Source organism: Coregonus lavaretus (genome assembly GCF_964263955.1).
Source record: "Coregonus lavaretus genome assembly, chromosome: 19".
NCBI classification, from domain to species: Eukaryota; Metazoa; Chordata; class Actinopteri; order Salmoniformes; family Salmonidae; genus Coregonus; species Coregonus lavaretus.
This window is the reverse complement of record NC_140006.1, coordinates 40,874,670-40,944,060: the sequence shown is the minus strand read 5'-3', so window position 1 is coordinate 40,944,060 and position 69,391 is coordinate 40,874,670. Positions and strand designations below refer to the sequence as shown.

The window sequence follows — 69,391 nt, the reverse complement described above, 5'->3', positions numbered from 1 at the left end:
GCGACACCTGTGGGAGAAGTGTGGGGGATGATTAAGAGGAAGAGTGGGATCAGAAGGGAGTGGGATTATCCAGTGTTGACGAGTGGGGAGGATGTGGCAGTAACAGATGAGGAGAAGGCAGAGATGATGGCCAAAGTATTTGTCCAAGTGCATAGCTCTGCAAATCTGTCAGAGGAGGGGCAGAGAGAGAACAAGAGAGGAGAATCCTGGAGTGCTGGAGAGGAAGGAGGATGTAAATGATGCGTTGAATACACCATTTACCTTCACCTGCGAAAGATGAGGTGTGCTATGTTATGTTGGCCCATCTTAGTGATGAGGCACTGGATAAGGTATTGTGTGGGAGGAGGGGAAACTACCAGGCAGCTGGATGGAGGCAGTAATGGTACCAATCCGGAAGCCAGGGAAGGACCCAACGAGGCCAACAAGCTATCGGCCAATAGCTTTAACATCAAATGTATGTAAGATTATGGAACGTATGGTTACGGAGAGGAGACTGTCGTAGCTGTCTTTTTTGATGTGAAGGTATATGATGTGGAAGGAGGGGTTGTTAATCAAGTTTGATATTATGGGGGTAGGAAGAAGAATGTAAACTGGATAAAGGATTTCCTGTTTGGAAGGTCTATCCAGGTGAGGGTGGGGAAGTCTCTATCAGGCAGCTACCTGGTGGATAACGGTACACCACAGGGGAGCGTGATTAGTCCTCTGTTGTTCTCAATCATGATCAATTATGTTTACTTTCAGTTATGGCCGGATATTGGGAGGTCGTAATTTGCAGATGATGGGGCCTTATGGAAGAGGGGAAGAAATATGCCATTCATAGTCAGGAAGGTACAGGAAGCAATTGATGAGGTAGAGTAGTGGACATTAATGTGGGGATTCAGGTTCTCTGTAGAGAAAACTCAGTGTTTTTTACCTGGAGGAAGGTGGGAGATTAGGTACGCTTGAGGTTATATGGGAGAAACTTGGAGAGGGTGGGGGCCTTCAGGTTCCTTGGGGTATACTTTGATACTAGACTGATGTAGTGAGGTGTTTCGGACCTCCCCAGTGGCTGCACTACAGGTGGAGATGGGCGATATGCCATTGCAGATTAGGAGACAGCAGCTGGCATTGATTTATTGGGTCAACCTACAGGGACATGGGGTGTCTCATCCTGCGAAAGTGATTTTACAGGCATGCTGGGAACATGAGCGAAGACAGAACACGAGCTTTGGGTGGGTGGGTAATGCCCAGGCGAAGGAGATGGGACTGTATGGAAGGGAGTTTAGTCCAACGGTAGCTATTCCTGTAAATCCACCATGGCCATACTGTTGGCCTTGCAGTGGGTGGAGGAAGTCAAGCCAGACAGAGTAGTTATTTGCTCTGATTCATGTGCAGTGTTAATGAGTCTCCAGTCCTTTAGCTCACATAGCAAACAAAGACCTGCTTTATGAGGTGCTACAAACCCATGGCAGGATTAGACAGATGGGTATACAGATACGATTTACTTGGGTCCAAGCCCATGTGGGGGTGGAGTGGAACGAGGCAGTTGATGTACTAGCTAAACAAGCACTTAGTAGTGGAGATGTTGATATTGTAGTTTCAATGAGCAAGGCAGAAAGCCTGATATGGACAGTGATGGTGCAGAGATGGCTGGAGCAGTGGAATAGAGATACTAAAGGGCAGGCATTTATTTCAAGTACAGAGGAAAGTCGGGGAGGGGAGGACGGCAGGAAGGGACAGAAAGGAGGAGGCTATTTTTACAAGATTAAGGGTGGGACACAGCCAGTTGAATAAGACCTTAAATGTCATAGGAAAGCATCCAACAGGAACGTGTGATTATTGCCAGGAAACAGAGACTGTGGAGCATGTATTGCTACAGTGTGGGCAGTATCAGAGGGAAAGAGAGAGGCTGAGATCTAGTATGAGGGTGAAGGTGATACAGGAAATTAGTTTAAAGAGTATATTTAGTAGAACGTCATTAGATATAGTCTAAAATATTTTGTTATCTTTTTGAAGAACAACGGGGCTGGCAGGTAGGATTTAGTTTCTCCCTGTCTCTGGCCCACACTCCAGTACGGTAGGTGGCGATAATGCACCATAACGTTGGATGCCAACCGCCGATAAACCCCACTGAAGAAGAAGACGACAACGGTGCGCTAGCTATTTAGCTACCAGGCTGTGCTGGCTAAATTCAATAAATGTGATTATTAATCGAATCTCCAGCTAACTTAAACGTCCTACAACCACCAAATAGAGCTTGGTTACTTCTCGTGTGAGTTCATTCAGAGTAAATGTAACTAGTTACAGTAGCTCGCTAATACGTAACGTTAACGTTAGCTATCATAGCAAGCTAACTAGCAATTCTGAAGCATAACAAATGTTTGCAAACCTCATCAAGATCCACGTATGGCCCAGCTCCTTCAGGGAACATCTCGTCGACTGCTGGCTTCATCACGGCTGAGTATGATTGGCCTTTAATTGTCATAAATGAATTAAATAATTGAGCGCTTGAATGTTTAGCAAATTAGCTGCTAGCTAGCAGCCGTCGCCGGGTTGATGCAGTGTAAAATAAAAATATATCCGATGTGGAGACAAGGAACGCGCATGCAAAATAGTAAAGTGGCCGGAGACCTTTGAGTGCATAGGAGCTATAGAAATGCCTTCTAATGCACATTTACACTGACTTTGTATTTAGCTTAGTTTAAGACTATGTTGAATGAGACCATATGATGGATTACAACAATGTTAATATGTTAGGAACATATTAAGACTCGTGCATTTATCAGGCGTTCTCTTTTTACAGTAGCCACAAGGTGGCAGTAGACATCTGTCCAAGATCAATCAAACTCACATGATATTGATTTCCTTATACTTTTATTGCCTCTAATGAGAATACTCATGTTTTCAGTTTGTGACAAACATTTTAAATTAGGTCACAACAATTAATTTCCAGTCATATGATTTAAGATAACGTAATGTAACTGGAATATATATCTAAATTTTTTTGTTATGATAAAACAAAAAGCATTATAAAACTCTGACAAAATATTACTGTACATTATTTTCCTCTAACAATTCCTCTGAATAATGAATGGAATGTCACTGAAGTTTGCCGAGCTAACATGTTATTACACAGATGAGGGAAACTATATTACTTTCTTCCATCAACATCTCTTTTGCATACTATGTTGTTGCAAACCAAATTTCCCTGTGGGAAAATTCTATGAAGTTCTACTCTATCCAATTGTATTCAATCTCTCAGAGGGTCTTATCACAGCCCTGCTGCCTGCTGGCGACCATCCGGCTAACGTCAATGTTGCTGCTTGTGAAGATCTCCCTGGCTTTGTCGACGGTGGCGGCAGGGAGGGTGCGTGTACGCCCCAGGATCCAGGCAAAGTCCATGTGGAACAGACGCAGGACATCGGTGCAGGAATAGACTAGAGCTGAGTTCTCATAGTCAGTGGAGATGACCCAGTAAGGCGAGTAGGGGAGGACTGTTAGAGAGACAGAGATGGGAAACAACCACAGGATCGACAGAGATGGGAAACAACCACAGGATCGACAGAGATGGGAAACAACCACAGGATCGACAGAGATGGGAAACAACCACAGGATCGACAGAGATGGGAAACAACCACAGGATCACATTATGCATAGTCACTTTAACTCTACCCACATGTACATATTACCTCAACTAGCCGGTGCCCCCCGCACATTGACTCTGCAACGTTACCCCCCCTGTATATATAGCCTCCCTACTGTTACTTTATTTTACTTCTGCTCTTTTTTTTCTCAACACTTTTTTTGTTGTTTTATTTTTACTTTTTTTGTTAAAAATAAATGCACTGTTGGTTAAGGGCTGTAAGTAAGCATTTCACTGTAATGTCTGCACCTGTTGTATTCGGCGCATGTGACCAATAAGATTTGATTTGATTACGTTTATTCCACAGATTATAACGTGATTACAGTCGTGATGACTCCTTCAAACTGCAGAAAATTGAAATTACCCCTTTCAAATGATGTCAAGATCAACAAAGTGGGATGAGATGGCCTTTGGTTGTTATTCGATATTGTTCTGTTTATATGGGCTAACGGGTCCAACTCATGACATCTCCTGATTTTGAAAAAACAACCCCTCCCATTAGAACTCCGTGGTGAGTGATCTCTACTGCTCAGTTTGTTCTTAAAGGCTGCCATCTTTCTAGTTTTTGTTTATTATTCTGGTACGATGTTGACCAATGAATGTCATTTGTTAGCTGGGAAGTCCACACACATGTTCAGTAGGGCACACTGTAGCAAAAGATTTTGCAACCGAAAACAAAACAAAATCTCATTGGACAAGTTCAGGTAGTAGCCACCTCCCTGTTTTATTCAATGATTTACATGTACACTAGATGACGGACGGGCTGCTTTTTTGAAGCAAACGCCCCTCCACCTTGACACTCCCCCACCATTGTCAAAAATATTTAGGAAGCTATAGAAATGCATTTATTAATGTCTACATTTGTTTTAGTCACATTTATTCTATTACAGACACCTTAACGCATGTTTTGAAATTATACTAGTATCCCTTGAGGACTGGAGCTGGGCAGTGACACTCCTGCCCTAGATGAGGTGTAGGACAAGTGCAGGCAGTACCTCCCTGTTTAATGCAGTACCTCCCTATTTAATACAGTACCTCTATTTAATACAGTACCTCCCTGTTTAATGCAGTACCTCACTATTTAATACAGTACCTCCCTGTTTAATGCAGTACCTCCCTATTTAATGCAGTACCTCCCTATTTAATACAGTTTCTCCCTGTTTAATGCAGTACCTTCCTATTTAATGGAGTTTCTCCCTGTTTAATGCAGTACCTCCCTATTAAATACAGTTTCTCCCTGTTTAATGCAGTACCTCCCTATTTAATACAGTTTCTCCCTGTTTAATGCAGTACCTTCCTATTTAATGGAGTTTCTCCCTGTTTAATGCAGTACCTCCCTATTTAATACAGTTTCTCCCTGTTTAATGCAGTACCTCCCTATTTAATACAGTTTCTCCCTACTGAACACAACCCTGGTTGGCCTGCTCTACTGTAGTTACGTCGTAACAGCTTATCATAATGCTCACCGTAAGAGTAGCTGATGCCTAACTTGGCTGGGTTCTTCAAGTCCTCCGTGACTCCTGTCCCCTCGATAGTCCTTAGCTCTCCCTTTCTGTCAAAGGTCACCAAAAGGTCAAAAGCATTAGATTCATATCAAAGGATTTAAACAGAAAGAACTGTATGGCAACTGAAATGAGCTGATTTTCAACTGAAATAAACTGCATTACATTTTAGTCATTTAGCAGACGCTCTTATCCAGAGCAATTAAGGTTAAGTGCCTTGCTCAAGGGCACATCGACAGATTTTTCACCTAGTCGGCTCGGGGATTAGAACCAGTGACCTTTCGGTTACTGGCACAACACTCTTAACCACTAAGCTACCTGCTGCCCAATGTATGGCCCACTACTATGAATTTTCAAACAACAACATTGTTCAGGATAAAAGTCTATGTAATCCAGGTGTATCTAGGGTTGAAAAATGCCAGTAACTTTCCCAATATTGCCAGTTTTTTCCAGAAATTCTGGTGGAAGGTTTTCCAGAATTAGGAGGAAATAAGAAGGAAATCCGGAATCTTCCAGCATTTTTGGAAAACTGGGAAATGTAAGTTACCGGAATTTTGCAATCCTAGGTGTACGTAATCTACTCACAACATTTCAGAGCTGACCACTCTAATGGTCTGATCAGCCTTCATGGAGAAGTTGGTCTCGATGCACCTCCCCTTCTCAAACTGGGCAGGCAGTTTGGCGATTTCAAACCATCTACCCATGAACTAGAACCACGGGTAAATAAACACATACACACTCAAAAATTCTCAATCTCACATTTTAACATGTTGTTGTGCTTGTTTGTTTTGCTTTTACGCGCTTTGGGATTTTCTTCTGTAATGAAAAGTGCTAGACAAGTTAGAAAATTAAGAGACCATGACTAGTGTAGTGTTTAGTGTTCATCTGGTATGACAGGTAGATTTAGTATGTGACATTCACTGTGATATGTTCATGATGATAATAATAATTTATATGATTGGCTGGCCATCCATGATTGGCAGGTACATTATCTGTGCCGATTGGTCAGGCAGGGGGTTGGTACCTTTTTTATGCTGAAGGCGGGCTGGACGGCTGGTTCCGGACAAGGCCCCCAGTGGGGTACCTGGGTACTGACGAGGGGGAGGAGGAGGAGAGGCAAGATGAGGGCAAACAATGGCGTCATGGTTACAGGGCAGCCGTCACCTGAAAATAATGACAATCAATCAACAGAGAAAACAAAGCTTACAAAAAAATCTGAGGGACAACAGAGGAAGAGGCGAAGCGAGAGGTTTTACTCCGCCCAAAATCTGTTCACGAATATAATGCTAATTGCAAATTTGCTATATGAGGCTTATTTGATCGAATATAAGTTTCGTAATGGTTGCGTTGTTACAAATCACAGGCAGCCGGTGGCACCTTAAATTACAATGAGCCGTTCTCTCCTCAGCAGTCTCCTGTGGTACAAATGCACTGATATAAGTGGACGCACTTGGCTTTTTGGCAACTTTGAATTGTGCCTGTTTTCATAGAGATATTTTTAGCATGGAAATTTAAGTTGAGGGCTTCCACTCCATTTTAAAGTAGTCAACTGGGTGGAGATTCCTATGAGTTTGGAGCAATCAGTCAAAGAAGAAGAAGAAAATTGACTACTTTAAAATGGAGATCGCTTCAATGGCGCTGCCCATGCTGTCACAGATCTATAACGACACAGATACAAAGATGAATCCTCTATCTACAGTATCTCTAGGGCCTGTTGTTCACACGTGTATCTGCCCTCTCATTGGCTAGAATGGTCCCACCTGATCTCGCCTCCTCCCGCCTGCCTTCCATCTTTGAGGACATGTATTTCCATTGTTAGGGCGGTCACTTGACTATCTTGTCAATATAATAGACCATCTTTGGGGAGGTTGTTAGTCCAGGAATAGGTATAATTGGGGTCTGGGAAACTGGCCTTAGTTGTTGTAGGCTTTGTTATCCATTTTACAAATAGAAAGATGGTAAAAGAGAGCAAACCACAGGAAATTCGATCTCGACAGCTTTTTTTCATAGTCGATTAAAATGGTAAATGGAGAAATGGAGGACAGATGACTCATAGGCCATCATTTCATAATTTAATGCAAAATATAAACATATACTATCTCTATCTGTCATAAACGCAAAACATACAGTATCTCTGATATCTGTCTTAAAATGGCCGGCAAATGTCACTCACACTTTCCCCTAATTAGTCACATTTTCAAGACAGAAAAAAAAGATTATCAACAACAACAACAAAAAGAAAATCAATATAAATGTGTTTCAGCATCAACCATGTAACACACATCAATCATTGGGTTATTTTAAGTTCTATGCTATTTGTAAATATACAGCTATATAGAGATCATATTTGTTTCATTTCCCAGTCCCTGGTGTTAGTCTCTTCGTCTCACATGACAAAGATATTCAGCAAACTCTACCTTATTTCACTTGCTATCGCACAAACCAAATTCTACAGTTCATTTGAACTCCCCAAACAAGTTTTCTCGTTTGGACATTGATAGCGTTCATTCATTCGAAACATTTATCTTTATATGAAATCCCATACAACAGCGAAAAGCACATCTTACCTCTGTCTCTCTGGTCAGGATATCTGGTCAACTCAGGATGTGTATTTATAAGATAACCTTCTCTCTCCTGGGTCATGCCACACTGAAGTCTCTGTCATGAATGAACGTCTTTGTAGCATCCCGAGGCTTATTTCTGACAGAAAGTAAACAATTAGCAAATTTGAGTCATGGGGGACATACCAGGATAAATGTTATTAACCAATCTGGCGGGATGGAATAGGACGGACTGTGACGGACAGCCCTCTCTGGGACATTGTCGTGAAATGTTCATGTCACTCTTGGGGGGATTTCCAGGACTTAACGGCGCTCGGTGGTCATTAATTGTTTACCTCCCACAGACATTGTCTTGTCTGCTCTTTTCTTTAGTACAGTTCACTGGGACATTTTTGAGTAGCACTCTATTTTGCAGTGCAGACCTTACTAGGTATTTACTAAACAATTTGTTGTAACAAGGTCATTCCACACAGTCATATTTGTAATTTAAACAACAGTTTGGAGGATGTCAAACTTGAATATAAGACGTAAGCTATGATTTTCAGTAACAAACATACAAGTCTTTGCATGCAGGCATTTAATAAGAGGTTAAATGACTTAAAGCATCATTCCAACTCCCCTCCATCGATATTATGAATGACAACCACTACTACACTTCTCTCTCTGTTGACAGAATCAAAATCTGTTGACAGAAAATAATACTGTATGTTTTAAGCCCTTGATTGAGCTTGCCTGGCTCTATTTAACCAATGGAATTGTCCTAAAAGTATAAACCCTGCACATTTGGCTCTCCAGACAGGCTCAATCAATAGCTCCAAAATATTTGAAAGAAAAACTTTTCTTTTGGACCAAAGTCTGGACTGACAACTGACAAGTTTCGTCTGACAACTGAGGGACTTCCTAACATGGATGCCGTACTAGTAGTAACAAATAAATAATAGTTTCTTTGTTACTCAGGCATGACAGTGCAGCGTTTGGGGCTCTGGTCGCTGATGGTTATCTTGTCATTCTTGATGCGTTTGGAGGTGAGATGGCTGTGCAGCTCCTCCAGGGTCTCGTCTGGGACGGAACGCTCTCTGCTCAGGATCCAGGCAAAGTCCACATGGAACAGGCCGCCAAAGTTAGTGCAGGAGTACACCAGGGTGTAGCTGTCATAGTCGGTGGACAGCACCCAGTAGGGATCAGGGTGAGTACCTGAAGTAGAGAAGAGAGGATACCTCAAAAAAACAATGATGTTTGACTTATTCCTTTTATAACATTATTGTCACATTAGTAGTATTATATAGGCCTACAGCAATAGTATAATCCTATAATATAGCTACTACTACTTTAACGACTACTACGGCTACTACTACTATAACTACTACTACTACTATACTATAACTACTACTACTACTACTATAACTACTACTACTGTAACTACCACTAACTACTATACTATAACTACTACTACTATAACTACTACTACTACTATAACTACTACTACTACTACTACTACTATACTATAACTACTACTACTACTATAACTACTACTACTGTAACTACCACTAACTACTATACTATAACTACTACTACGGCTACTATACTATAACTACTACTATAACTACTACTACTGTAACTACTACTAACTACTATACTATAACTACTACTAACTACTATACTATAACTACTACTAACTACTATACTATAACTACTACTAACTACTATACTATAACTACTACTACTATAACTACTACTACTACTACCATTACTACTATTTGGTATTTATTAGGATCCCCATTAGCCGCTGCAAAAGCATCAGCTACTCTTCCTGGGGTCCACATGAAACATGACATAGTACATAGTACAGAACATTATTAGTCAAGGACTGAAATACATACATTTAAAACGTCACACATAGCCTACATATGAGTACATACAAACAATATCTAGGTCTAATACATAGTACAGTACAAATTACAATACAATATATATAAAATGGCTGTGTCTCTTCACTGTCCCCTTTGTGCAGTAAGGTGTTGTTTTATCCGTTTTTTTAAACTGGTTTTATTGCTAGCTTGAGTTACCTGGGGTGGCAGAGAGTTCCATGTAGTCATGGCTCTATTTAATACAGTGCATTTTCCAACCTCTGTTCTGGACCTGGGGACTGTAAAGAGACGTCTGGTTGCATGTCTTATGTTGTACCGATGAGTGTCCGAATTGTGTGCCAACTGCTTGAACAGACAGTTCGGTACCTTCAACACATCAACACCTCGCACAAAGACCAGTAGTGATGTAGTCAATCTCTCCTCAACTTTGAGCCAGGAGATAATGTGTCAGTGCCGAGCATGTTCAGTGCCCTTCCCTATAAGCATGCTGAAAGTCTGTTGTTAATTTGTTTTCTGTAAAACAACTTTGTATTTGATCAAACACAATTTTTTCCAAAGGTTTGCTAAGCACAGGCTGATTGGTCGGTGTTTGAACCACCTGCCCAGGTACTGCAAGGACAACACAGGCCACAACACCACATTAGACCAATGGTCCATATTAGGACAGCCTCAGCCTCAGCAGGACTTCTTTCAACATTCAGTAACACTTAACCTGAAGGGGGCATTCAGTAACACTTAACCTGAAGGGGGCATTCAGTAACACTTAACTTGAAGGGGGTATTCAGTAACACTTAACCTGAAGGGGGCATTCAGTAACACTTAACCTGAAGGGGGTATTCAGTAACACTTAACCTGAAGGGGGCATTCAGTAACACTTAACCTGAAGGGGGTATTCAGTAACACTTAACCTGAAGGGGGTATTCAGTAACACTTAACCTGAAGGGGGTATTCAGTAACACTTAACTTGAAGGGGGTATTCAGTAACACTTAACTTGAAGGGGGTATTCAGTAACACTTAACTTGAAGGGGGTATTCAGTGCCTTCGGAAAGTATTCAGACCCCTTGACTTTTTCCACATTTTGTTACGTTACAGCCTAATTCTAAAATGGGTTGAATATAATTTTTTTCTCAGCAATCTACACACAATACCCCATAATGACTAAGCAAAAACAGAAATAAGTATTCAGACCCTTTGCTATGAGACTTGAAATTGAGCTCAGGTGCATCCTGTTTCCATTGATCATCCTTGAGATGTTTCTACAACTTGATTGGAGTCCACCTGTGGTAAATTCAATTGATTGGGCATGATATGGAAAGGCACACACCTGTCTATATAAGGTCCCACAGTTGACAGTGCATGTCAGAGCAAAAACCAAGCCATGAGGTCGAAGGAATTGTCCGTAGACCCACGAGACAGGATTGTGTCGAGGCACAGATCTGGGAAATGTACCAAAACATTTCTGCAGCATTAAAGGTCCCCAAGAACACAGTGGCCTCCCTCATTCTTAAATGGAAGAAGTTTGGAACCACCAAGACTCTTCCTAGAGCTGGCTGCCCGGCCAAACTGAGACTTTGGGGGAGAAGGGCCTTGGACAGGGAGGTGACCAAGAACCCGATGGTCACTCTGACAGAGCTCTAGAGTTCCTCTGTGGAGATGGGAGAACCTTCCTGAAGGACAACCATCTCTGCAGCACTCCACCAATCAAGCCTTTATGGTAAAGTGGCCAAACGGAAGCCACTCCTCAGTAAAAAGCAGATGACAGCCCGCTTGGAGTTTGCTAAAAGGCACCTAAAGACTCTCAGACCATGAGAAACAAGATTCTCTGGTCTGATGAAACCAAGATTCAACTCTTTGGCCTGAATGCCAAGCGTCACGTCTGGAGGGAACCTGGCACCATCCCTATGGTGAAGCATGGTGGTGGCAGCATCATGCTGTGGGGAGGTTTTTCAGCGGCAGGGACTGGGAGTCTAGTCAGGATCGAGGGAAAGATGAACGGAGCAAAGTACAGAGAGATCCTTGATTAAAACCTGCTCCAGAGCACTCAGGACCTGGGGCGAAGGTTCAACGACCTTAAGCACACAGCCAAGACAACGCAGGAGTGGCTTCGGGACAAGTCTCTGAATGTCCTTGAGTGGCCCTGCCAGAGCCTGGACTTGATCCCGATTGAACACCCATAGAGAGACCTGAAAATAGCTGTGCAGCAATGCTCCCCATCCAACCTGACAGAGCTTGAGAGGATCTGCAGAGAGGAATGAGAGAAACTCCCCAAATACAGTGGCTTGCGAAAGTATTCAACCCCCTTGGCATTTTTCCTATTTTGTTGCTTTACAACCTGGAATTAAAATGGATTTTTGTGGGGGTTCGTATCATTTGATTTACACAACATGACTACCACTTTGAAGATGCAAAATAAAAAAAATTGTGAAACAAACAAGAAATAAGACAAAAAAACAGAACTTGAGCGTGCATAACTATTCACTCCCCCCCCCACCCCCCCAAAGTCAATACTTTGTAAAGCCACCTTTTGCAGCAATTACAGCTTCAAGTCTCTTGGGGTATGTCTCTATAAGCTTGTCACATCTAGCCACTGAGATTTTTGCCCATTCTTCAAGGAAAAACTGCTCCAGCTCCTTCAAGTTGGATGGGTTCCGCTGGTGTACAGCAATCTTTAAGTCATACCACAGATTCTCAATTGGATTGAGGTCTGGGCTTTGACTAGGCCATTCCAAGACATTTAAATGTTTCCCCTTAACCACTCGAGTGTTGCTTTAGTAGTATGCTTAGGGTCATTGTCCTGCTGGAAGGTGAACCTCTGTCCCAGTCTCAAATCTCTGGAAGACTGAAACAGGTTTCCCTCAAGAATTTCTCTGTAGTTAGTGCCATCCATCATTCCTTCAATTCTGACCAGTTTCCCAGTCCCTGCCGATGAAAAACATCCCCACAGCATGATTCTGCCACCACCATGCTTCACTGTAGGGATGGTGTTCTCGGGGTGATGAGAGGTGTTGGGTTTGCGCCAGACATAGTGTTTTCCTTGATGGCCAAAAAGCTCAATTTTTGTCTCATCTGACAAGAGTACCTTCTTCCATATGTTTGGGGAGTCTCCCACATGCCTTTTGGCAAACACCAAACGTGTTTGCTAATTTTTGTCTTTAAGCAATGGCTTTTTTCTGGCCACTCTTCCGTAAAGCCCAGCTCTGTGGAGTGTATGGCTTAAAGTGGTCCTATGGACAGATACTCCAATCTCCACTGTGGAGCTTTGCAGCTCCTTCAGGGTTATCTTTGGTCTCTTTGTTGCCTCTCTGATTAATGCCCTCCTTGCCTGGTCCGTGAGTTTTGGTGGGCGGCCCACTCTTGGCAGGTTTGTTGTGGTGCCATATTCTTTCCATTTTTTTATAATGAATTTAATGGTGCTCCGTGGGATGTTCAAAGTTTCTGATATTTTTTTATAACCCAACCCTGATCTGTACTTCTGCACACCTTTGTCCCTGACCTGTTTGGAGAGCTCCCTGGTCTTCATGGTGCCGCTTGCTTGGTGGTGCCCCTTGCTTAGTGGTGTTGCAGACTCTGGGGCCTTTCAGAACAGGTGTATATATACTGAGATCATGTGACACTTAGATTGCACACAGGTGGACTTCATTTAACTAATTATGTGACTTCTGAAGGTAATTGGTTGCACCAGATCTTGTTTAGGGGCTTCATAGCAAAGGGGGTGAATACATATGCACACACCACTTTTCCGTTATTTATTTTTTTGAATTTTTTGAAACAAGTTATTTTTTTCATTTTGTGTATGTCCATTACTTGAAATCCAAATAAAAATCAATTTAAATGACATGTTGTAATGCAACAAAATAAGAAAAACGACAAGGGGGATGAATACTTTAGCAAGGCACTGTACAGGTGTGCCAAGCTTGTAGCATCATACTCAAGAAGACTAGAGGCTGTAATCGCTGCCAAAGGTGCTTCAACAAAGTACTGAGCAAAGGGTCTGAATACGTATGTAAATGTAATATTTCCGTTATTTATTTTAAAATGTCTAAAAACCTGTTTTTGCTTTGTCATTATGGGGTCTTGTATGTAGATTGATGAGGAAAAAAATTATTTAATCCATTTTAGAATAAGGTTGTAACATAACAAAATGTGGAAAAAGGCAAGGGTCTGAATACTTTCTGAATGCACTGTATAATAGTATAAAGGTATTGATGACACTTTACGAAATGTTGATGTAAAAAGGGCTATAAATGTATGCATAAATATATAGACATAGACATGTATAATGCATTATAATGCAGTCGTGATGCGGTTTAAGATTTGTCATAATCATTACATTTTTGGTTATGTAGCTACACTAAAAAACATTTTTATAACAAAGAATTCGTTTTGAGACAGTAGACAATCAGAATATACCCCAAGTATTCAGACAATTTTACTGATAATAATTGACTAATTGACTAATAATTGTACTCAAACCCAACCAACATGCAGTATGATGCTCCTATACGGTACCTGTAATCGCACAGCTCAACCGTGTATGTTAAACAGATGTCAGTTACATGTAGAACTTGCATAATTATGATTGACAGCCTTATACAACCACCAGACGTCAACCGGAGGTAGCGTCCCGGGGAAGGGGGTCCGCTGTGTGAACGTGTTTGATGAAGGGGTGAAGGTACCCCCCCCTCCTGGGACGCTACCTCCTGTTGACGGTCTCCGGGGGTCACATCCTTACCGTTTACATGAATAGCAAATAATGGTTGTTATTCACTGCTTTAACCAGGTAAGTAATTGAGAACAAATTCTTTAACATTAACAACCTGACAACCGCTATTCCTCCGCATATTTGACATTGTGCCTTAGAGGCCAATTCCTAAGAAATAAAGTAATGAATGGTTTATAATTGTGTTTTACCATATTCCCATGCAATTTCTAACATATAAGATGCTATTAACTGCAATTAGTTTTGTATTCACCCCTGTCATAACATAAAAGCATAGCTGAAATTGCATGATAAAATAGTAATTGCACAATAACCTACGGACTTCTTTGGTATTCATTCGAAAGAGGACCACTTGGCACCATTTGGTACCAGGCAAGTAGTGACCAATTGTGTTGTTTTATGATAAATAAGATTTGTAGGGTTTGTAAAGGTGGTCACATCCCAAAAATATGAATATCCTAAGCCACAAACCTCCATGTCATGATAAGCAAAACCTTTCCTGTGGATTCGTTATAAACAAACAGATAAAATAAGACACAGGGAATTGACAAGATCTTTGAGAGGAAGATTACAAACTAAAGTGCTTAAATGGATGACAAGATATCTGAGGATCTGTAACAGTTCAAGATCTTATAATGATCCTAACGGAGATCTTTCAAGATCTTTCAGAATTCTGACAAGATATTAATCAATATTCTATAAGATCTTTAAAGAGTCAAGATCATCCAAGAGGAGGATGGAAGCTAGCTGTCCTCCGGCTACACCATGGTGCTACCCTAAAGAGTGCTGTTGAGGCTACTGTAGACCTTTGTTTATTTCTCTCCATGTCTTTCTTTGCTTGATGTTGAAACACATCTCCAAAATGTACTTACAATACATCCACTACAGTTTAGTCATTTAAAAGCCGCTCTTATCCAGAGCGACTAGTGGATTCGATCCAGCAACCTTTCAATTACTGGCCCAGCACTCTTAACAGCTAGGCTACCTGCCGCCTTAGGGATGTCACTTAAAACAATTAAATGTGTCTTCTATTCCGCTAAAATGGTCCTCAAAATCAACCCCAATATAAGTCCCATCGTAACCCCAGTTAAAAAGTTTTAGCTTGAATGCTGGCAATGTCATAGCTTGAATGCTGGCAATGTTTTGCAATGGTACAACATCTAAGAAAGTAGTAAGAAGTCAAGTTACACTTCTGCCTGTGTAGAAACACACTGTGATTACACTAGTAACGACATTGTATTAACATGTTATTACTTAGTACTTTGGTAGAGCATGGCGCTTGCAACGGCAGGATCGTGGGTTTGATTCCCGCCAGGGTCACCAACACGAAAATGTATGCACTCACAACTGTAAGTCGGTTTGAATAAAAGCATCTGCAAAAATGGCGTGTTGTTCCACTTGTGTAACAACCGAAACCAATAACATGTCAGTCCCTAGCAGAGTCAGCCAGTAGTTTGTTTCTAACTAATTTGAACAGGTGCCATATTCCCAACCACTCCCACACACCCCGCCACCCCAATACAAACACTAACACACACACTCTCAATTCTGAGTTCTGAGAAAACCCGACATGAAAGCAAAGAGGGAGATGCGTCAGCCGCATGATTCATGAGTTTGACGTATAAATAGGCGTCTATAAGCCACCGAACATCACTGAAACGAGTTGAAGTACAGGTAAGTAGGACCCATTCCCCTATCTCTCTCTCTGATGCTCTAAGCTCTGCCATTTCACATTTCCTTACGAATGAAGCACTCTGTAGGCCTGTAGTTGTTAACCACAATGCATTACATTCCTAACATACTTCTGATGTAAAATGTAAGTTGCTTTACCACGAGTCTAGGAGAATTACTTATACAACATGTTTTTCTGTTCCCCTAAAAGGTTTTGATATTAATTAAGTACTGTATTTCCGAAGTCAATTTGCATTGTCCTCCAATGGAGTTGGTGAAAATGTCTCTGCTTTTCTGTGTGTGTTTGTGTCTGTTCCTGCCCAGGATCTAGGATGCAGTCTCTACATGTTCTCTCTCTGACCCTGCTGTCGGTTCTGGCAGCTAACGCCCAGACCTTACGCCCTGGAAAATGTCCCCAACCCCCCCGTCCAAGCTAACTTCGATGCCGCCAAGGTGACTATACCTAACTTTTATTACTGTATATGAAGTTGCTCTTATGCATGTGCAGTAGCATTGTAGTAACAGTGTCATTACTTGAGTAACACTGTATTCCACAGGAGGCTACTGAGTGGAGAAAGGCTCATAATAATGTCCGGAACCATAGCATAACATTGTCATATAACCTTTGACCTTTGTCTTTGGTACAGTATCTGGGCAAGTGGTACGAGATCCAGAAGCTTCCTGCCGTCTTCCAGAAGGGCGAGTGCACCACTGCTACCTACTCCCTGAAGAGCCCCGGAGTCGTTGGTGTCCTCAACAGGGAGCTGCTGTATGTACATTAAAGAGATCAAGTTAAAACGTTTTTTTTTTAAGTACATTTTTGTACATTAAACTGAGACTTCATCGATATGACGTTGCCACGATAGCGTCCATAGCTACGACGTGATAGCTGCCGGATCTGAAACAACAGAGAAGTTTTGCCTCGTGCTTCAATGCTGTTAGTTATTGTTGGACATCGAGCCGATATTGCTGTTTACTTCATGCATCTCTGACTTCACCTTTAAATTCAATGTTTGCATCCAGGCTCTGTCGTAGCCGGCCGCGACCAGGAGACCCATGGGGCGGCGCACAATTGGCCCAGCGTCGTCCAGGGTAGGGGAGGGAATGGCCGGCAGGGATGTAGCTCAGTTGGTAGAGCATGGCGTTTGCAACGCCAGGGTTGTGGGTTCGATTCCCACGGGGGGCCAGTATGAAAAAATTATGTATGCACTAACTAACTGTAAGTCGCTCTGGATAAGAGCGTCTGCTAAATGACTCAAATGTAAATGTAAAATGTATCTCATTCCATGAGACCAGGCTATCCTTTATAAACGCAAGTCTGAGGCTTCTATTCAATCAAATACAGTTAAAGGAAAACCGCACTGTGGGTTTACTCAGAATGGTAATTGAAGGACAGGTGGGATGTGATGTCATTATCCAATGAAAATGCACACAGCTTACGTGGGGGTGAGTCGGTTAACAAGGTTATCACCTCAGATATAGCGTAAAACATTCCCAGTGAACGTGCAAGTGCTGTTTTCCTTTATCTGCCATTGATTGAGTAGGGGCCCAAGAGTTAGTAGGCCTTAGAAAACGCCATTGTTGAATGTGTTTAACCTCTAACCTCTCTCTCCATTTTTCTCTCAGTGCTGATAACACGGTCAGTGCTATCACTGGCTATGCTAAGGCCAAGGACCCCTCTGAGCCTGCCAAGCTGCAAGTCACCTTCTTCAAGGGTAAACACACCTCAAGTCTAATATATTTGTCTCAACATTCTTGTGAGGTAGACCTATATAAGTCCATTTGACTTCTTATGTTGTCTGTTTCTGACTCGTGTCTGATCTGAGGCCTGTATGTGTATGTATATGTATAGTGTTATGTAGTAGGTGGTGTAGTGTTAGCACACAGTTAGGCAAACACATTGACAGGATACACTCCCACACTCCATCCCCCAGGGGGCAGCAGCAACCTTGTCCAAATGCTGAGCCTTGGTTGATAAGCACATCAGGTTCTGCCTTATGAAGGTGATGGTCAGTCAGAGAAGCAGCAGATAGAGCTGTGAGGCTGATGGGTTTGTTTAGTTTGGGCCTTTGGTATTTTTCCTTTTTGTACATATTCATGTTTCGTCACCATCTGAACAAATAACAATCTGCTTGGACGACCAAGACGTCAAGAAAGACTGAGCTGGCCCTGGACTAAGGTAAGGTTGCTGTCTCCCTGGGCACATGTACAGTTGAAGTCGGAAGTTTACATACACTTAGGTTGGAGTCATTAAAATTCGTTTGCTGTCCCCAGTCCGCCTGGCCTTGCTGCTATTCCAGTTTCAACTGTTCTGCCTGCGGCTACGAAACCCCTACCTGTCCCAGACCTGCTGTTTTCAACTCTTAATGATCGGCTATGAAAAGCCAACTGAGAGACCTGAGCCCTAGGACCATACGTCGGGACTACCGGCCGTGGTGACTCCTTGCTGTCCCCAGTCCGCCTGGCCTTGCTGCTATTCCAGTTTCAACTGTTCTGCCTGCGGTTATGGAACCCCTACCTGTCCCAGACCTGCTGTTTTCAACTCTTAATGATCGGCTATGAAAAGCCAACTGAGATTTATTCCTGATTATTATTTGACCATGCTTGTCACTTATGAACATTTTTGAACATCTTGGCATGGTTCTGTTATAATCTCCACCCGGCACAGCCAGAAGAGGACTGGCCACCCCTCATAGCCTGGTTCCTCTCTAGGTTTCTTCCTAGGTTTTCGCCTTTCTAGGGAGTTTTTCCTAGCCACCGTGCTTCTACACCTGCATTACTAGCTGTTTGGGGTTTTAGGCTGGGTTTCTGTACAGCACTTCGAGATATTAGCTGATGTAAGAAGGGCTATATAAAATAAAATTGATTGATTGATTGATTGATTGGTTTTTCAACCACTCCACACATTTTTTGTTAACAAACCATCGTTTTGGCAAGTCGGTTAGGACATCTACTTTGTGCTTGACACAAGTAATTTTTCCAACAATTGTTTACAGACAGATTATTTCACATATAATTCACTGTATCACAATTCCAGTGGGTCAGAAGTTTACATACACTAAGTTGACTGTGCCTTTAAACAGCTTGTAAAATTCCAGAAAATGATGTCATGGCTTTAGAAGCTTCTCAATTGGAGGTGTACCTGTGGATGTATTTCAAGGCCTACCTTCAAACTCAGTGCCTCTTTGCTTGACATCATGGGAAAATCAAAAGAAATCAACCAAGACCTCAGGAAAAAAATTGTAGACCTCCACAAGTCTGGTTCATCCTTGGGAGCAATTTCCAAACGCCTGAAGGTACCATGTTAATCTGTACAAACAATAGTACGCAAGTATAAACACCATGGGACCACGCAGCCATCATACCGCTCAGGAAGGATACGCGTTCTGTCTCCTAGAGATGAACATACTTTGGTGCGAAAAGTGCAAATCAATCCTAGAACAACAGCAAAGGACCTTGTGAAGATGCTGGAGGAAACCGGTACAAAAGTATCTACAGTACAACGAGTCCTATATCGATATAACCTGAAAGGCCGCTCAGCAAGGAAGAAGCCACTGCTCCAAAACCGCCATAAAAAAGCCAGACTACGGTTTGCAACTGCACATGGGGACAAAGATTGTACTTTTTGAAGAAATGTCCTCTGGTCTGATGAAACAAAAATAGAACTGTTTGGCCATAATGACCATCGTTATGTTTGGAGGAAAAAGGGGGTTGCTTGCAAGCCGAAGAACACCATCCCAACCGTGAAGCACGGGGGTGGCAGCATCATGCTGTGGGGGTGCTTTGCTGCAGGAGGGACTGGTGCACTTCACAAAATAGATAGCATCATGAGGAAGGAAAATGATGTGGATATATTGAAGCAACATCTCAAGACATCAGTCAGGAAGTTAAAGCTTGGTCGCAAATGGGTCTTCCAAATGGGCAATACTTCCAAAGTTGTCGCAAAATGGCTTAAGGACAACAAAGTCAAGGTATTAGAGTGGCCATCACAAAGCCCTGACCTCAATCCTATAGAGAATTTGTGGGCAGAACTGAAAAAGCGTGTGCGAGCAAGGAGGCCTACAAACCTGACTCAGTTACACCAGCTCTGTCAGGAGGAATGTGCCAAAATTCACCCAACTTATTGTGGGAAGCTTGTGGAAGGCTACCCGAAACGTTTGATCCAGTTAAACAATTTAAAGGCAATGTTACCAAATACTGATTGAGTGTATGTAAACTTCTGACCCACTGGGAATGGAAATAAATAAAAGCTGAAATAAATCATTCTCTCTACTATTATTCTGACATTTCACATTCTTAAAATAAAGTGGTGATCCTAACTGACCTAAGACAGGGAATCTTTACTAGGATTAAATGTCTGGAATTGTGAAAAACTGAGTTTAAATGTATTTGGCTAAGGTGTATGTAAACTTCCGACTTCAACTGTATATTCAACACCAAGGCGCGTCTGCAGATCTTTCACATAAATGCACACATTCATTCAGGTTACAGACCAGCTAAGTAGGCCTAGGACCCCTAGACAAAGAGAGTGCAACACTATCCTTAGGCTAGCTCTGGGTTTCGTAACAATATTTATAGGAAAGGGAGGATGGACCATATTTTTTAACGTTAACAAACTACTAAATGTATTTGAATATATGTTCTCATCTCTTGCAGACTCTCCCCCCGGCAACTACTGGGTGCTGTCCACCGACTACGAGGGTTACTCCGTGGTCTACGGCTGCACGGACATCCTGGGCACCTTCCACGCGGACTTTGCCTGGATCCTGAGCAGAGAGCCCACCCTCTCTGAGGAGAAACTGGAGGAGCTGTACAACGTGTTCACCTCCAACAGCATCAACATCGACGTGATGACCGTCACCGACCAGAGCCAAGAGCTGTGCGCTGACATGCCTCTGTGGGCCTAAGAGACTCCCTGATTCAGTCCACAACAGACGTATGATTTGCATTCATAACATGGCATCCACATGGACGCCTGCATGGTTGTTTGTGTTTGGGCTGTACATGTTATCTTACGAGGAAATGCAATAAAATTATAGAAGAAAAATGTGTCTGGTGTAAATGTGTACTTTTTCTGACTAGTATTTATAATGATTCCCAATCACCTTGCTGTTCACTGGCTCAGAATGGGATAGCTAACTGTATAAAATGTAAAATGGAAATGATTTTAAAAGGAAGCTTTTATCACATGCACCAAACTAATGTACGATTTAAAAAAAGCAAGAAAGCAGTCCAATAAAGGAACAAAGGCATAAAAAAACATTATCCGTCACCATATATGACCATATTGATACCATATACATTCCATATTCTCTCACAAGGAAGTCGGTGTTTACAGCTGAGTGTCCTACTGTGAATTCACATGCTCAGTACAGTATATATTTTTTTCCTAAACTGATTTTCTGCGAAACACTAGATGGCACTATGACTGTGGCGGAAATTCAGACTTCGTACCCTTCTCCCTGACGTGTGCACATATATATATATATACAGTGGGGAGAACAAGTATTTGATACACTGCCGATTTTGCAGGTTTTCCTACTTACAAAGCATGTAGAGGTCTGTAATTTTTATCATAGGTACACTTCAACTGTGAGAGACGGAATCTAAAACAAAAATCCAGAAAATCACATTGTATGATTTTTAAGTAATTCATTTGCATTTTATTGCATGACATAAGTATTTGATACATCAGAAAAGCTGAACTTAATATTTGGTACAGAAACCTTTGTTTGCAATTACAGAGATCATACATTTCCTGTAGGTCTTGACCAGGTTTGCATACACTGCAGCATGGATTTTGGCCCACTCCTCCATACAGACCTTCTCCAGATCCTTCAGGTTTCGGGGCTGTCGCTGGGCAATACGGACTTTCAGCTCCCTCCAAATATTTTCTATTGGGTTCAGGTCTGGAGACTGGCTAGGCCCCTCCAGGACCTTGAGATGCTTCTTATGGAGCCACTCCTTAGTTGCCCTGGCTGTGTGTTTTGGGTCGTTGTCCTGCTGGAAGACCCAGTCACGACCCATCTTCAATGCTCTTACTGAGGGAAGGAGGTTGTTGGCCAAGATCTCGCGATACATGGCCCCATCCATCCTCCCCTTAATACGGTGCAGTCGTCCTGTCCCCTTTGCAGAAAAGCATCCCCAAAGAATGATGTTTCCACCTCCATGCTTCACGGTTGGGATGGTGTTCTTCGGGTTGTACTCATCCTTCTTCTTCCTCCAAACACGGCGAGTGGAGTTTAGACCAAAAAGCTCTATTTTTGTCTCATCAGACCACATGACCTTCTCCCATTCTTCCTCTGGATCATCCAGATGGTCATTGACAAACTTCAGACGGGCCTGGACATGCGCTGGTTTGAGCAGGGGGACCTTGCGTGCGCTGCAGGATTTTAATCCATGACGGCGTAGTGTGCTACTAATGGTTTTCTTTGAGACTGCGGTCCCAGCTCTCTTCAGGTCATTGACCAGGTCCTGCCGTGTAGTTCTGGGCTGATCCCTCACCTTCCTCATGATCATTGATGCCCCACGAGGTGAGATCTTGCATGGAGCCCCAGACCGAGGGTGATTGACCGTCATCTTGAACTTCTTCCATTTTCTAATAATTGCGCCAACAGTTGTTGCCTTCTCACCAAGCTGCTTGCCTATTGTCCTGTAGCCCATCCCAGCCTTGTGCAGGTCTACAATTTTATCCCTGATGTCCTTACACAGCTCTCTGGTCTTGGCCATTGTGGAGAGGTTGGAGTCTGCTTGATTGAGTGTGTGGACAGGTGTCTTTTATACAGGTAACGAGTTCAAACAGGTGCAGTTAATACAGGTAATGAGTGGAGAACAGGAGGGCTTCTTTAAAAAAAAACGAACAGGTCTGTGAGAGCCAGAATTCTTACTGGTTGGTAGGTGATCAAATACTTATGTCATGCAATAAAATGCAAATTAATTACTTAAAAATCATACAATGTGATTTTCTGGATTTTTGTTTTAGATTCCGTCTCTCACAGTTGAAGTGTACCTATGATAAAAATTACAGACCTCTACATGCTTTGTAAGTAGGAAAACCTGCAAAATCGGCAGTGTATCAAATACTTGTTCTCTCCACTGTATATATATATATATATATACAGTGAGGGAAAGAAGTATTTGATCCCCTGCTGATTTTGTACGTTTGCCCACTGACAAAGAAATGATCAGTCTATAATTTTAATGGTAGGTTTATTTGAACAGTGAGAGACAGAATAACAACAAAAAAATCCAGAAAAACGCATGTCAAAAATGTTATAAATTGAATTGCATTTTAATGAGGGAAATAAGTATTTGACCCCCTCTCGATCAGAAAGATTTCTGGCTCCCAGGTGTCTTTTATACAGGTAACGAGCTGGAATTAGGAGCACACTCTTAAAGGGAGTGCTCCTAATCTCAGCTTGTTACCTGTATAAAAGACACCTGTCCACAGAAGCAATCAATCAATCAGATTCCAAACCCTCCACCATGGCCAAGACCAAAGAGCTCTCCAAGGATGGCAGGGACAAGGTTGTAGACCTACACAAGGCTGGAATTGGCTACAAGACCATCGCCAAGCAGCTTGGTGAGAAGGTGACAACAGTTGGTGCGATTATTCGCAAATGGAAGAAACACAAAATAACTGTCAATCTCCCTCGGCCTGGGGCTCCATGCAAGATCTCACCTCGTGGAGTTGCAATGATCATGAGAATGGTGAGGAATCAGCCCAGAACTACACAGGAGGATCTTGTCAATGATCTCAAGGCAGCTGGGACCATAGTCACCAAGAAAACAATTGGTAACAGACTACACCGTGAAGGACTGAAATCCTGCAGCGCCCGCAAGTTCCCCCTGCTCAAGAAAGCACATATACATGCCCGTCTGAAGTTTGCCAATGAACATCTGAATGATTCAGAGGACAACTGGGTGAAAGTGTTGTGGTCAGATGAGACCAAAATCGAGCTCTTTGGCATCAACTCAACTCGCCTTGTTTGGAGGAGGAGGAATTCTACATATGACCCCAAGAACACCATCCCCACAGTCAAACATGGAGGTGGAAACATTATGCTTTGGGGGTGGGGGGGGACAGGACAACTTCACCGCATCAAAGGGACGATGGACGGGGCCATGTACCGTCAAATCTTGGGTGAGAACCTCCTTCCCTCAGCCAGGGCATTGAAAATGGGTTGTGGATGGGTATTCCATCATGACAATGACCCAAAACACACGGCCAAGTCAACAAAGAAGTGGCTCAAGAAGAAGCACATTAAGGTCCTGGAGTGGCCTAGCCAGTCTCCAGACCTTAATCCCATAGAAAATCTGTGGAGGGAACTGAAGGTTCGAGTTGCCAAACGTCAGCCTCGAAACCTTAATGACTTGGAGAAGATCTGCAAAGAAGAGTGGGACAAAATCCCTCCTGAGATGTGTACAAACCTGGTGGACAACTACAAGAAACGTCTGACCTCTGTGATTGCCAACAAGGGTTTTGCCACCAAGTACTAAGTCATATTTTGCAGAGAGGTCAAATACTTATTTCCCTCATTAAATTGCAAATCAATTTATAACATTTTTGACATGCGTTTTTCTGGATTTCTTTTTATAAACTGATCATTTCTTTGTCAGTGGGCAAACATACAAAATCAGCAGGGGATCAAATATTTTTTTCCCTCACTGTATATGTATTTATCACAAATTGATCCAGATTTTCTATTACAGTAATATAATTATATATTTATTTTATGGTAATATTAGGGGAAACGTACAGTAATATGAGTGGTTACGTACCGTGACCTGTTACTCCAGGATTAGGCTTCTAAATATATAAGTGATTGTGTGTGCTGTATTTATTCTGTTGTAAAAGTAAAAAAATATGTAATAATTGTAATTTATTATTGTTTACCTTTGAAGCGTTATAGAGGCGATTCTTAAATTAGCGGTTTAGCTAAGTATCTTAATACTTTGTTTACTTAATTCCTAAAAAAATAAATAAAAAAGTCCTTTGTTAGTGAGTGTTATGTTGGCAGCTTGTCTCTCCCTTTTCTGTTTCCCTTCCTCCTTGTTTTGTCCCCTCTTTGTCTGTTGTATCTGTATGTGTGTTTGTCCCCATTATGTGGGTGTGTCTGGAGTGGATCGGGGGGCGTGCTCAGGATCTGCCTCTCCTGTGCAGCTGCGGGTTGTTTCCAGTGATTCCTGCCTACGCAGCTGCATCCTATTCTCTCATCAACCTGCACTACTAATTCCTGGGCATGGCTCTCCACCGGCGCCAGATCGTTGTTCTTACTAGAGCGGTAACTTGGCTCACCAGTAAAGTTATATTGTCTTTGTCTTCAGCCTGGCTTTTTACTCTCCTTAACCTGTCGTTTGTTTTGTCTTCAGTTCAGACATACCTCCCAACCTGCCTGCCTGCCTTCCTGCCTGCCTGCCTGCCTGCCTCAGCCTCTCCTTCCTCCGGAGCCGACTAGCCCACTCTGTTCCTTTTCTTCAGTTGTTTTTTGGACTAAGACAAATTGAACTTTTATTAAAATCATTTTTGTTTCTTCCACTCCCTTAGTCGTGTTTTGTTTCTCTGAGTGCTGGGTTTAACCATAGCGTAACAGAACGATCTGGCCATGGACCCAACAGAGAAACAGCACGGGGCAAACGAAGACAGCTTCCAACAAGCTATCCAGGCTCAAGGAACGTTGCTAGGACAGCATGACCAATTGATTCGGACTCTTTTGGTAGATAATCATCAACTGCTGAACCAGGTGACTCAGTTAACTACGCAAGTCTCTAAATTGTCTGTTATCAGTTCTCCATCTCTCTCTGACCCCCAGTTTGATGCACCCCAAGTTGTTTCCTCTGACATTATGCAGGCTTCGTTCCATCGGGAACCCCCGGACACGTCGCCTGAACCGTTCAATGGAGAATTGGACAAGTGCCGGGGATTTTTGCTTCAGTGTGACTTGATTTTTCGGCAGAGACCACTGTCGTTTTCTACTGATTCCTCTAAGGTACATTATGTTCTGGGGCTGTTAAGAGGGAGAGCTCTGGTTTGGGCTGAGGCTGTGTGCTCAAATCAAACTTTGACTGGATTGACTTTTGCTGATTTTTCTGCTGAATTGAAGACAGTTTTTGACCATCCTGACCATGTGGGTAATTCCTCCAAGATACTTTTTAATTTGAGGCAGGGTTCTAACAGTGTGGCTGAGTACTCTATTGAGTTCTGGACGTTGGCAGCGGACTCCAAGTGGAACAATGTGGCACTTCAAGGAGCATTTCTAAACGGTTTGAATGAAGCCATTAAGGATGAACTGGCTGCTCGTGATGAGCCACATGATTTACATTCTCTCGTTTCCCTGTCCATTAAGCTAGACAACCGGTTGCGGGAGAGGCGTCGGGAGAGAGGCGGTCGGCCACATCTAGGAGGATGAGTTCCCCAGCCTTCAACCACTCGAGTCTCGCCTCCCCGGAGCCGGCAGCTTCTTGTTCCTGATCCCATCCCGAGCACAGATTGAGGAACCTATGCAAGTGGGTCGAGCTCGACTACCTCCAGCAGAGCGGCAACGGCGCCTCCAGGCGGGTGAGTGCCTGTACTGTGGAGACGCCACACACATTCTGGCTACATGCCCTAAGCGACCAAAAGACAAGGCTCGCTCGTAACGGTGGGTCTACTTGCGAGCCCAGAGTTAGATCCTGATCCCATCATTCCCCGATTACAAGTACCTGTAACCTTACGTTTCCAGAGTCATTCCCTGCCACTCTCAGCTCTCATAGACTCAGGTGCAGAAGACAACTTTATTAGCCACCAGTTCGTTACACAAGCTCGTATCCCCATGGAGCCACTACCTACCCCCATTCGGGTCACAGCCCTTGATGGGCGCCTCCTCGCGGAGATAACTCATCAAACCACCCCCGTTTCCCTAGTGATTTCTGGCAATCATTGTGAAAGCATTCAGTTAAGAGTTATGTCTGGCTCAGCTACCTCCCTAATCCTTGGCTTCCCCTGGTTGGCTCTTCACAACCCACAAATTGATTGGACACTTCACACCATTCTCAGTTGGAGCACTAACTGCCATTCAGAGTGCCTTAGGTCAGCGGTTCCCCCCACTAAGAGTAACCCAACTCATCCCTCAGCTCCTCTCGATCTGTCATCTGTCCCCAAAGAATACCATGACTTAGCGGAGGTTTTCAGTAAGGACAAGGCTCTGTCTCTACCACCACATAGGCCTTATGATTGCCCTATTGAACTGCTTCCTGGTGCTCCCTTGCCCTCTAGTCGCTTATACAATCTGTCCCGACCGGAAAGAGAGGCAATGGAGCAGTATATTGGTGATTCTCTGGCCTCGGGCATAATCCGTCCCTCGTCGTCTCCTTTGGCTGCAGGTTTCTTTTTCGTGGAAAAGAAAGACAAGTCGTTACGCCCCTGTATCGATTTCAGGGGTTTAAACAACATAACTGTTAAAAACAAGTATCCCCTTCCACTCATCAACTCTGCTTTTGAACCTCTGCATGGCGCCACAGTTTTCTCCAAGCTCGACCTCAGGAACGCTTATCACCTTGTCCGTATCCGAAAGGGAGATGAGTGGAAAACCGCTTTCAACACTCCACTGGGACATTTTGAGTATTTGGTCATGCCCTTTGGGCTCTCAAACGCCCCTGCTGTTTTCCAAGCCATGGTGAACGATGTTCTTAGGGATTTTCTGAACCGTTTTGTCTTTGTATACCTGGATGATATTCTTGTTTTTTCCAAGTCACCCGAGGAGCATGAGTCACACGTCCGTCAAGTCCTTCAACGGCTCTTGGAGAACAAGCTGTACATCAAAGCAGAAAAGTGTGAGTTCCACAAACAGTCCACATCGTTCCTTGGTTTCATCATTGAGAGCGGGCAGGTGAAGGCGGACCCCGAGAAGATCCGGGCAGTGACGGAATGGCCCACACCCACCACCCGTAAGCAACTTCAATGATTTTTGGGCTTTGCTAACTTCTACCGTAGATTCATGAAGGGTTTTAGTAAAGTGGTGGCACCCCTTACTAGACTCACATCCCCAAAAGTCCCTTTTCTGTGGTCCCCTGAGGCGGAGCAGGCGGTAGGGGTTTTGAAGGAACTGTTTTCCACCTCCCCCGTGTTGATACACCCCAATACCTCTCTGCAGTTTGTTGTGGACGGGTCGGACTCAGGTATGGGAGCAGTCCTCTCCCAGCGCTCCCCCACTGACCAAAAGCTTCACACCTGTGCTTTTTTCTCCAAGAAATTGTCACCCACAGAACGGAATTACGACGTTGGAAACCGGGAACTGCTGGCGGTCAAGCTAGCACTGGAAGAATGGCGGCACTGGCTGGATGGAGCTGAACTGCCGTTTGTGGTCTGGACAGACCACAAAAACTTGGCTTACATCCAAGCCACTAAGAGACTCAACTCACGCCAAGCCAGATGGGCCCTGTTTTTTAGTAGGTTTAACTTTATTCTTACATACAGACCGGGGTCAAGAAATGTTAAACCAGATGCTTTGTCCCGCCAGTTTGCTGACCCTTCGGAGACCAGCGAGCCTGAGGCAGTCCTGCCTTCCTCATGCGTCGTGGCGGCAGTACAGTGGGAGATCGAGTCTCTTGTGAAGACTGCACTTGCCACGGACCCGGGACCGGGTGATGGACCTCCCAACCTACTCTTTGTTCCCGAGACGGTCCGGTCTCAGGTGTTGCAGTGGATTCACACCTCCCATTTTGCTGGTCACCCTGGAATGAGACGCACGTTGACGCTGCTTAGGAGACATTTTTGGTGGCCTTCAATGGAAACTGACGTTCGGGCTTTTGTGGCAGCCTGTTCAACCTGTGCTCGGGGCAAAGCCTCCCATCAGTCCCCTTCGGGGCTGCTGCTACCCCTCCCAGTTCCCAGCCGTCCCTGGTCCCACATAGCCATGGATTTTGTCACCGGCCTACCCAAGTCTGAAGGTAATGATACTATACTTACCATTGTGGACAGATTCTCTAAATCTGTTCACTATATAGCATTACCGAAATTACCGTCTGCCAGTGAGACAGCGGACCTCCTAGTCCAACATGTATTCCGTCCCCATGGAATACCTGTGGACATCGTATCTGATAGAGGCCCACAGTTTACTTCCCGTGTTTGGAAGGTTTTCTGTTCTGCTTTGGGTGCTTCCGTTAGTCTGTCCTCAGGGTTTCATCCCCAGACCAACGGTCAAACAGAAAGAGCCAATCAAAACCTCGAAGCAACCCTTCGTTGTGTGGCTGCTCAACATCCATCATCCTGGGCCAAACATCTGCCTTGGATAGAGTACGCCCACAACTCCCTCACCACCTCTGCCACCGGCCTTTCACCCCCTATCAACCCCCTCTGTTTCCTGCTCAGGAGAAGGAATTGGCTGTTCCTTCGGTTCAGGAGAACCTCCGCCGCTGCCAGAGAGTGTGTAGCGACGCTCGGGAAGCGTTGCTTCGGACCACCGACAGGAACAAGACGACAGCGGATAGGAGCAGGACTCCCGCACCTGTGTTTCATCCTGGTCAAGAGGTTTGGCTGTCATCTAAGAACGTACCTCTTCGTACCAAATCACGCAAGCTGTCTCCTCGGTACCTGGGTCCGTTTGTGGTGGAGTCCATCATTAACCCTGCTGCGGTTCGTTTGAAGTTGCCTTCAGCCATGAAGATACACCCTACTTTCCACGTCTCCCAACTGAAACCTGTGTCCTCCAGCCTTTTGTGTCTGCCGGCAGATCCACCTCCACCTGTTTGCCTCATTGACGACCATCCGGCATACACCGTCAGTAGGCTCCTGGACTCTCGGAGGCGGGGTAGGGGTCTCCAATACCTAGTCGATTGGGAAGGTTATGGACCAGAGGAGAGGTCTTGGGTCCCTAAGCGTTTTGTGTTGGATCCTCAGCTGATCACGGACTTCCATCACGACAACCCTGACAGGCCTGGTGGGTCGCCAGGTGGCGACCATTGAGGGGGGGGGGGGTACTGTTATGTGGGCAGCTTGTCTCTCCCTTTTCTGTTTCCCTTCCTCCTTGTTTTGTCCCCTCTTTGTCTGTTGTATCTGTATGTGTGTTTGTCCCCATTATGTGGGTGTGTCTGGAGTGGATCGGGGGGCGTGCTCAGGATCTGCCTCTCCTGTGCAGCTGCGGGTTGTTTCCAGTGATTCCTGCCTACGCAGCTGCATCCTATTCTCTCATCAACCTGCACTACTAATTCCTGGGCATGGCTCTCCACCGGCGCCAGATCGTTGTTCTTACTAGAGCGGTAACTTGGCTCACCAGTAAAGTTATATTGTCTTTGTCTTCAGCCTGGCTTTTTACTCTCCTTAACCTGTCGTTTGTTTTGTCTTCAGTTCAGACATACCTCCCAACCTGCCTGCCTGCCTTCCTGCCTGCCTGCCTGCCTGCCTGCCTCAGCCTCTCCTTCCTCCGGAGCCGACTAGCCCACTCTGTTCCTTTACTTCAGTTGTTTTTTGGACTAAGACAAATTGAACTTTTATTAAAATAATTTTTGTTTCTTCCACTCCCTTAGTCGTGTTTTGTTTCTCTGAGTGCTGGGTTTAACCATAGCGTAACAGTGAGTTCCTCTTATTTTTGGGGGGATGAAGTGAGCATTCCCCTCACAATATGGTTGTCTCACTTTGTGAGATCAGATTTTTTGAATTTGCGCCAATGCCAGCGTCCTTGTTCTTTCCCCCACGTTCTGCATTCCACTGATCTCATTGTCCCCCACTATGAAATCAGAGGGGAATATGGATCTGTCTCCGTCTGTTCATTAGTCACACACGATATCTCAGACACCTCTGGCCCAATTTTTACGAAACTTGGGTGAATGATGCGTCTTGTCATATAGATCTGCCATTTACAAAATTGCACAGATTGGCCCAAGGGGGGCACTATAGTAATCAACTGAAATTCCAAACTTTGACCAAGCATATCTCCTGTCCCCAATAAGTTTCCCATAAGGACCTATAAGCTCAGCCCATTACATTTTCCGCAAATTAGACTTTTTGGCCCCAACCAAACTTTGACCAAGCATATCTCCTGTCCCCTTTGAGCTACAGTCATGACATTTTGTACATATATGCATCTCCTCATGAGAAACACGTTTCCCATAAGGACCTATAAGCTCAGCCCATTACATTTTCCGCAAATTAGACTTTTTGGCCCCAACCAAACTTTGACCGAGCATATCTCCTGTCCCTTTGAGCTACAGTCATTACATTTTGTACATATATGCATCTCCTCATGAGAAACAGGTTTCCCATAAGGATCTATAAGCTCCGCCCATTCACAAAAGGTGAACATTTTGAAATGATGTGTAGACTATCTATAGGCTGTAATTCCATACAGATACAGTTGACAATTAAGAAGACTTGATCTGGTTTTTTCTATCTCTCATTAATTCACCCAACATAAGTTTGAATAAGTTTGAATAATTGTCACTAATTGGCCCAAGGCAGGGCGCTGCATCCTTCGTGGGGGATGACATGTTTACTGTTGCCTTGTTACTCTTGGTTAAACAGCCGTACATGAACCAGCCATTTTCAGTCATTTCCACTCCACTTCCAAAATGGAGACATACATGTCATTCCTCTCAAGGTTGAGAATGGAGCAAATGCACTATTTCTAACTCGGCGTGTAACTCGAGCAACAAGTTTCCCATAAGGACATACACTGAGTGTACAAAACATTAGGAACACCTCCCTAATATTGAGTTGCACCCCCTTTTGCCCTCAGAACAGTCTCAATTCGTTGGGGCATGGACCCTGCAAGGTGTTGAAAGCGTTCCACAGGGATGCTAGCACATGTTGACTCCAATGCTTCCCACAGTTGTGTCAAGTTGGCTGGGTGTCCTTTGGGTGGTGGACCATTCTTGATACACATGGGAAACTGTTGAGCGTGAAAAACCCAGCAGCATTGCAGTTCTTGACACAAACCGGTGTGCCTGGCACCTACTGCAATACCCCGTTCAAAGGCACTTAAATCTTTTGTCACCCTCTGAATGGCACACATACACAATCCATGGCTCAATTGTCTCAAGGCTTAAAAATCTTTCTTTAACCTGTTTCCTCCCCTTCGTCTACACTGATGGAAGTGGATTTAACAGGTGACATCAATAAGGGATCATAGCTTTCACTTGGATTCACCTGTTCAGTCTATATCATGGAAAGAGCAGGTGTTCCTAATGTTTTGTACACTCAGTGTATAAGCTCTGCCCATTAGATTTTCTGCAAATTATACTTTTTGGGGGAACAGATTTTTTTAATTAAATGCTGCTACTCTTCCTTCCTATATGATTTGATGACACTACATAACCGCCTGGTCTATTATAAAGAACATTTGCACAATGATAGGTCACTCCAAGGTCACTCCGATTGACCAAATGGTGGCTTAAATTTGGCTATGGCGTGCTTGGCCCCCGCAATTGCTGCTTGCAGCTATATATTTTTTATAACTGATATTCCAAGACGGGGCGCTGCATCATTCGTGGGGGATGACATGTTTACTGTTTCCTTGTTATTGCATGTATTCTTGTTCACAAAAGCTTTGAATTTTGGAACGTTCAGCATTTCAAATTCATGGAACATTCTTCAGTCAACTGACAGTTGATGCAAGACTCAAAATAACAGTCTGTAAAACCTGGAGGATTTACAAACTGTTTTTCAACTTGAGGTAAGCAATCAAAGAATTTAATGTATAATGTATATCAATTCAGAATAATATTTTATCAATAGACCCCTTTCTGTGTTTGCAAACATTGTCGCACGAGGGCGATGCGTGCAAGTTGGTGGCAGAACAAGGGTGAGATCTTATAGAACACCAGCAAAAAAAAGCCTCTATTTACATGTTGCTTATGAGTGCATTTCACACTACTTTTGGATTATAATTGGATTATATATATATTTTTTATATTACCCCCTTTTTCTCCCCAATTTCGTGGTATCCAATTGGTAGTTACAGTCCATCGCTGCAACTCCTGTACGGGCACGGGAGAGGCGAAGGTCGAGAGCCGTGCGTCCTCCGAAACACAACCCAACCGAGCCGGACTGCTTTTTGACACAATGCCCGCTTAACCCGGAAGCCAGCCGCACCAATGTGTCGGAGGAAACACCGTACACCTGGCGACCTAGTCAGCGTGCACTACGCCCGGCCCGCCACGGCAGTCGCTAGTGCGTGATGGGACAAGAACATCCCTGCCTGCCAAACCCTCCCCTAACCTCCCGAGTGGCGCAGTGGTCTAAGGCACTGCATCGCAGTGCTAGCTGTGCCACTAGAGATCCTGGTTTGAATCCAGGCTCTGTCGTTGCCGGCCGCGACCGGGAGACCCATTGGGCGGCGCACAATTGGTCCAGGGGAGGGAATGGCCGGCAGGGATGTAGCTCAGTTGGTAGAGCATGGTGTTTGCAACGCCAGGGTTGTGGGTTTGATTCCCACAGGGGGCCAGTATGAAAAATAATGTATGCTCTGGATAAGAGCGTCTGCTAAATTACGTAAATGTAACCTGGACGACGCTGGGCCAATTGTGTGCACTGCGATACACTGCCTCAGACCACTGCGCCACTCAGGTATAGTTGGATTGTAAGGCTCGTATGAATGTCCTGCTAAATGTCTGTGTCGTCATCACAAATCAACTGCATTATACTTAAAAAACACTTCAACTCCAACCAGTAAAATGGCTCTTAGGCTAGCTTTTGCTACAGCCTATATCAATGAGCGTTAGCAATCTAGCTAACAACTGCTGCATCCAAAATAACTATTTTGCAAAGATCACAACCAAATTAAATCTTAGCGACTGTTCAAGCAAGAATCAAAACATAATTGTAAGCGTATGAGAACCCAAAAAAGTTTTTGGGTTTAGAAGTAATAAAAACTTAAATGTTGAGTACAGTACAGTGCGTGATGTCAGTGTGTCGTGTACTGTAAAAGGGTCTATATGAAGAAATATGTTTGTGACATCTTGTTTTAGCAAATTCTACCAAATTTGATATTATGAAGACTGTTTAGCTAGCTAGCTAGCTAACAACTGTCATTAGCTCGCTAAGTTAGCAAGTAATGTTATGCCTGCAGTTGAAAAAAACTCTGTGGTTAAATGTCTAAATGCATGATGTTACATTGTTTCAGTTGTCTATGAAGTCCATGGGTGAGTTTCAAGTTTCAAGTATTATTAGTCTTATGTACGGGATACACATGGTATACAGCGTCCAACGAAATGCTTACATCCTTTTCTATCTTCCTTACTTCTTGATCATGTTCAAATCTCAACCTCAACGATAGCTCAGTCCCATCACCACCTTCATCTTAAGACATCTTAAGACAAAGTTGATTATTATTATTATCATTATTTATCATATATTCACCAGATCTTGTTTAGGGGCTTCATAGCAAAGTGGGTGAATACATATGCACACACCTCTTTTCCGTTATTTATTTTTTTGAATTTTTTGAAACAAGTTATTTTTTTCATTTTGTATGTCCATTACATGAAATCCATTTATATTACAGGTTGTAATGCAACAAAATAAGAAAAACGACAAGGGGGATGAATACTTTAGCAAGGCACTGTACAGGTGTGCCAAGCTTGTAGCGTCATACTCAAGAAGACTAGAGGCTGTAATCGCTGCCAAAGGTGCTTCAACAAAGTACTGAGCAAAGGGTCTGAATACGTATGTAAATGTAATATTTCCGTTATTTATTTTAAAATGTCTAAAAACCTGTTTTTGCTTTGTCATTATGGGGTCTTGTATGTAGATTGATGAGGAAAAAAATAATTTAATCCATTTTAGAATAAGGTTGTAACATAACAAAATGTGGAAAAAGGCAAGGGTCTGAATACTTTCTGAATGCACTGTATAATAGGATAAAGGTATTGATGACACTTTACGAAATGTTGATGTAAAAAGGGCTATAAATGTATGCATAAATATATAGACATAGACATGTATAATGCATTATAATGCAGTCGTGATGCGGTTTAAGATATGTCATAATCATTACATTTTTGGTTATGTAGCTATGTTACAATTGACATGGATACCTCACCATATGGTGAACTGAGGTGAATCTGGCCTTAACTAACATAACAAATTACTGTAAAATGTATGTTGATTCATATCAGTAGTATTGGCAAGTATTTGGAAATCATAATTAGTCCAATTTGTAATACTTTATTTTATTGTATCTTGTTTGCATATTTTGTGATTTTCCAAAAAACACTAAAAAACTTTTTTATAACAAAGAATTCGTTTTGAGACAGTAGACAATCTAAATATACCCCAAGTATTCAGACAATTTTACTGATGATAATTGACTAATTGACTAATAATTGTGCTCAAACCCAACCAACATGCTCCTATACGGTACCTGTAATCGCACAGCTCAACCGTGTATGTTAAACAAGTGTCAGTTACATGTATGTAGAACTTGCATAATTATGATTGACAGCCTTATACAACCACCAGACGTCAACAGGAGGTAGCGTCCCGGGGGTGGGGGTCCACTGTGTGAACGTGTTTGATGAAGGGGTGAAGGTACCCCCCTCTCCTGGGACGCTACCTCCTGTTGACGATCTTCCGGGGTCACATCCTTACCGTTAACTTACATGAATAGCAAATAATGGTTGTCATTCACTGCTTTAACCAGGTAAGTAATTGAGAACACATTCTTTAACATTAACAACCTGACAACCGCTATTCCTCCGCATATTTGACATTGTGCCTTAGAGTCCAATACCTAAGAAATAAAGTAATGAATGGTTTATAATTGTGTTTTACCATATTCCCATGCAATTTCTAACATATAAGATGCTATTAACTGCAATTAGTTTTGTATTCACCCCTGTCATAACATAAAAGCATAGCTGAAATTGCATGATAAAATAGTAATTACACAATAACCTATGGACTTCTTTAGTATTCATTCGAAAGAGGACCACTTGGCACCATTTGGTACCAGGCAAGTAGTGACCAATTGTGTTGTTTTATGATAAATAAGATTTGTAGGATTTGTAAAGGTGGTCATATCCCAAAAATATGAATATCCTAAGCCACAAACCTCCATGTCATGATAAGCAAAACCTTTCCTGTGGATTCGTTATAAACAAACAGATAAAATAAGACACAGGGAATTGACAAGATCATTGAGAAGAAGATTACAAACTAAATAGATGACAAGATATCTGAGGATCTGTAACAGCTCAAGATCTTATAATGATCCTAACGGAGATCTTTCAAGATCTTTCAGAATTCTGACAAGATATTAATCAATATTCTATAAGATCTTTAAAGAGTCAAGATCCTGCAAGCATCACACACATACAGTGAGGGAAAAAGGTATTTGATCCCCTGCTGATTTTGTACGTTTGCCCACTGACAAAGAAATTATCAGTCTATAATTTTAATGGTAGGTTTATTTGAACAGTGAGAGACAGAATAACAACAAAAAAATCCAGAAAAACGCATGTCAAAAATGTTATATAAATTGATTTGCATTTTAATTAGGGAAATAAGTATTTGTCCCCCTCTCAATCAGAAAGATTTCTGGCTCCCAGGTGTCTTTTATACAGGTAACGAGCTGAGATTAGGAGCACACTCTTATAGGGAGTGCTCCTAATCTCAGCTTGTTACCTGTATAAAAGACACCTGTCCACAGAAGCAATCAATCAATCAGATTCCAAACTCTCCACCATGGCCAAGACCAAAGACCTCTCCAAGGATGTCAGGGACAAGATTGTAGACCTACACAAGGCTGGAATGGGCTACAAGACCATCGCCAAGCAGCTTGGTGAGAAAGTGACAACAGTTGTTGGGATTATTCGCAAATGGAAGAAACACAAAATAACTGTCAATCTCCCTCGGCCTGTCGCTCCATTCAAGATCTCACCTCGTGGAGTTGCAATGATCATGAGAACGGAGAGGAATCAGCCCAGAACTACACGGGAGGATCTTGTCAATGATCTCAAGGCAGCTGGGACCATAGTGTCACGCCCTGACTCTGAGGACTTGTATTTGTTGAGTCAGGGTGTGTATTTTCTGTGTTGTGTTTGCTATTTTGTTTTCTATGTTTAGATCTAGAATGTGAACATACTTCTGATGTAAAATGTAAGTTGATTTACCAGAGTCTAGGAGAATTACTTATACAACATGTTTTTCTGTTCCCCTAAAAGGTTTTGATATTAATTAAGTACTGTATTTCCGAAGTCAATTTGCATTGTCCTCCAATGGAGTTGGTGAAAATGTCTCTGCTTTTCTGTGTGTGTTTGTGTCTGTTCCTGCCCAGGATCTAAGATGCAGGCTCTACAGGTTCTCTCTCTGTCCCTGCTGTCGGTTCTGGCAGCTAACGCCCAGACCTTACGCCCTGGAAAATGTCCCCAACCCCCCGTCCAAGCTAACTTCGATGCCGCCAAGGTGACTATACCTAACTTTTATTACTGTATATGAAGTTGCTCTTATGCATGTGCAGTAGCATTGTAGTAACAGTGTCATTACTTGAGTAACACTGTATTCCACAGGAGGCTACTGAGTGGAGAAAGGCTCATAATAATGTCCGGAACCATAGCATAACATTGTCATATAACCTTTGACCTTTGTCTTTGGTACAGTATCTGGGCAAGTGGTATGAGATCCAGAAGCTTCCTGCCGTCTTCCAGAAGGGCGAGTGCACCACTGCTACCTACTCCCTGAAGAGCCCCGGAGTCGTTGGTGTCCTCAACAGGGAGCTGCTGTATGTACATTAAAGAGATCAAGTTAAAACGTTTTTTTTTTAAAGTACATTTTTGTACATTAAACTGAGACTTCAGCGATATGACGTTGCCACGATAGCGTCCATAGCTACGACGTGATAGCTGCCGGATCTGAAACAACAGAGATGTTTTGCCTCGTGCTTCAATGCTGTTAGTTATTGTTGGAAATCGAGCCGATATTGCTGTTTACTTCATGCATCTCTGACTTCACCTTTAAATTAAATGTTTGCATCCAGGCTCTGTTGTAGCCGGCCGCGACCGGGAGACCCATGGGGCGGCGCACAATTGGCCCAGCGTTGTCCAGGGTAGGGGAGGGAATGGCCGGCAGGGATGTTGCTCAGTTGGTAGAGCATGGCGTTTGCAACGCCAGGGTTGTGGGTTCGATTCCCACGGGGGGCCAGTATGAAAAAATAATGTATGCACTAACTAACTGTAAGTCGCTCTGGATAAGAGCGTCTGCTAAATGACTCAAATGTAAATGTAAAATGTATCTCATTCCATGAGACCAGGCTATCCTTTATAAACCGAAGTCTGATGCTTCTTTTCAATCAAATACAGTTAAAGGAAAACCGCACTGTGGGTTTACTCAGAATGGTAACTGAAGGACAGGTGGGATGTGATGTCATTATCCAATGAAAATGCCCACAGCTTACGTGGGGGTGAGTCGGTTAACAAGGTTATCACCTCAGATATAGCGTAAAACATTCCCAGTGAACGTGCTGTTTTCCTGTATCTGCCATTGATTGAGTAGGGGCCCATGAGTTAGTAGGCCTTAGAAAACGCCATTGTTGAATGTGTTTACCCTCTAACCTCTCTCTCCATTTTTCTCTCATTGCTGATAACACGGTCAGTGCTATCACTGGCTATGCTAAGGCCAAGGACCCCTCTGATTCTGCCAAGCTGGAAGTCACCTTCTTCGAGGATAAACACACCTCAAGTCTAATATATTGGTCTCAACATTCTTGTGAGGTAGACCTATATAAGTCCATTTGACTTCTTATGTTGTCTGTTTCTGACTCATGTCTGATCTGAGGCCTGTATGTGTATGTATATGTATAGTGTTATGTAGTAGGTGGTGTAGTGTTAGCGCACAGTTAGGCAAACACATTGACAGGATACACTCCCACACTCCATCCCCCAGGGGGCAGCAGCAACCTTGTCCAAATGCTGAGCCTTGGTTGATAAGCACATCAGGTTCTGCCAATGAAGGTGATGGTCAGTCAGAGAAGCAGCAGATAGAGCTGTGAGGCTGATGGGTTTGTTTAGTTTGGGCCTTTGGTATTTTTCCTTTTTGTACATATTCATGTTTCGTCACCATCTGAACAAATAACAATCTGCTTGGACGACCAAGACGTCAAGAAAGACTGAGCTGGCCCTGGACTAAGGTAAGGTTGCTGTCTCCCTGGGCACATGTACAGTTGAAGTCGGAAGTTTACATACACTTAGGTTGGAGTCATTAAAATTCGTTTTTCAACCACTCCACACATTTTTTGTTAACAAACCATCGTTTTGGCAAGTCGGTTAGGACATCTACTTTGTGCATGACACAAGTAATTTTTCCAACAATTGTTTACAGACAGATTATTTCACTTATAATTCACTGTATTACAATTCCAGTGGGGTCAGACATTTACATACACTAAGTTGACAGTGCCTTTAAACAGCTTGTAAAATTCCAGAAAATGATGTCATGGCGTTAGAAGCTTCTCAATTGGAGGTGTACCTGTGGATGTATTTCAAGGCCTACCTTCAAACTCAGTGCCTCTTTGCTTGACATCATGGGAAAATCAAAAGAAATCAGCCAAGACCTCAGGAAAAAAATTGTAGACCTCCACAAGTCTGGTTCATCCTTGGGAGCAATTTCCAAATGCCTGAAGGTACCATGTTCATCTGTACAAACAATAGTACGCAAGTATAAACACCATGGGACCACGCAGCCATCATACCGCTCAGGAAGGATACGCGTTCTGTCTCCTAGAGATGAACATACTTTTGTGCGAAAAGTGCAAATCAATCCCAGAACAACAGCAAAGGACCTTGTGAAGATGCTGGAGGAAACAGGTACAAAAGTATCTACAGTAAAACGAGTCCTATATCGACATAACCTGAAAGGCCGCTCAGCAAGGAAGAAGCCACTGCTCCAAAACCGCCATAAAAAAGCCAGACTACGGTTTGCAACTGCACATGGGGACAAAGATTGTACTTTTTGGAGAAATGTCCTCTGGTCTGACGAAACAAAAATAGAACTGTTTGGCCATAATGACCATCGTTATGTTTGGAGGAAAAAGGGGGTTGCTTGCAAGACGAAGAACAACATCCCAACCGTGAAGCATGGGGGTGGCAGCATCATGCTGTGGGGGTGCTTTGCTGCAGGAGGGACTGGTGCACTTCATAAAATAGATGGCATCATGATGAAGGAAAATAATGTGGATATATTGAAGCAACATCTCAAGACATCAGTCAGGAAGTTAAAGCTTGGTCGCAAATGGGTCTTCCAAATGGGCAATAGTTCCAAAGTTGTCGCAAAATGGCTTAAGGACAACAAAGTCAAGGTATTAGAGTGGCCATCACAAAGCCCTGACCTCAATCCTATAGAGAATTTGTGGGCAGAACTGAAAAAGCGTGTGCGAGCAAGGCCTACAAACCTGACTCAGTAACACCAGCTCTGTCAGGAGGAATGGGCCAAAATTCACCCAACTTATTGTGGGAAGCTTGTGGAAGGCTACCCGAAACGTTTGATCCAGTTAAACAATTTAAAGGCAATGCTACCAAATACTAATTGAGTGTATGTAAACTTCTGACCCACTGGGAATGGAAATAAATAAAAGCTGAAATAAATCATTCTCTCTACTTTTATTCTGACATTTCACATTCTTAAAATAAAGTGGTGATCCTAACTGACCTAAGACAGGGAATCTTTACTAGGATTAAATGTCAGGAATTGTGAAAAACTGAGTTTAAATGTATTTGGCTAAGGTGTATGTAAACTTCCGACTTCAACTGTATATTCAACACCAAGGCGCGTCTGCAGATCTTTCACATAAATGCACACATTCATTCAGGTTACAGACCAGCTATTTAGGCCTTGGACCCCTAGACAATGAGAGTGCAACACTATCCTTAGGCTAGTTCTGGGTTTCGTAACAATATTTATAGGAAAGGGAGGATGGACCATATATATTTTTTAAATTATTCTCGTTAACAAACTACTAAATGTATTTGAATATATGTTCTCATCTCTTGCAGACTCTCCCCCCGGCAACTACTGGGTGCTGTCCACCGACTACGAGGGCTACTCCGTGGTCTACGGCTGCACGGACATCCTGGGCACCTTCCACGCGGACTTGGCCTGGATCCTGAGCAGAGAGCCCACCCTCTCTGAGGAGAAACTGGAGGAGCTGTACAACGTGTTCACCTCCAACGGCATCAACATCGACGTGATGACCGTCACCGACCAGAGCCAAGAGCTGTGCGCTGACATGCCTCTGTGGGCCTAAGAGACTCCCTGATTCAGTCCACAACAGACGTATGATTTGCATTCATAACATGGCATCCACATGGACGCCTGCATGGTTGTTTGTGTTTGGGCTGTACATGTTATCTTACGAGGAAATGCAATAAAATTATAGAAGAAAAATGTGTCTGGTGTAAATGTGTACTTTTTCTGACTAGTATTTATAATGATTCCCAATCACCTTGCTGTTCACTGGCTCAGAATGGGATAGCTAACTGTATAAAATGTAAAATGGAAATTATTTTAAAAGGAAGCTTTTATCACATGCACCAAACTAATGTATGATTTAAAAAAAGCAAGAAAGCAGTCCAATAAAGGAACAAAGGCATACAAAAAACATTCTCCGTCACCATATATGACCATATTGATACCATATACATTCCATATTCTCTCACAAGGAAGTCGGTGTTTACAGCTGAGTGTCCTACTGTGAATTCACATGCTCAGTACAGTATATATATTTTTTCTAAACTGATTTTCTGCGAAAAACTAGATGGCACTATGACTGTGGCGGAATTCAGACTTCGTACCCTTCTCCCTGACGTGTGCACATATATATATATATATATTTATATACAGTGAGGGAAAAAAGTATTTGATCCCCTGCTGATTTTGTACATTTGCCCACTGACAAAGAAATGATCAGTCTATAATTTTAATGGTAGGTTTATTTGAACAGTGAGAGACAGAATAACAACAAAAAAATCAAGAAAAACGCATGTCAAAAATGTTATAAATTGAATTGCATTTTAATGAGGGAAATAAGTATTTGACCCCCTCTCGATCAGAAAGATTTCTGGCTCCCAGGTGTCTTTTATACAGGTAACGAGCTGGAATTAGGAGCACACTCTTAAAGTGATTTCTCCTAATCTCAGCTTGTTACCTGTATAAAAGACACCTGTCCACAGAAGCAATCAATCAATCAGATTCCAAACCCTCCACCATGGCCAAGACCAAAGAGCTCTCCAAGGATGGCAGGGACAAGGTTGTAGACCTACACAAGGCTGGAATTGGCTACAAGACCATCGCCAAGCAGCTTGGTGAGAAGGTGACAACAGTTGGTGCGATTATTCGCAAATGGAAGAAACACAAAATAACTGTCAATCTCCCTCGGCCTGGGGCTCCATGCAAGATCTCACCTCGTGGAGTTGCAATGATCATGAGAATGGTGAGGAATCAGCCCAGAACTCCACAGGAGGATCTTGTCAATGATCTCAAGGCAGCTGGGACCATAGTCACCAAGAAAACAATTGGTAACAGACTACACCGTGAAGGACTGAAATCCTGCAGCGCCCGCAAGTTCCCCCTGCTCAAGAAAGCACATATACATGCCCGTCTGAAGTTTGCCAATGAACATCTGAATGATTCAGAGGACAACTGGGTGAAAGTGTTGTGGTCAGATGAGACCAAAATTGAGCTCTTTGGCATCAACTCAACTCGCCGTGTTTGGAGGAGGAGGAATTCTGCCTATGACCCCAAGAACACCATCCCCACCGTCAAACATGGAGGTGGAAACATTATGCTTTGGGGGTGTTTTTCTGCTAAGGGGACAGGACAACTTCACCGCATCAAAGGGACGATGGACAGGGCCATGTACCGTCAAATCTTGGGTGAGAACCTCCTTCCCTCAGCCAGGGCATTGAAAATGGGTTGTGGATGGGTATTCCAGCATGACAATGACCCAAAACACACGGCCAAGGCAACAAAGAAGTGGCTCAAGAAGAAGCACATTAAGGTCCTGGAGTGGCCTAGCCAGTCTCCAGACCTTAATCCCATAGAAAATCTGTGGAGGGAGCTGAAGGTTCGAGTTGCCAAACGTCAGCCTCGAAACCTTAATGACTTGGAGAAGATCTGCAAAGAAGAGTGGGACAAAATCCCTCCTGAGATGTGTGCAAACCTGGTGGACAACTACAATAAACGTCTGACCTCTGTGATTGCCAACAAGGGTTTTGCCACCAAGTACTAAGTCATATTTTGCAGAGAGGTCAAATACTTATTTCCCTCATTAAATTGCAAATCAATTTATAGCATTTTTGACATGCGTTTTTCTGGATTTCTTTGTTGTTATTCTGTCTCTCACTGTTCAAATAAACCTACCATTAAAATTATAAACTGATAATTTCTTTGTCAGTGGGCAAACATACAAAATCAGCAGGGGATCAAATATTTTTTTCCCTCACTGTATATGTATTTATCACAAATTGATCCAGATTTTCTATTACAGTAATATAATTCTATATTTATTTTATGGTAATATTAGGGGCAACATACAGTAATGTGAGTGGTTACGTACCGTGACCTGTTACTCCAGGATTAGGCTTCTAAATATATAAGTGATTGTGTGTGCTGTATTTATTCTGTTGTAAAAGTAAAAAAAAGATGTAATAATTGTAATTTATTATTGTTTACCTTTGAAGCGTTATAGAGGCGATTCTTAAATTAGCGGTTTAGCTAAGTATCTTAATACTTTGTTTACTTAATTCCTAAGTCCTATGTTAGTGAGTTCCTCTTATTTTTGGGGGGATGAAGTGAACATTCCCCTCACAATATGGTTGTCTCACTTTGTGAGATCAAATTTTTTGAATTTGCGCCAATGCCAGCGTCCTTGTTCTTTCCCCCACGTTCTGCATTCCACTGATCTCATTGTCCCCCACGATGAAATCAGAGGGGAGTATGGATTTTTTTTTTTTTTGGGGTATAAAAATGCGCTGCTATTTTTCAATAAAATAAACTGCTGTTCCAATTGCGTCCACTGGATGGCGCAATAGCAATTGTGTTAAGCAAGCAAACTGTTTATACCGGGGCAGAGCAAGTAGGTCAAGCACGTGCAGCCAATGAGCTACTTTGTTTTGCCCGCAATATTTATTACGGCTTCTACTTTTAACATTATGTGCTTTGGCACCCTCATTGCCCCAATATGTCTCTGTCAAAAAAGAGAAAAGTGGACGCAGAGTGCAGAGTGTTCCAAAAAAAATGGTCATCCTATTTAATCACGGAATTGAATGGGAAAGCTGTATGTTTGGTGTGTTCAGAGCATGTTGCAGTGCTGAAAGAATATAACCTTCGTCGCCTCTATGTGAGTCTTCATGCCGACAAATATGACAACTTTCAAGGACAGCGGAGATGAGAGAAGGTGAATGAACTGTTGGCGGGTCTGAAGAAACAGCAGTCTGTGTTTACTCACAGCCGAGACATCAGTGACGCTGCAGTGAAAGCTAGCTACCTCATTGCTAATGAAATCGCAGTGGCTTCAAAACCATTTAGTGAGGGTGAATTTGTAAAAACATGCATGATGAAGGCAGCGGAGATTGTGTGCCCTGAAAAGCGGCAGGCTTTTGCAAATATCAGCCTGACAAGAAACACAGTTGCAGACAGGATTTCCGATCTTTCAGTGGATTTGGACAGCCAGTTGAAGCAAAAAGTAAAGTCATTTATTGCGTTTTCGGTTGCAATTGATGAAAGCACGGACATTACAGATGTTGCACAACTGGCCATTTTTTCATCCGCGGAGTTGATGACACATTGACCGTCACCGAGGAGTTCGTGGAGTTGGTGCCGATGACAGATACAACGACAGCAGCTGATATTTTTACCGCACTCGTCGGCGCGCTGGACAGGGTCGGAGTGAACTGGTCCCGCGCTGTCAGCCTGGCTACAGATGGTGCGCCCTCAATGATCGGGAAAAAAGCAGGCGTTGTGACAAAGTTCAGAGAGAAAGTGCAATCTGCAAATGGAGGACGTGATTTTTTGACTTTTCACTGTATTTTGCACCAGGAGGCTTTGTGTTGCAAGTCATTAAAGATGGATAACGTCATGAAGGTGGTCATCCAAACTGTTCATTTCATCCGATCCAGAAGCCTGAATCACCGTCAGTTTGACAGCATTCTCAGAGAGAAAGACCACATCTATGGCCTGCCATACCACACTGAGGTAAGATGGTTAAGCCGAGGTGCTGTGCTGAGGCGTTTCTTTGATTTACGAGAGGAAATTGAACAGTTCATGGAAGAAAAGGGCAAACCAGTGTTAGAATTTCATTCCGCAGAATGGATGCCGGACCTTACATTTATGGTGGATGTTACAGAGCACCTGAATAACTTGAACAAACAGCTGCAAGGGCGCAACAAAGTTGTCACGCAGTATTATGACAGCATACGTTCTTTCAAGTTGAAGCTGTCATTGTGGGAGACGCAACTTGCCGGTGGTGATGCAGCTCACTTCCCCTGTCTGAAAAATGTGTGCGCGACCCAACATGTGGCAGACATGAAGCGGTTCAAAGATAAAATAACTGGACTGTTACGGGAGTTTGAGCAACGCTTTCAGATTTATGTTTATATGTTTTTATGTTGATGTGCTATTGTTTTTAATTGATTTTATTTTATTTGTATATTTAACCTATTCTTGACTCTGTGGTTGTTGCACTTGTTTGGGGAACAGGATTTCATTATTTTTATCTACATTTCTGCCTGAGAAATGACACCCTGATATAGTTCTGTGATCTGTGAAACAGTTCTGTTAATCACTGAGGCATTGTGTGTTTGTGTGTTCTTTTTCTTTAGAATTTTCAAATAAACTTGAGGTGTTTTATGATCAATAGTGATGTTGTGCTTGTACTATTTTGGACACACTGTCCTCAGGCTCCAGCTTTATGTTGTATGTTGATCATATTAAAACAAAGAAAACAATCTGAAGTTGCTGTTTTGAAGTTATATATACCATGATTTTTCCGGTCCGGCCCACTTGGGAATAGATTTTCCTCCATGTGGCCCCTGAGCTAAAATGAGTTTGACACCCCTGATCTATAGGCTGTAATTCCATACAGATACAGTTGACAATTAAGAAGACTTGATCTGGTTTTTCTCTCTCTCCCATTAATTCACCCAACATAAGTTTGAATAAGTTTGAATAATTGTCACTAATTGGCCCAAGGCGGGGCGCTGCATCCTTCGTGGGGGATGACATGTTTACTGTTGCCTTGTTACTCTTGGTTAAACAGCCGTACATGAACCAGCCATTTTCAGTCATTTCCACTCCACTTCCAAAATGGAGACATACATGTCATTCCTCTCAAGGTTGAGAATGGAGCAAATGCACTATTTCTAACTCGGCGTGTAACTCGAGCAACAAGTTTCCCATAAGGACATACACTGAGTGTACAAAACATTAGGAACACCTCCCTAATATTGAGTTGCACCCCCTTTTGCCCTCAGAACAGTCTCAATTCGTTGGGGCATGGGCCCTGCAAGGTGGCGTGTTGTTCCACTTGTGTAACAACCGAAACCAATAACATGTCAGTCCCTAGCAGAGGCAGCCAGTAGTTTGTTTCTAACTAATTTGAACAGGTGCCATATTCCCAACCACTCCCACACACCCCGCCACCCCAATACAAACACTAACACACACACTCTCAATTCTGAGTTCTGAGAAAACCCGACATGAAAGCAAAGAGGGAGATGCGTCAGCCGCATAATGAATGAGTTTGACGTATAAATAGGCGTCTATAAGCCACCGAACATCACTGAAACGAGTTGAAGTACAGGTAAGTAGGACCCATTCCCCTATCTCTCTCTCTGATGCTCTAAGCTCTGCCATTTCACATTGCCTTACGAATGAAGCACTCTGTAGGCCTGTAGTTGTTAACCACAATGCATTACATTCCTAACATACTTCTGATGTAAAATGTAACTTGCTTTACCACGAGTCTAGGATAATTACTTATACAACATGTTTTTTCTGTTCCCCTAAAAGGTTTTGATATTAATTAAGTACTGTATTTCCGAAGTCAATTTGCATTGTCCTCCAATGGAGTTGGTGAAAATGTCTCTGCTTTTCTGTGTGTGTTTGTGTCTGTTCCTGCCCAGGATCTAAGATGCAGTCTCTACAGGTTCTCTCTCTGACCCTGCTGTCGGTTCTGGCAGCTAACGCCCAGACCTTACGCCCTGGAAAATGTCCCCAACCCCCCGTCCAAGCTAACTTCGATGCCGCCAAGGTGACTATACCTAACTTTTATTACTGTATATGAAGTTGCTCTTATGCATGTGCAGTAGCATTGTAGTAACAGTGTCATTACTTGAGTAACGCTGTATTCCACAGGAGGCTACTGAGTGGAGAAAGGCTCATAATAATGTCCGGAACGGAGCAAATGGAATGGCATCAAATACATAGAAACCATGTGTTTGATGTATTTGATACCATTCCACCTGTTCAGCTCCAGCCATTAAACACGAGCCCGTCCTCCCCAATTAAGGTGTCACCAACCTCCTGTGTTGTATTCATAAATTGTTACCTATTCATTTAGTAATTGTTTTGTCATTACATAGTAATGCGTTTGAGCATTTGTGTTATTACACAAGTGGAAGAGAGATTGTTCCTATTTCCACTTTAATAAAAAGATGCTGATCTTGGGTCAGTTTTGCAACCATTCCCCACTAATAGTTAAGGTTAGGATTGGGGGAGGGGAAGCTGAGCCTAGATCTGTACATAGGGGAAACCTAACCCCGGAGCTCTAAGCCGTACCATAGCATAACATTGTCATATAACCTTTGACCTTTGGTACAGTATCTGGGCAAGTGGTACGAGATCCAGAAGCTTCCTGCCGTCTTCCAGAAGGGCGAGTGCACCACTGCTACCTACTCCCTGAAGAGCCCCGGAGTCGTTGGTGTCCTCAACAGGGAGCTGCTGTATGTACATTAAAGAGATCAAGTTAAAACGTTTTTTTTTTTTAAGTACATTTTTGTACATTAAACTGAGACTTCAGCGATATGACGTTGCCACGATAGCGTCCATAGCTACGACGTGATAGCTGCCGGATCTGAAACAACAGAGAAGTTTTGCCTCGTGCTTCAATGCTGTTAGTTATTGTTGGAAATCGAGCCGATATTGCTGTTTACTTCATGCATCTCTGACTTCACCTTTAAAGAGATAAACAAATTAAATGTTTGCATCCAAGCTCTGTCGTAGCCGGCCGCGACCAGGAGACCCATGGGGCGGCGCACAATTGCCCAGCGTCGTCCAGGGTAGGGGAGGGAATGGCCGGCAGGGATGTAGCTCAGTTGGTAGAGCATGGCGTTTGCAACGCCAGGGTTGTGGGTTCGATTCCCATGGGGGGCCAGTATGAAAAAATTGTGTATGCACTAACTAACTGTAAGTCGCTCTGGATAAGAGCGTCTGCTAAATGACTCAAATGTAAATGTAAAATGTATCTCATTCCATGAGACCAGGCTATCCTTTATAAACCCAAGTCTGAGGCTTCTATTCAATCAAATACAGTTAAAGGAAAACCGCACTGTGGGTTTACTCAGAATGGTAACTGTAGGACAGGTGGGATGTGATGTCATTATCCAATGAAAATGCCCACAGCTTACGTGGGAGTGAGTCGGTTAACAAGGTTATCACCTCAGATATAGCGTAAAACATTCCCAGTGAACGTGCAAGTGCTGTTTTCCTGTATCTGCCATTGATTGAGTAGGGGCCCATGAGTTAGTAGGCCTTAGAAAACGCCATTGTTGAATGTGTTTACCCTCTAACCTCTCTCTCCATTTTTCTCTCAGTGCTGATAACACGGTCGGTGCTATCACTGGCTATGCTAAGGCCAAGGACCCCTCTGAGCCTGCCAAGCTGCAAGTCACCTTCTTCGAGGGTAAACACACCTCAAGTCTAATATATTGGTCTCAACATTCTTGTGAGGTAGACCTATATGAGTCCATTTGACTTCTTATGTTGTCTGTTTCTGACTCATGTCTGATCTGAGGCCTGTATGTGTATGGATATGTACAGTGTTATGTAGTAGGTGGTGTAGTGTTAGTACACAGTTAGGCAAACACATTGACAGGATACACTCCCACACTCCATCCCCCAGGGGGCAGCAGCAACCTTGTCCAAATGCTGAGCCTTGGTTGATAAGCACATCAGGTTCTGCCAATGAAGGTGATGGTCAGTCAGAGAAGCAGCAGATAGAGCTGTGAGGCTGATGGGTTTGTTTAGTTTGGGCCTTTGGTATTTTTCCTTTTTGTACATATTCATGTTTCGTCACCATCTGAACAAATAACAATCTGCTTGGACGACCAAGACGTCAAGAAAGACTGAGCTGGCCCTGAACTAAGGTAAGGTTGCTGTCTCCCTGGGCACATGTACAGTTGAAGTCGGAAGTTTACATACACTTAGGTTGGAGTCATTAAAATTCGTTTTTCAACCACTCCACACATTTTTTGTTAACAAGCCATCGTTTTGGCAAGTCGGTTAGGACATCTACTTTGTGCATGACACAAGTAATTTTTCCAACAATTGTTTACAGACAGATTATTTCACTTATAATTTACTGTATAACAATTCCAGTGGGGTCAGAAATTTACATACACTAAGTTGACTGTGCCTTTAAACAGCTTGTAAAATTCCAGAAAATGATGTCATGGCTTTAGAAGCTTCTCAATTGGAGGTGTACCTGTGGATGTATTTCAAGGCCTACCTTCAAACTCAGTGCCTCTTTGCTTGACATCATGGGAAAATCAAAAGAAATCAGCCAAGACCTCAGGAAAAAAATTGTAGACCTCCACAAGTCTTGTTCATCCTTGGGAGCAATTTCCAAACGCCTGAAGGTACCATGTTCATCTGTACAAACAATAGTACGCAAGTATAAACACCATGGGACCACGCAGCCATCATACCGCTCAGGAAGGATACGCGTTCTGTCTCCTAGAGATGAACATACTTTGGTGCGAAAAGTGCAAATCAATCCCAGAACAACAGCAAAGGACCTTGTGAAGATGCTGGAGGAAACAGGTACAAAAGTATCTACAGTAAAACGAGTCCTATATCGACATAACCTGAAAGGCCGCTCAGCAAGGAAGAAGCCACTGCTCCAAAACCGCCATAAAAAAGCCAGACTACGGTTTGCAACTGCACATGGGGACAAAGATTGTACTTTTTGGAGAAATGTCCTTTGGTCTGATGAAACAAAAATAGAACTGTTTGGCCATAATGACCATCGTTATGTTTGGAGGAAAAAGGGGGTTGCTTGCAAGCCGAAGAACACCATCCCAACCGTGAAGCACAGGGGTGGCATCATCATGCTGTGGGGGTGCTTTGCTGCAGGAGGGACTGGTGCACTTCACAAAATAGATGGCATCATGAGGAAGGAAAATAATGTGGATATATTGAAGCAACATCTCAAGACATCAGTCAGGAAGTTAAAGCTTGGTCGCAAATGGGTCTTCCAAATGGGCAATACTTCCAAAGTTGTCGCAAAATGGCTTAAGGACAACAAAGTCAAGGTATTAGAGTGGCCATCACAAAGCCCTGACCTCAATCCTATAGAGAATTTGTGGGCAGAACTGAAAAAGCGTGTGCGAGCAAGGAGGCCTACAATCCTGACTCAGTAACACCAGCTCTGTCAGGAGGAATGGGCCAAAATTCACCCAACTTATTGTGGGAAGCTTGTGGAAGGCTACCCGAAACGTTTGATCCAGTTAAACAATTTAAAGGCAATGCTACCAAATACTAATTGAGTGTATGTAAACTTCTGACCCACTGGGAATGGAAATAAATAAAAGCTGAAATAAATCATTCTCTCTACTTTTATTCTGACATTTCACATTCTTAAAATAAAGTGGTGATCCTAACTGACCTAAGACAGGGAATCTTTATTAGGATTAAATGTCAGGAATTGTGAAAAACTGAGTTTAAATGTATTTGGCTAAGGTGTATGTAAACTTCCGACTTCAACTGTATATTCAACACCAAGGCGCGTCTGCAGATCTTTCACATGAATGCACACATTCATTCAGGTTACAGACCAGCTAAGTAGGCCTAGGACCCCTAGACAAAGAGAGTGCAACACTATCCTTAGGCTAGTTCTGGGTTTCGTAACAATATTTATATATGCATATGTACAGTGGAGGAAAGGGAGGATGGACCATATATATTATTTTAAATTATTCTCGTTAACAAACTACTAAATGTATTTGAATGTATGTTCTCATCTCTTGCAGACTCTCCCCCCGGCAACTACTGGGTGCTGTCCACCGACTACGAGGGTTACTCCGTGGTCTACGGCTGCACGGACATCCTGGGCATCTTCCACGCGGACTTGGCCTGGATCCTGAGCAGAGAGCCCACCCTCTCTGAGGAGAAACTGGAGGAGCTGTACAACGTGTTCACCTCCAACGGCATCAACATCGACGTGATGACCGTCACCGACCAGAGCCAAGAGCTGTGCGCTGACATGCCTCTGTGGGCCTAAGAGACTCCCTGATTCAGTCCACAACAGACGTATGATTTGCATTCATAACATGGCATCCACATGGACGCCTGCATGGTTGTTTGTGTTTGGGCTGTACATGTTATCTTACGAGGAAATGCAATAAAATTATAGAAGAAAAATGTGTCTGGTGTAAATGTGTACTTTTTCTGACTAGTATTTATAATGATTCCCAATCACCTTGCTGTTCACTGGCTCAGAATGGGATAGCTAACTGTATAAAATGTAAAATGGAAATTATTTTAAAAGGAAGCTTTTATCACATGCACCAAACTAATGTACGATTTAAAAAAGCAAGAAAGCAGTCCAATAAAGGAACAAAGGCATAAAAAAACATTATCCGTCACCATATATGACCATATTGATACCATATACATTCCATATTCTCTCACAAGGTTGTCGGTGTTTACAGCTGAGTGTCCTACTGTGAATTCACATGCTCAGTACAGTATATATATTTTTTCTAAACTGATTTTCTGCGAAACACTAGATGGCACTATGACTGTGGCGGAATTCAGACTTCGTACCCTTCTCCCTGACGTGTGCACATATATATATATATATTTATATATATGTATTTATCACAAATTGATCCAGATTTTCTATTACAGTAATATCATTATATATTTATTTTATGGTAATATTAGGGTAATACAGTACAGTAATATGACTAGTTACGTACCGTGACCTGTTACTCCAGGATTAGGCTTCTAAATATATAAGTGATTGTGTGTGCTGTATTTATTCTGTTGTAAAAGTAAAAAAAGATGTAATAATTGTAATTTATTATTGTTTACCTTTGAAGCGTTATAGAGGCGATTCTTAAATTAGCGGTTTAGCTAAGTATCTTAATACTTTGTTTACTTAATTCCTAAGTCCTATGTTAGTGAGTTCCTCTTCTTTTTTGGGGGATGAAGTGAGCATTCCCCTCACATTTACATTTACATTTACATTTACGTCATTTAGCAGACGCTCTTATCCAGAGCGACTTACAAATAGGTGCATTCACCTTATAGCCAGTGGGATAACCACTTTAGAATGTTTTTTTTTATTTTATTTTTTTGGGGGGGGGGGGGGGGGGGTTGGAGTAAAGGGGGGAGGGGGTAGAAGGATTACTTTATCCTATCCCAGGTATTCCTTAAAGAGGTGGGGTTTCAAATGTCTCCGGAAGGTGGTGAGTGACTCCGCTGTCCTGGCGTCGTGAGGGAGATTGTTCCACCATTGGGGTGCCAGAGCAGCGAACAGTTTTGACTGGGCTGAGCGGGAACTATGCTTCCGCAGAGGTAGGGGAGCCAGCAGGCCAGAGGTGGATGAACGCAGTGCCCTCGTTTGGGTGTAGGGACTGATCAGAGCCTGAAGGTACGGAGGTGCCGTTCCCCTCACAGCTCCGTAGGCAAGCACCATGGTCTTGTAGCAGATGCGAGCTTCAACTGGAAGCCAGTGGAGTGTGCGGAGGAGCGGGGTGACGTGAGAGAACTTGGGAAGGTTGAACACCAGACGGGCTGCGGCATTCTGGATGAGTTGTAGGGGTTTAATGGCACAGGCAGGGAGCCCAGCCAACAGCGAGTTGCAGTAATCCAGACGGGAGATGACAATTGCCTGGATTAGGACCTGTGCCGCTTCCTGTGTAAGGCAGGGTCGTACTCTCCGAATGTTGTAGAGCATGAACCTACAGGATCGGGTCACCGCCTTGATGTTAGCGGAGAACGACAGGGTGTTGTCCAGGGTCACGCCAAGGCTCTTCGCACTCTGGGAGGAGGACACAACGGAGTTGTCAACCGTGATGGCGAGATCATGGAACGGGCAGTCCTTCCCCGGGAGGAAGAGCAGCTCCGTCTTGCCGAGGTTCAGCTTGAGGTGGTGATCCGTCATCCATACTGATATGTCTGCCAGACATGCAGAGATGCGATTCGCCACCTGGTTATCAGAAGGGGGAAAGGAGAAGATTAGTTGTGTGTCGTCAGCGTAGCAATGATAGGAGAGGCCATGTGAGGATATGACAGAGCCAAGTGACTTGGTGTATAGCGAGAATAGGAGAGGGCCTAGAACTGAGCCCTGGGGGACACCAGTGGTGAGAGCACGTGGTGCGGAGACAGCTTCTCGCCACGCCACTTGGTAGGAGCGACCGGTCAGGTAGGATGCAATCCAAGAGTGAGCCGCGCCGGAGATGCCCAGCTCGGAGAGGGTGGAGAGGAGGATCTGATGGTTCACAGTATCAAAGGCAGCAGACAGGTCTAGAAGGACAAGAGCAGAGGAGAGAGAGTTAGCTTTAGCAGTGCGGAGAGCCTCTGTGACACAGAGAAGAGCAGTCTCAGTTGAATGACCAGTCTTGAAACCTGACTGGTTTGGATCAAGAAGGTCATTCTGAGAGAGATAGCAAGAGAGTTGGCTAAAGACGGCACGCTCAATAGTTTTGGAGAGAAAAGAAAGAAGGGATACTGGTCTGTAGTTGTTGACATCAGAGGGATCGAGTGTTGGTTTTTTGAGAAGGGGTGCAACTCTCGCTCTCTTGAAGACGGAAGGGACATAGCCAGCGGTCAAGGATGAGTTGATCAGCGAAGTGAGGTAAGGGAGAAGGTCACCGGAGATGGTCTGGAGAAGAGAGGAGGGGATAGGGTCAAGCGGGCAGGTTGTTGGGCGGCCTGCCGTCACAAGTCGCAAGATTTTATCTGGAGAGAGAGGGGAGAAAGAAGTCAAAGCATAGGGTAGGGCAGTGTGAGCAGGACCAGCAGTGTCATTTGACTTAACAAACGAGGATCGGATGTCGTCAACCTTCTTTTCAAAATGGTTGACGAAGTCATCCACAGAGAGGGAGGAGGGGGGGGGGGGATTCAGCAGGGAGGAGAATGTGGCAAAGAGCTTCTTAGGGTTAGAGGCGGATGCTTGGAATTTAGAGTGGTAGAAAGTGGCCTTAGCAGCAGAAACAGATGAAGAAAATGTAGAGAGGAGGGAGTGAAAAGATGCCAGGTCTGCAGGGAGTCTAGTTTTCTTCCATTTCCGCTCAGCTGCCCGGAGCTCTGTTCTGTGAGCTCGCAATGAGTCATCAAGCCACGGAGCTGGAGGGGAGGACCGAGCCGGCCGGGAGGATAGGGGACATAGAGAGTCAAAGGATGCAGAAAGGGAGGAGAGGAGGGTTGAGGAGGCAGAATCAGGAGATTGGAGGGAGAAGGATTGAGCAGAGGGAAGAGATGATAGGATGGAAGAGGAGAGAGTAGCGGGAGAGAGAGAGCGAAGGTTGCGACGGCGCATTACCATCTGTGTAGGAGCAGAGTGAGTAGTGTTGGAGGAGAGGGAGAGAGAAAAGGATACAAAGTAGTGGTCGAAGACTTGGAGGGGAGTTGCAGTGAGATTAGTAGAAGAACAGCATCTAGTAAAGATGAGGTCAAGCGTATTGCCTGCCTTGTGAGTAGGGGGGGACGGTGAGAGGGTGAGGTCAAAAGAGGAGAGGAGTGGAAAGAAGGAGGCAGAGAGAAATGAGTCAAATGTAGACGTAGGGAGGTTGAAATCCCCCAGAACTGTGAGGGGTGAGCCATCCTCAGGAAAGGAACTTATCAAGGCGTCAAGCTCATTGATGAACTCTCCAAGGGAACCTGGAGGGCGATAGATGACAAGGATATTAAGCTTAAATGGGCTAGTGACTGTGACAGCATGGAATTCAAATGAGGAGATAGACAGATGGGTCAGGGGAAAAATTGAGAATGTCCACTTGGGAGAGATGAGGATTCCTGTGCCACCACCCCGCTGACCAGATGCTCTCGGGGTATGCGAGAACACATGGTCAGACGAGGAGAGAGCAGCAGGAGTAGCAGTGTTTTCAGTGGTAATCCATGTTTCCGTCAGCGCCAAGAAGTCGAGGGACTGGAGGGTAGCATAGGCTGGGATGAAGTCTGCCTTGTTGGCAGCAGAACGGCAGTTCCAGAGGCTGCCTGAGACCTGGAACTCCACGTGGGTCGTGCGTGCAGGGACCACCAGGTTAGAGAGGCAGCAGCCACGCGGTGTGAGGCGTTTGTGTAGCCTGTGCGGAGAGGAGAGAACAGGGATAGGCAGAGGCATAGTTGACAGGCTGCAGCAGATGGCTACAATAATGCAGAGGAGATCGGAATAAAATGAACTAAACATCTGGGAAAGGAGAGAGCGGGGCCTCCCTCACCACAACTCCCAAATATAACTCCCAACTTCCACCTCAGAAACTATAGTTGTTGTAAACTACAGCGGTTCAATGTTTTCTAGGAATAGACTAACCTAGTTTATTCAGCTAGCTAACTAGGTGCAGTATTATTCCGTGAAAAACGTGCGGGCATCTCGTCATAAGACGCCACAGCCAGCTAGCATGCCGGTCTCCAGCAGCTGGGTTTAGCGCCAATACTCAGCCACAACAGCCACCAGTGTATCAACACACAAGCAGATCGTTCGTGTCCGTGTCTAACGTTGTGGGTTAGTCCCGACAGCTTGAGCGAGTCTGTCGTCAACTTATTCAGCCAGTTAGTTAGCTAGAATAGTTAGCAAACTAGCTAGCCATTGCTTTCAGACAAAGAAGAACCCCTCATTTCACGGCACGAACACACAGAGAGAGCCAAACTAACGTTAACTAGTCACCCATGTCCCGAATTCCTTGAGCGACTCGGGCTATCAATATGTAAAAAACACAAGTGTAGGTTATGACTTACCCCTAGCAGCTACTGTTAGCTAGCCAAGTGCAAAGCTAGCCACTGAATTGACTCAGCCAGTTCGCGTCTGTTCGCTCGGTCGTTCCAGCTATTGTTTACAAGTAGCTATCCAGGTTGCAACAAGCTTGCTAATTTTCAAGCACAGTAGCCACTTGCTACCTAACGTTAACGGTTCAGACAATGAGGTTAGAAAACAGCTGAATGGTAGGCAGTTATTGTATGTAATCATTGCAGGCAGCCAGCTGGCGTAATTACAGGCACTCTCAGGCGTGAAACAACTATACCGTTGCTAATAGCTACTCGCCAGCTAGTCCAGGTGGTGAGTTAGCTAGCTAGCTAGCTTCGTGCTACACCCGGCACCGCCGAATACAATACTAACCTACAATAATTACATACAACAACCCACGATACCTACCTACAATACCTAACTACAATCTAAATACATAGATTAAGCCTTACTCGACAAAGCCCAAGCTATGTATAAAGCCAAACTTACCCGACGCCAAGCTCACTCGACGACCTCCTCCCAGCTCGGGGAATAAATGCAATATGGTTGTCTGGTTTGACTTGCTCAAGGGCACATCGACAGATTTTTCACCTAGTCGGCTCATGGATTAGAACCAGCGACCTTTCGGTTACTGGCACAACGCTCTTAACCACTAAGCTACCTGCCGCCACTTCACGCGTCCCCCCTTGGGGTAAAGATTTAGAATCTCCTCATTGCCCCCATCAAAATGTGCCTGCATTTAGGCCAGAGTTTCCTAAACTCGGTCCTGGGGACCCCAAAGGGTGCACATTTAGGTTTTTGCCCTAGCACTACACAGTTGATTCAAATAATCAACTCATCATTAAGCTTTGATTGTTTGAATCAGCTGTGTAGTGCTAGGGCAAAAAAACTAAACGTGCACCCCTTGGGGGCCCCAGGACCGAGTTTGGGAAACGCTGATTTAGGCTATTGTTTATATATGATTCACAGGAGGCTGCTGATTGGAGGCTGGCTCATAATAATGGCCGGAACGGAGGAAATGGAATGGGATTAAACACATGGAAAACATGTTTTTGATGTACTTGATACCATTCCACTAATTCCGCTCCAGCCATTACCACAAGCCGGTCCTCCCCAATTTAGGTGCCACCAACCTCCTGTGATGTGAAGCATCCAAATATGGTAGTGAGAGGAAGCCCAGTGGTCGGCAGTGGGAGAAGATGGAACAAGATGGATTTTGGCCGACATTCTGCTAATTTTCTCTTCGGTGAAACATTTTATCTCAATATAGTTTTCTGTTCCCAAAATGAGAATCTGTTACAAACAGTGTGGACTAAGTTTTGTAGACTTCACCCTGTGCCAAAGTTTAAACCCACCTCACAGTGACTCCATAATCCAGCGTGCAAACAAGCCGAACATAAATCCCGGTTTACACCAGGGAGATTCGTAAATTAGCGGTTTAGCTAAGTATCTTAATACTTTGTTTACTCAATTCCTAAGTCCTATGTTAGTGAGTTCCTCTTCTTTTTTGGGGGATGAAGTGAGCATTCCCCTCACAATATGGTTGTCTCACTTTGTGAGATCAGATTTTTTGAATTTGCGCCAATGCCAGCGTCCTTGTTCTTTCGCCCACGTTCTGCATTCCACTGATCTCATTGTCCCCCACGATGAAATCAGAGGGGAATATGGATCTGTCTCCGTCTGTTCGTTAGTCACACACGATATCTCAGACACCTCTGGCCCGATTTCTTCGAAAATTGGGTGAATGATGCGTCTTGTCATATAGATCTGCCATTTACAAAATTGCACTGATTGGCCCAAGGGGGTCACTATAGTAATCAACTGAAATTCCAAACTTTGAACAAGCATATCTCCTGTCCCCAATAAGTTTCCCATAAGGACCTATAAGCTCAGTCCATTACATTTTCCGCAAATTAGACTTTTTGGCCTCAACCAAACGTTGACCAAGCATATCTCCTGTCCCCTTTGAGCTACAGTCATGACATTTTGTACATATATGCATTTCTTCATGAGAAACACGTTTCCCAGAAGGATCTATAAGCTCCGCCCATTCACAAAAGGTGAACATTTTGAAATGATGTGTAGACTATCTATAGGCTGTAATTCCATACAGATACAGTTGACAATTAAAGACTTGATCTGTTTTTTTCTCTCTCCCATTAATTCACCCAACATAAGTTTGAATAAGTTTGAATAATTGTCACTAATTGGCCCAAGGCAGGGCGCTGCATCCTTCGTGGGGGATGACATGTTTTCTGTTGCCTTGTTACTCTTGGTTAAACAGCCGTACATGAACCAGCCATTTTCAGTCATTTCCACTCCACTTCCAAAATGGAGACATACATGTCATTCCTCTCAAGGTTGAGAATGGAGCAAATGCACAATTTCTAACTCGGCGTGTAACTCGAGCAACAAGTTTCCCATAAGGACATACACTGAGTGTACAAAACATTAGGAACACCTCCCTAATATTGAGTTGCACCCCCTTTTGCCCTCAGAACAGTCTCAATTCGTTGGGGCATGGACCCTGCAAGGTGGTGAAAGCGTTCCACAGGGATGCTGGCACATGTTGACTCCAATGCTTCCCACAGTTGTGTCAAGTTGGCTGGGTGTCCTTTGGGTGGTGGACCATTCTTGATACACATGGGAAACTGTTGAGCGTGAAAAACCCAGCAGCATTGCAGTTCTTGACACAAACCGGTGTGCCTGGCACCTACTGCAATACCCCGTTCAAAGGCACTTACATCTTTTGTCACCCTCTGAATGGCACACATACACAATCCATGTCTCAATTGTCTCAAGGCTTAAAAATCTTTCTTTAACCTGTTTCCTCCCCTTCGTCTACACTGATGGAAGTGGATTTAACAGGTGACATCAATAAGGGATCATAGCTTTCACTTGGATTCACCTGTTCAGTCTATATCATGGAAAGAGCAGGTGTTCCTAATGTTTTGTACACTCAGTGTATAAGCTCTGCCCATTAGATTTTCTGCAAATTATACTTTTTGGGGGAACAGATTTTTTAAATTAAATGCTGCTACTCTTCCTTCCTATATGATTTGATGACACTACATAACCGCCTGGTCTATTATAAAGAACATTTGCACAATGATAGGTCACTCCAAGGTCACTCCGATTGACCAAATGGTGGCTTAAATTTGGCTATGGCGTGCTTGGCCCCCGCAATTGCTGCTTGCAGCTATATATTTTTTATAACTGATATTCCAAGACGGGGCGCTGCATCATTCGTGGGGGATGACATGTTTACTGTTTCCTTGTTATTGCATGTATTCTTGTTCACAAAAGCTTTGAATTTTGGAACGTTCAGCATTTCAAATTCATTGAACATTCTTCAGTCAACTGACAGTTGATGCAAGACTCAAAATAACAGTCTGTAAAACCTGGAGGATTTACAAACTGTTTTTCAACTTGAGGTAAGCAATCAAAGAATTTAATGTATAATGTATATCAATTCAGAATAATATTTTATCAATAGACCCCTTTCTGTGTTTGCAAACATTGTCGCACGAGGGCGATGCGTGCAAGTTGGTGGCAGAACAAGGGTGAGATCTTATAGAACACCAGCAAAAAAAAGCCTCTATTTACATGTTGCTTATGAGTGCATTTCACACTACTTTTGGATTATAATTGGATTATATATATATTTTTTATATTACCCCCTTTTTCTCCCCAATTTCGTGGTATCCAATTGGTAGTTACAGTCCATCGCTGCAACTCCTGTACGGGCACGGGAGAGGCGAAGGTCGAGAGCCGTGCGTCCTCCGAAACACAACCCAACCGAGCCGGACTGCTTTTTGACACAATGCCCGCTTAACCCGGAAGCCAGCCGCACCAATGTGTCGGAGGAAACACCGTACACCTGGCGACCTAGTCAGCGTGCACTACGCCCGGCCCGCCACGGCAGTCGCTAGTGCGTGATGGGACAAGAACATCCCTGCCTGCCAAACCCTCCCCTAACCTCCCGAGTGGCGCAGTGGTCTAAGGCACTGCATCGCAGTGCTAGCTGTGCCACTAGAGATCCTGGTTCGAATCCAGGCTCTGTCGTTGCTGGCCGCGACTGGGAGACCCATGGGGCGGCGCACAATTGGTCCAGGGGAGGGAATGGCCGGCAGGGATGTAGCTCAGTTGGTAGAGCATGGTGTTTGCAACGCCAGGGTTGTGGGTTTGATTCCCACAGGGGGCCAGTATGAAAAATAATGTATGCTCTGGATAAGAGCGTCTGCTAAATTACGTAAATGTAACCTGGACGACGCTGGGCCAATTGTGTGCACTGCGATACACTGCCTCAGACCACTGCGCCACTCAGGTATAATTGGATTGTAAGGCTCGTATGAATGTCCTGCTTAATATAATGTCTGTGTCGTCATCACAAATCAACTGCATTATACTTAAAAAACACTTCAACTCCAACCAGTAAAATGGCTCTTAGGCTAGCTTTTGCTACAGCCTATATCAATGAGCGTTAGCAATCTAGCTAACAACTGCTGCATCCAAAATAACTATTTTGCAAAGATCACAACCAAATTAAATCTTAGCGACTGTTCAAGCAAGAATCAAAACATAATTGTAAGCGTATGAGAACCCAAAAAAGTTTTTGGGTTTAGAAGTAATAAAAACTTAAATGTTGAGTACAGTACAGTGCGTGATGTCAGTGTGTCGTGTACTGTAAAAGGGTCTATATGAAGAAATATGTTTGTGACATCTTGTTTTAGCAAATTCTACCAAATTTGATATTATGAAGACTGTTTAGCTAGCTAGCTAGCTAACAACTGTCATTAGCTCGCTAAGTTAGCAAGTAATGTTATGCCTGCAGTTGAAAAAAACTCTGTGGTTAAATGTCTAAATGCATGATGTTACATTGTTTCAGTTGTCTATGAAGTCCATGGGTGAGTTTCAAGTTTCAAGTATTATTAGTCTTATGTACGGGATACACATGGTATACAGCGTCCAACGAAATGCTTACATCCTTTTCTATCTTCCTTACTTCTTGATCATGTTCAAATCTCAACCTCAACGATAGCTCAGTCCCATCACCACCTTCATCTTAAGACATCTTAAGACAAAGTTGATTATTATTATTATCATTATTTATCATATATTCACCAGATCTTGTTTAGGGGCTTCATAGCAAAGTGGGTGAATACATATGCACACACCTCTTTTCCGTTATTTATTTTTTTGAATTTTTTGAAACAAGTTATTTTTTTCATTTTGTATGTCCATTACATGAAATCCATTTATATTACAGGTTGTAATGCAACAAAATCAGAAAAACGACAAGGGGGATGAATACTTTAGCAAGGCACTGTACAGGTGTGCCAAGCTTGTAGCGTCATACTCAAGAAGACTAGAGGCTGTAATCGCTGCCAAAGGTGCTTCAACAAAGTACTGAGCAAAGGGTCTGAATACGTATGTAAATGTAATATTTCCGTTATTTATTTTAAAATGTCTAAAAACCTGTTTTTGCTTTGTCATTATGGGGTCTTGTATGTAGATTGATGAGGAAAAAAATTATTTAATCCATTTTAGAATAAGGTTGTAACATAACAAAATGTGGAAAAAGGCAAGGGTCTGAATACTTTCTGAATGCACTGTATAATAGTATAAAGGTATTGATGACACTTTACGAAATGTTGATGTAAAAAGGGCTATAAATGTATGCATAAATATATAGACATAGACATGTATAATGCATTATAATGCAGTCGTGATGCGGTTTAAGATTTGTCATAATCATTACATTTTTGGTTATGTAGCTATGTTACAATTGACATGGATACCTCACCATATGGTGAACTGAGGTGAATCTGGCCTTAACTAACATAACAAATTACTGTAAAATGTATGTTGATTCATATCAGTAGTATTGGCAAGTATTGGGAAATCATAATTAGTCAAATTTGTAATACTTTATTTTATTGTATCTTGTTTGCATATTTTGTGATTTTCCCAAAACACTAAAAAACTTTTTTATAACAAAGAATTCGTTTTGAGACAGTAGACAATCTAAATATACCCCAAGTATTCAGACAATTTTACTGATAATAATTGACTAATTGACTAATAATTGTACTCAAACCCAACCAACATGCAGTATGATGCTCCTATACGGTACCTGTAATCGCACAGCTCAACCGTGTATGTTAAACAGATGTCAGTTACATGTAGAACTTGCATAATTATGATTGACAGCCTTATACAACCACCAGACGTCAACAGGAGGTAGCGTCCCGGGGAAGGGGGTCCGCTGTGTGAACGTGTTTGATGAAGGGGTGAAGGTACCCCCCCCTCCTGGGACGCTACCTCCTGTTGACGGTCTCCGGGGGTCACATCCTTACCGTTTACATGAATAGCAAATAATGGTTGTTATTCACTGCTTTAACCAGGTAAGTAATTGAGAACAAATTCTTTAACATTAACAACCTGACAACCGCTATTCCTCCGCATATTTGACATTGTGCCTTAGAGGCCAATTCCTAAGAAATAAAGTAATGAATGGTTTATAATTGTGTTTTACCATATTCCCATGCAATTTCTAACATATAAGATGCTATTAACTGCAATTAGTTTTGTATTCACCCCTGTCATAACATAAAAGCATAGCTGAAATTGCATGATAAAATAGTAATTGCACAATAACCTACGGACTTCTTTGGTATTCATTCGAAAGAGGACCACTTGGCACCATTTGGTACCAGGCAAGTAGTGACCAATTGTGTTGTTTTATGATGAATAAGATTTGTAGGGTTTGTAAAGGTGGTCACATCCCAAAAATATGAATATCCTAAGCCACAAACCTCCATGTCATGATAAGCAAAACCTTTCCTGTGGATTCGTTATAAACAAACAGATAAAATAAGACACAGGGAATTGACAAGATCTTTGAGAGGAAGATTACAAACTAAAGTGCTTAAATGGATGACAAGATATCTGAGGATCTGTAACAGTTCAAGATCTTATAATGATCCTAACGGAGATCTTTCAAGATCTTTCAGAATTCTGACAAGATATTAATCAATATTCTATAAGATCTTTAAAGAGTCAAGATCATCCAAGAGGAGGACGGAAGCTAGCTGTCCTCCGGCTACACCATGGTGCTACCCTAAAGAGTGCTGTTGAGGCTACTGTAGACCTTTGTTTATTTCTCTCCATGTCTTTCTTTGCTTGATGTTGAAACACATCTCCAAAATGTACTTACAATACATCCACTACAGTTTAGTCATTTAAAAGCCGCTCTTATCCAGAGCGACTAGTGGATTCGATCCAGCAACCTTTCAATTACTGGCCCAGCACTCTTAACAGCTAGGCTACCTGCCGCCTTAGGGATGTCACTTAAAACAATTAAATGTGTCTTCTATTCCGCTAAAATGGTCCTCAAAATCAACCCCAATATAAGTCCCATCGTAACCCCAGTTAAAAAGTTTTAGCTTGAATGCTGGCAATGTCATAGCTTGAATGCTGGCAATGTTTTGCAATGGTACAACATCTAAGAAAGTAGTAAGAAGTCAAGTTACACTTCTGCCTGTGTAGAAACACACTGTGATTACACTAGTAACGACATTGTATTAACATGTTATTACTTAGTACTTTGGTAGAGCATGGCGCTTGCAACGGCAGGATCGTGGGTTTGATTCCCGCCAGGGTCACCAACACGAAAATGTATGCACTCACAACTGTAAGTCGGTTTGAATAAAAGCATCTGCAAAAATGGCGTGTTGTTCCACTTGTGTAACAACCGAAATCAATAACATGTCAGTCCCTAGCAGAGTCAGCCAGTAGTTTGTTTCTAACTAATTTGAACAGGTGCCATATTCCCAACCACTCCCACACACCCCGCCACCCCAATACAAACACTAACACACACACTCTCAATTCTGAGTTCTGAGAAAACCCGACATGAAAGCAAAGAGGGAGATGCGTCAGCCGCATGATTCATGAGTTTGACGTATAAATAGGCGTCTATAAGCCACCGAACATCACTGAAACGAGTTGAAGTACAGGTAAGTAGGACCCATTCCCCTATCTCTCTCTCTGATGCTCTAAGCTCTGCCATTTCACATTTCCTTACGAATGAAGCACTCTGTAGGCCTGTAGTTGTTAACCACAATGCATTACATTCCTAACATACTTCTGATGTAAAATGTAAGTTGCTTTACCACGAGTCTAGGAGAATTACTTATACAACATGTTTTTCTGTTCCCCTAAAAGGTTTTGATATTAATTAAGTACTGTATTTCCGAAGTCAATTTGCATTGTCCTCCAATGGAGTTGGTGAAAATGTCTCTGCTTTTCTGTGTGTGTTTGTGTCTGTTCCTGCCCAGGATCTAGGATGCAGTCTCTACATGTTCTCTCTCTGACCCTGCTGTCGGTTCTGGCAGCTAACGCCCAGACCTTACGCCCTGGAAAATGTCCCCAACCCCCCGTCCAAGCTAACTTCGATGCCGCCAAGGTGACTATACCTAACTTTTATTACTGTATATGAAGTTGCTCTTATGCATGTGCAGTAGCATTGTAGTAACAGTGTCATTACTTGAGTAACACTGTATTCCACAGGAGGCTACTGAGTGGAGAAAGGCTCATAATAATGTCCGGAACCATAGCATAACATTGTCATATAACCTTTGACCTTTGTCTTTGGTACAGTATCTGGGCAAGTGGTACGAGATCCAGAAGCTTCCTGCCGTCTTCCAGAAGGGCGAGTGCACCACTGCTACCTACTCCCTGAAGAGCCCCGGAGTCGTTGGTGTCCTCAACAGGGAGCTGCTGTATGTACATTAAAGAGATCAAGTTAAAACGTTTTTTTTTTAAGTACATTTTTGTACATTAAACTGAGACTTCATCGATATGACGTTGCCACGATAGCGTCCATAGCTACGACGTGATAGCTGCCGGATCTGAAACAACAGAGAAGTTTTGCCTCGTGCTTCAATGCTGTTAGTTATTGTTGGACATCGAGCCGATATTGTTGTTTACTTCATGCATCTCTGACTTCACCTTTAAATTCAATGTTTGCATCCAGGCTCTGTCGTAGCCGGCCGCGACCAGGAGACCCATGGGGCGGCGCACAATTGGCCCAGCGTCGTCCAGGGTAGGGGAGGGAATGGCCGGCAGGGATGTAGCTCAGTTGGTAGAGCATGGCGTTTGCAACGCCAGGGTTGTGGGTTCGATTCCCACGGGGGGCCAGTATGAAAAAATTATGTATGCACTAACTAACTGTAAGTCGCTCTGGATAAGAGCGTCTGCTAAATGACTCAAATGCAAATGTAAAATGTATCTCATTCCATGAGACCAGGCTATCCTTTATAAACGCAAGTCTGAGGCTTCTATTCAATCAAATACAGTTAAAGGAAAACCGCACTGTGGGTTTACTCAGAATGGTAATTGAAGGACAGGTGGGATGTGATGTCATTATCCAATGAAAATGCACACAGCTTACGTGGGGGTGAGTCGGTTAACAAGGTTATCACCTCAGATATAGCGTAAAACATTCCCAGTGAACGTGCAAGTGCTGTTTTCCTTTATCTGCCATTGATTGAGTAGGGGCCCAAGAGTTAGTAGGCCTTAGAAAACGCCATTGTTGAATGTGTTTAACCTCTAACCTCTCTCTCCATTTTTCTCTCAGTGCTGATAACACGGTCAGTGCTATCACTGGCTATGCTAAGGCCAAGGACCCCTCTGAGCCTGCCAAGCTGCAAGTCACCTTCTTCAAGGGTAAACACACCTCAAGTCTAATATATTTGTCTCAACATTCTTGTGAGGTAGACCTATATAAGTCCATTTGACTTCTTATGTTGTCTGTTTCTGACTCGTGTCTGATCTGAGGCCTGTATGTGTATGTATATGTATAGTGTTATGTAGTAGGTGGTGTAGTGTTAGCACACAGTTAGGCAAACACATTGACAGGATACACTCCCACACTCCATCCCCCAGGGGGCAGAAGCAACCTTGTCCAAATGCTGAGCCTTGGTTGATAAGCACATCAGGTTCTGCCTTATGAAGGTGATGGTCAGTCAGAGAAGCAGCAGATAGAGCTGTGAGGCTGATGGGTTTGTTTAGTTTGGGCCTTTGGTATTTTTCCTTTTTGTACATATTCATGTTTCGTCACCATCTGAACAAATAACAATTTGCTTGGACGACCAAGACGTCAAGAAAGACTGAGCTGGCCCTGGACTAAGGTAAGGTTGCTGTCTCCCTGGGCACATGTACAGTTGAAGTCGGAAGTTTACATACACTTAGGTTGGAGTCATTAAAATTCGTTTGCTGTCCCCAGTCCGCCTGGCCTTGCTGCTATTCCAGTTTCAACTGTTCTGCCTGCGGCTACGAAACCCCTACCTGTCCCAGACCTGCTGTTTTCAACTCTTAATGATCGGCTATGAAAAGCCAACTGAGAGACCTGAGCCCTAGGACCATACGTCGGGACTACCGGCCGTGGTGACTCCTTGCTGTCCCCAGTCCGCCTGGCCTTGCTGCTATTCCAGTTTCAACTGTTCTGCCTGCGGTTATGGAACCCCTACCTGTCCCAGACCTGCTGTTTTCAACTCTTAATGATCGGCTATGAAAAGCCAACTGAGATTTATTCCTGATTATTATTTGACCATGCTTGTCACTTATGAACATTTTTGAACATCTTGGCATGGTTCTGTTATAATCTCCACCCGGCACAGCCAGAAGAGGACTGGCCACCCCTCATAGCCTGGTTCCTCTCTAGGTTTCTTCCTAGGTTTTCGCCTTTCTAGGGAGTTTTTCCTAGCCACCGTGCTTCTACACCTGCATTACTAGCTGTTTGGGGTTTTAGGCTGGGTTTCTGTACAGCACTTCGAGATATTAGCTGATGTAAGAAGGGCTATATAAAATAAAATTGATTGATTGATTGATTGATTGGTTTTTCAACCACTCCACACATTTTTTGTTAACAAACCATCGTTTTGGCAAGTCGGTTAGGACATCTACTTTGTGCTTGACACAAGTAATTTTTCCAACAATTGTTTACAGACAGATTATTTCACATATAATTCACTGTATCACAATTCCAGTGGGTCAGAAGTTTACATACACTAAGTTGACTGTGCCTTTAAACAGCTTGTAAAATTCCAGAAAATGATGTCATGGCTTTAGAAGCTTCTCAATTGGAGGTGTACCTGTGGATGTATTTCAAGGCCTACCTTCAAACTCAGTGCCTCTTTGCTTGACATCATGGGAAAATCAAAAGAAATCAGCCAAGACCTCAGGAAAAAAATTGTAGACCTCCACAAGTCTGGTTCATCCTTGGGAGCAATTTCCAAACGCCTGAAGGTACCATGTTAATCTGTACAAACAATAGTACGCAAGTATAAACACCATGGGACCACGCAGCCATCATACCGCTCAGGAAGGATACGCGTTCTGTCTCCTAGAGATGAACATACTTTGGTGCGAAAAGTGCAAATCAATCCTAGAACAACAGCAAAGGACCTTGTGAAGATGCTGGAGGAAACCGGTACAAAAGTATCTACAGTACAACGAGTCCTATATCGACATAACCTGAAAGGCCGCTCAGCAAGGAAGAAGCCACTGCTCCAAAACCGCCATAAAAAAGCCAGACTACGGTTTGCAACTGCACATGGGGACAAAGATTGTACTTTTTGAAGAAATGTCCTCTGGTCTGATGAAACAAAAATAGAACTGTTTGGCCATAATGACCATCGTTATGTTTGGAGGAAAAAGGGGGTTGCTTGCAAGCCGAAGAACACCATCCCAACCGTGAAGCACGGGGGTGGCAGCATCATGCTGTGGGGGTGCTTTGCTGCAGGAGGGACTGGTGCACTTCACAAAATAGATAGCATCATGAGGAAGGAAAATGATGTGGATATATTGAAGCAACATCTCAAGACATCAGTCAGGAAGTTAAAGCTTGGTCGCAAATGGGTCTTCCAAATGGGCAATACTTCCAAAGTTGTCGCAAAATGGCTTAAGGACAACAAAGTCAAGGTATTGGAGTGGCCATCACAAAGCCCTGACCTCAATCCTATAGAGAATTTGTGGGCAGAACTGAAAAAGCGTGTGCGAGCAAGGAGGCCTACAAACCTGACTCAGTTACACCAGCTCTGTCAGGAGGAATGTGCCAAAATTCACCCAACTTATTGTGGGAAGCTTGTGGAAGGCTACCCGAAACGTTTGATCCAGTTAAACAATTTAAAGGCAATGTTACCAAATACTGATTGAGTGTATGTAAACTTCTGACCCACTGGGAATGGAAATAAATAAAAGCTGAAATAAATCATTCTCTCTACTATTATTCTGACATTTCACATTCTTAAAATAAAGTGGTGATCCTAACTGACCTAAGACAGGGAATCTTTACTAGGATTAAATGTCTGGAATTGTGAAAAACTGAGTTTAAATGTATTTGGCTAAGGTGTATGTAAACTTCCGACTTCAACTGTATATTCAACACCAAGGCGCGTCTGCAGATCTTTCACATAAATGCACACATTCATTCAGGTTACAGACCAGCTAACTAGGCCTAGGACCCCTAGACAAAGAGAGTGCAACACTATCCTTAGGCTAGTTCTGGGTTTCGTAACAATATTTATAGGAAAGGGAGGATGGACCATATTTTTTAACGTTAACAAACTACTAAATGTATTTGAATATATGTTCTCATCTCTTGCAGACTCTTCCCCCGGCAACTACTGGGTGCTGTCCACCGACTACGAGGGTTACTCCGTGGTCTACAGCTGCACGGACATCCTGGGCACCTTCCACGCGGACTTTGCCTGGATCCTGAGCAGAGAGCCCACCCTCTCTGAGGAGAAACTGGAGGAGCTGTACAACGTGTTCACCTCCAACGGCATCAACATCGACGTGATGACCGTCACCGACCAGAGCCAAGAGCTGTGCGCTGACATGCCTCTGTGGGCCTAAGAGACTCCCTGATTCAGTCCACAACAGACGTATGATTTGCATTCATAACATGGCATCCACATGGACGCCTGCATGGTTGTTTGTGTTTGGGCTGTACATGTTATCTTACGAGGAAATGCAATAAAATTATAGAAGAAAAATGTGTCTGGTGTAAATGTGTACTTTTTCTGACTAGTATTTATAATGATTCCCAATCACCTTGCTGTTCACTGGCTCAGAATGGGATAGCTAACTGTATAAAATGTAAAATGGAAATGATTTTAAAAGGAAGCTTTTATCACATGCACCAAACTAATGTACGATTTAAAAAAAGCAAGAAAGCAGTCCAATAAAGGAACAAAGGCATAAAAAAACATTATCCGTCACCATAT

The 69,391-nt window shown here is 43.3% G+C and overlaps 4 protein-coding genes and 1 pseudogene across 5 annotated transcripts; 4 read left to right on the top strand and 1 right to left on the bottom strand.

Annotated features, from left to right (window-relative positions):
* Positions 1–2,310: 2,310 nt before the first annotated feature.
* Positions 2,311–20,994, top strand: LOC311146356 (apolipoprotein D-like; annotated as a pseudogene). The gene is made up of 5 exons: positions 2,311–2,440; positions 16,270–16,398; positions 16,593–16,714; positions 17,572–17,660; positions 20,602–20,994. The product of its transcript is annotated as an apolipoprotein D-like (transcript).
* On the bottom strand, positions 2,430–7,794 carry apoda.1 (apolipoprotein Da, duplicate 1). Its single transcript, XM_084182843.1, has 5 exons — positions 7,692–7,794; positions 6,149–6,288; positions 5,710–5,831; positions 5,089–5,174; positions 2,430–3,473 (listed from the first exon to the last, which is right to left on the bottom strand). Exons 1-5 carry the CDS (start codon positions 7,765–7,767, stop codon positions 3,238–3,240), a joined length of 660 nt encoding a protein of 219 aa, XP_084038969.1. The 5' UTR covers positions 7,768–7,794; the 3' UTR covers positions 2,430–3,237.
* Positions 20,995–34,055: 13,061 nt separating the features above from the next.
* LOC311146306 (apolipoprotein D-like) lies at positions 34,056–41,295 on the top strand (the record flags this gene model as incomplete). Its single annotated transcript, XM_084182796.1, has 5 exons — positions 34,056–34,059; positions 37,194–37,321; positions 37,516–37,637; positions 38,508–38,593; positions 40,903–41,295. 5 exons carry the CDS (start codon positions 34,056–34,058, stop codon positions 41,151–41,153), a joined length of 591 nt encoding a protein of 196 aa, XP_084038922.1. The 3' UTR covers positions 41,154–41,295.
* Positions 41,296–46,649: 5,354 nt separating this feature from the next.
* Positions 46,650–51,546, top strand: LOC311146557 (apolipoprotein D-like). The gene is made up of 5 exons (XM_084183074.1): positions 46,650–46,706; positions 47,029–47,156; positions 47,726–47,847; positions 48,718–48,806; positions 51,154–51,546. Exons 2-5 carry the CDS (start codon positions 47,037–47,039, stop codon positions 51,402–51,404), a joined length of 582 nt encoding a protein of 193 aa, XP_084039200.1. The 5' UTR covers positions 46,650–46,706; positions 47,029–47,036; the 3' UTR covers positions 51,405–51,546.
* Positions 51,547–63,988: 12,442 nt separating this feature from the next.
* Positions 63,989–69,162, top strand: LOC311146239 (apolipoprotein D-like). Its single transcript, XM_084182743.1, has 5 exons — positions 63,989–64,117; positions 64,439–64,566; positions 64,761–64,882; positions 65,740–65,828; positions 68,770–69,162. Exons 2-5 carry the CDS (start codon positions 64,447–64,449, stop codon positions 69,018–69,020), a joined length of 582 nt encoding a protein of 193 aa, XP_084038869.1. The 5' UTR covers positions 63,989–64,117; positions 64,439–64,446; the 3' UTR covers positions 69,021–69,162.
* Positions 69,163–69,391: the final 229 nt, after the last annotated feature.

Coding starts and splice junctions, on each gene's coding strand:
- apoda.1 (XM_084182843.1), bottom strand. CDS start 7,767: ATGACCCAGGAGAGAGAAGGTTATCTTATAAATACACATCCTGAGTTG. Junction 5,832..6,148: donor CCGCCTTCAGCATAAAAAAG/GTACCAACCCCC, acceptor CCGTGGTTCTAG/TTCATGGGTAGATGGTTTGA. Junction 3,474..5,088: donor AGGCATCAGCTACTCTTACG/GTGAGCATTATG, acceptor TCTCTCTAACAG/TCCTCCCCTACTCGCCTTAC.
- LOC311146557 (XM_084183074.1), top strand. CDS start 47,037: ATGCAGTCTCTACAGGTTCTCTCTCTGACCCTGCTGTCGGTTCTGGCA. Junction 47,157..47,725: donor CTAACTTCGATGCCGCCAAG/GTGACTATACCT, acceptor CCTTTGGTACAG/TATCTGGGCAAGTGGTACGA. Junction 47,848..48,717: donor GTCCTCAACAGGGAGCTGCT/GTATGTACATTA, acceptor TTTTTCTCTCAG/TGCTGATAACACGGTCGGTG.
- LOC311146239 (XM_084182743.1), top strand. CDS start 64,447: ATGCAGTCTCTACATGTTCTCTCTCTGACCCTGCTGTCGGTTCTGGCA. Junction 64,567..64,760: donor CTAACTTCGATGCCGCCAAG/GTGACTATACCT, acceptor TCTTTGGTACAG/TATCTGGGCAAGTGGTACGA. Junction 64,883..65,739: donor GTCCTCAACAGGGAGCTGCT/GTATGTACATTA, acceptor TTTTTCTCTCAG/TGCTGATAACACGGTCAGTG.